At 50.4% G+C, this 70,562-nt stretch overlaps 1 protein-coding gene across 6 annotated transcripts; it reads left to right on the plus strand.

The window, feature by feature from the left end:
- Positions 1-7,025: 7,025 nt before the first annotated feature.
- HNF1B (HNF1 homeobox B) lies at positions 7,026-59,711 on the plus strand. Of its 6 annotated transcripts, none has more exons than XM_036081187.2 (9): positions 7,026-7,823; positions 12,338-12,537; positions 17,188-17,452; positions 19,336-19,571; positions 38,351-38,511; positions 43,829-43,964; positions 47,615-47,809; positions 50,159-50,277; positions 58,743-58,862. In XM_036081187.2, the coding sequence occupies exons 1-9, from the start codon at positions 7,480-7,482 to the stop codon at positions 58,761-58,763; spliced, it is 1,677 nt and encodes a 558-aa protein (XP_035937080.1). In that variant the 5' UTR covers positions 7,026-7,479; the 3' UTR covers positions 58,764-58,862. The 6 variants fall into 6 exon arrangements, with proteins under 6 accessions (XP_035937080.1, XP_035937082.1, XP_035937083.1 ...); XM_036081189.2 differs by having other exon boundaries at positions 43,832-43,964; XM_036081190.2 differs by having other exon boundaries at positions 17,266-17,452.
- Positions 59,712-70,562: the final 10,851 nt, after the last annotated feature.

Here is a 70,562-nt window from a genome sequence, read left to right on the forward strand (position 1 = left end):
CAGGAAAGGCTGCTCTGTCTCTCTCTGACACACATAATCACAAGATTTCTCTCTGTGCCCAGACCGTTCCAGATGCTTCTGTGCACTCCCTCCTCTGTCTGGGTGGGTAGGGAGCTTGGAAGCTGCCGGAAAGAGCCAGGAAGGAGGCACCTAACGTGGAATTAGGACGTCCACCATTCAAGCCCCATTTGCTCCTTAACCACGTGTGGGTCCCTGGGCTACAAAAAACTCTCCCTCTCAGAGTTTCCATTTGCTCATCATTAAAGCAGGGATGATACTGCCTACCTCACAGGTTTCTGAGGAGAGGTAAAGGGGAGAATATAGCAAGGGCACCTCACTAACACTTATTTGAATACTAATCTGAAAACAGATTCCAAGAAATTTCATAAAGATTATTGCTTTTTTTTTTTTTTTTTTCCTAAATACCATACCCTAGACCACATCGTTTATTCAACAAACATTTATGGAGTACCTGCTGGGCGCTGGGCCCACTGCCAATCACTTTTCATGGCTGTGGGAGGAGAAGGAATAGATTATTGCTCTGGAGTAAAGGCTCTCTATGCTTAGGTGTAGTATTTATTAGTTTAATATCGTACTAGATTGCTAGTTTTTAATTTAATCTTTTACAAGCTACCGGGAACACCCTATTTCTAAAAATGACCCTGTAGAAGGATGTGAGTTGTTGAATCGAAATGAGAGAAATCTCCTCTACCCTTAGGAGTTTCCCTGGCGAAGATCATCTGATAGCGGTGTGTTTGGGAAATAAAAGCACAGAGCTAGAAGGAATTTCTAGAAAGAAAGCCGAGGGCTGGGGTTGATGGGATTTGAGATCTCGCCGTACCCATTTGTTATTAGCTCACAGCTCTCTCCAGAGGACTTCACACATAGCAGACGCTTGATAGGATTTGTCGGTGACCTCACAGCGGAAGTTGTGCATTTAGAGGAGAGGCAGGGAGGGAGGGAGGCAGGGAGGCCAGGAGCCATGTCCTCTAAGGAAGCACTTGACTCTTAGGTAAGCCCTGCTTGTGCCAGCCTCCACACAAGGTGTTTTCCTGGGTTATCTAATTTAAATCTCCTGTTAACCCTAAAAGGTATAAATTCCATTATTATTACCATCTGTATACGCTGATAATGTAGACTCGAAGAAATTAAGTAACTTGCCCAAAGCCATACCCACACACACCCCCAGAGAGCCACTGGTCTGGTTGGCTCCAACCCTAGGATTTCTCCAGCATGATGTGCTGGATCTCTTGGGAAAGTCATTTCTCCTTCCTGAATCTGTTTCCCCAACCTGCAAATAAAGGCTATGACGCAGGACGACCGCAAGGTCTCTTCAGATCTTTGGATTTCTACTCTTAGAAGTGCTTTAGCCAAGGGTTGACAAACTGTGGCCCGTGGACCAAATCCAGCCAGCCAGTTGTTTTTATAGTTTCATCAGAACACGGCCACGCCTAGTCATTTATGTCTCAGCTGTCACACAGATCTGACTAGGTGAGACAGAGACCATATGGCCGCAAAGCTTAACATGCTTACTGTCTGGCCCTTTATAGGAAAAGGTTGCCAGCCCCTGGAATATACCAATATATAGGTTTTAATAGTGAGAAACTATACATGGTGAATGGAAAAGAATCCCCAAGGCCACACAGCAATTGTGAACAGCTGGGGAGCTGGGAGACTTCCACTGTTCTGCATGTTACACTTTGCAATTATTTATTTACTTTTCACTAAGTTGCAACTTACGGCAATGTGCACAAGTCCTAGATGTGTAGCCTGATGATGTAGCCGCCATTCCCATGTCAACACAGAGAACTTTCCTGGCAGCCTGGAAAGCCCCCTCGTGGCCCATCCCTGTGAACACACCCCCCTTCCCCGGAGCAACCTCCGTGTGAGCCTCTATCAGCATGGATTACTTCTTCTTGCTTTTTAACTTCATATAGATGGAATCACACAGTGTATACCCCTTTCTGTCCAGGAATGGTATTTCGTTTTAAACTACAACTTCATTGCTGACAGTTTGGAAAATCGAGCTGCACGCATAAAGGAATGAAGATCCTCCTTAATGCTGTCATCTAGAGATGATCACTTGTTCACCTACTTAACAGGTATTTTATTGAACATGTGCTATGTACCAGGCATCTCTCCAGGCATTGAAGAGGAAGACATGAGATGGTCTGCCCTCATGGGGCCTCCTGTCTGTGGTGCGGTTTTTCAAGGGCTGCTCAAAAGTCCAATGGCCAGCACTACACAGAGGTCCAGCCAGAGCTCATAAGCCACCTGCCCAAAGGCCTGGAAATGGACACCCTGGGATTATGGAACCATTTCGAAATGTCAGATCATAGAAGAGTTAGGGAGTTCAAATGGTCATACGGACTAACTGGCCTTTTTTTTTTCTTTCAAGAAATGCTTTTATGAGTAAGGAAATTCATTAAAGATTATTGAAGAGAAATCTTCTCATTTGGGGGAGGTCTTTTATTTTCTTTGAATTAACTAAGTAGCATCTCGATGTCCATTTTTTAGCATAAAATTTACTGGGGTCCAGGGGGAAATATGCTATTTCCTCCTGGTTGGGTGCCATGAAGCCCCCACAGAGGAGTCTGATAATCTCCTTCATTCACCACGGCGGGGCATCATGAGAACACCACCGTGTTTCCAAGCTCAGACTGTCATTGAACTTTCTGAGACCTTAGAGAAAAATTATGGAAAATTTGAAACATACAAATAGAAGAGTACAAGACCCCATAGATGTCATCATTCAGCTTCAGAAATTATAAAGTTTGCCAGTCGTGTTTCATCTACCCCTTCACATTTTATGGAGTGAGGGTGCTAACTGGCCATTTTCAAAAGCAGAATCAGAGGCCCAGAGAAGGGTGCTCACCAAAGCCCTTGGGAAGGTGAAGAGTCTTCCAGAAAGGAGTATTGTATCCAGAGCTAGGACCTGAGGCTCTAACCCTACAGTCTAGAATGTTCTCTAGGCTGTGACAATACTCTCTAACAGTAAGGCCCCCACACCCCTTCACACCAGGATAGAATAGGACTTATGTTTTACTCTAGAGATTATTTCATTTTTTTTTTAGTTCTTTAGATAATTCTTTTTTTATTATTGTTATGTTAATCACCATACATTACATCATTAGTTTTAGATGTAGTGTTCCATGATTCATTATTTGCGTATAACACCCAGTGCTCCGTGCAGAACATGCCCTCTTTAATACCCATCACCAGGCTAACCCATTCTCCCACCCCCCTCCCCTCTAGAACCCTCAGTTTGTTTTTCAGAGTCCATTGTCTCTCATGGTTCGTCTCCCCCTCCGATTCCCCCCCTTCGTTCTTCCCCTCCTGCTATCTTCTTCTTCTTTTTTTTTTCTTAACATATATTGCATTATTTGTTTCAGAGGTACAGATCTGTGATTCAACAGTCTTGCACACTTCACAGCGCTCACCATAGCACATACCCTCCCCAATGTCTATCACCCAGCCGCTCCATCTCTCCCACCCCCCACCACTCCAGCAACCCTCAGTTTGTTTGCTGAGATTAAGAATTCCGAGATGATTTCATTTTGAGGCCTCCTAGAGACTGCCAGATCAATGGGAGAGCCTTGGGAGAGTGGAGTGGCAGAGGGTGGAGAGGACCAGGCTCTCCCTGCTGTAAGCAAAGCAGAGGGTGGGGGGGGAGGGGCGGGAGGGGCGGGGGTACATGGTGCACCCAAGAGCGGGAAAGGAATATCACTTATGCTTATGAAGTTACAGGAGAGTTGAATCCCCTGGAACCACATTTGCCATTCTGCGGAATTTCCAAGATGGTGCTCAGAAGGCCTTCATAGAGTGATGAGCCAACTGGATTTTAACTGATCTTACAACAGAGCCCGCACTTGCCACAGCAAATCTTAGGATTTGACCTGCAGATGCATCATTTGAGTAGAAGAACCTAATATAATCCCTTCAAATTCGGTAACTCTTAAAAAAAAAAAAACTGAGAATGGAATTGCTCAAAGAGATTAGCTGCCTGACTTCTTTGCCTATTTTCATGATGTGCTACTTCTTCTTTCTAAACGTGGGAGAGCAGGTCAGGTCATCCTTGGGGAACCCACAGTTACTAACTCAGTTAATCCTCACACAAAACCCGGCAGCGTGTATTATTATCACTTTCCACAGAAGGAAACGGAGGGTCAGAGTGATTATGTAATGTGTCCAAGTCCCAGCGCTGGTAAAGCAGATCTGAGACCCACATTTAGGTCTGTTTGATTTCAGCATCTACCCTCTATTTCTCTGCTGTGGATCCTTCACTTCTGCCTCGTAGAATCCCCGATTTCAATTTCCCATCTCCCAAAGCAGTAAAAGCTAGAGACTTTCCTCTTTCATCCTAATGCCCTGCTCACAAGTCCTGAGCCCCAATCCTGGCCCTTCACTTAACTCCAGGAACTGCGAGCCACCGCCTCAAAGTGTCTTATATTTCCCCACTGGACCATATGGCCGCAAAGCCTAACATGCTTACTGTCTGGCCCTTTATAGAAAAAGTTTGCCAGCCCCTGGAATATACCAGGGGGCTATGGTATTAGTTCATCACCATTTTATCCTGAGTGAAGCATAAACACAGAGGATTTCAACTGTACCCTTGTTTCCTCTGTTTGGGGGATGTTTAACCAAAGGGTTTTAGGAGATAACTCAATTAGCATTTATGACCCACATCCTGAAAGACTGTCTGCTGAGATACTTAACACTTTTCTTTTTAAATGTCCGTATGAAGAGGTAGGTATTGCATCTGCTCAGAGATCTATAATTGCCGTTACTTAGTAAGCACCCATATTACACCAGATCACATATTCAAGGTAGGTCTGAGCAGGAGGATTACAGAAAGTTGCTGGATACAGATAGCCAGATTAACTGAAAGATGTACCTGGACACTCATAGGAAATTTCCCAATCAAAGTGAAACTTCCTGTATGTTCACATCATTGGCTTGGGGTTGAGGGGGTAAGAATGGGTTTGCTAACACCTGAATTTTGAGAGATAAAGAAGCTTGAGTCAGACTTGGCACTCAGTAGTCGGAACTACAAATCAAAGCTTTGCTGTTGAAAGGGAAGTGATTGCTGGTTTTTTAATGGGTTTTCCCAGCTAAACACAGAAACTGATCTTCATTACACTTGACTGCTTCTATCATGATAGCAAGTGAGAGACAGAAAAAGAGCTTGTTCTCCAGGGACATTTACTCTGAACACTTCATTATCCTGGTTGAGGGAAGCTTGGTAGGCAGAGAATGTTCTCCCATGGGGCTGAATTGTGAGGGGCAAGGACCTGCCATATGTCACAACAAACTAAAAGACAATAGGGTGAAATGAAGGGCCCTCCTTTCCATGAACTTCTTTCCCCTTTCTTAAGGAAAGAGCCTGAGATAGTGTAAACCTCCCTCAAGGCTCCATGAGCATAATCGCCCCCTTCCTTCTGGTTCCCAGCACATGTCCCAGGCAGGATCACAGCAGACCCGGCCTTTAAAAGGGGCACTCCTTAGCAGCCAAACTTGGATCAGTCCCACCTGGAGTTTCAGCTCTCACACACCTAGATTTGATCCAGAACCAAGCAGATGAGAGCTGCTGACCCTTCCTCCCCCTTGCTGAAATTCCTCTTTTCCCAGAACTAGCTCCAAGTTCCTCCTAATTGTCTTTTAAAGGTGGGAATGGTAGGAGAATTTGGTTAGAAGCTCCTTTGCAAATTCCCTGATTCTGAATTTTTGTCCCTAATCTCCCAGTCCCTCCAAGCCCAGCTCTGGATCTGCCTGATTCTGAGAAGCTATGGCCTGCAGGGATTAGATTTTTCTACTGGGAACTGGCTTCCTCCCCTTCCCAGACTGGAAAGTCTGAACACCAATTATTAAACCAAGGTTTCACAGGTGGTCTCATTCAATGTAGACAACGCCCCTCCTCCCCCTGCACTGTTGGCATCAGTATTTCACCGATGAGGAAACTGAGGCTTAGAGAGAGTCGGGGGTCCTCTGCCCCAGGAGCTATGGGTCTACGAACGGTGGATCCTAAAAAGCTCCTTGCCCTGTTCTTCTGCAGGTCTGGGCCAGCCTGTAGGTCCAGGGGCGCCTCAGGCCTCCTTCCTCCCCTCTCCTGACCCGGGGAGATGCAGGTGAAACTCCCGTAGAACTGAAAGGTTCGGGCTTCCTTCCTGACCCAGGCCAAGCTGGTAAGAATCTCCACTCCCTCAGCGGCTTCGTGGGCGCCGGCTCCCTCCCGCCACTGCCGCGGTGGCCTCGCGTCGGTCCGAGGAGCGCCGTTCTTGGCCCGGGGAACCGCTGTGTCCTGGAGCTGCGAATAAACCAGAAGGCAGTGGGCCGGGGAACACGCGGCTCGCACTGTCCACCCGGCTTGCTGCCCGCCAAGCTTTGCTCTCGCTGTTAGAAACGAGGCCAGGCAATCCTAGTTCTGCCGGGAAAGCGGAGGCGCTTTGATATTCTGGGTTTAAACAGGCCAGCGTGGCCCAGGCGGCCAGCTCCCCCGCGGCTTGGCCAGCCCAGGTGCTGGTGCAGCCCGGCTGCTGGGGCAGCTCAACTTTGGCTACTCCCTAACCATAAACTAGCCGGCGCCTCCTCCCAAGGGTTCTCCGGGCCTCCTTCCCGCTCGCCTACGCTCGCTCTCCGGGCCAGCAGTTCTGCGAATCCAAACCTCCAGACTCGTCTGGTGAGGGCCTGGGGTCTGCAGAACAAGTAGCCCGGGTAGAACTAAATGGGGTCGCTGCGATCCGCACTCACCCCGCCTGAACCCCCGTTTCCCCCGAGTCTCCGCGTCCGTTCCCCAGGGCTCAGTTTCTCCTCGCCCGGCTGGCCCTCCCTGCCCACCACCTGCGTCGTTTGGGATGCGTTGGAAGGCCTCTTTACTCTCGCATCCTCCTCCATCTCCTTCTTCCGAGGGCACCCCAACTTCCTCCAGCTCTCACCTGCACACCCCCCCTCCGCCGAAGTGCAGTTTCTTCTCTCCACACTAAAACTGGACCCGGCGGCTGGAAAAGCCCCAGAGCCTCCCACACTAGGCTGCAAGCTACTTGCTTACCAAGTCCAAAGGTCAGCTAAAGTTTGGCTGATAAACAGAACCAGTACAAGAAGGTCTTCAGCCCCCCAGCGTGAGTACAATGGACCCTGGCAAGCCCTGCTCCCGGCCAGGGTCTCCAGCTCTCCACGTCTGCCCCTCATGCTCTCCCTCTCTCGCTTTTCCCCCCCTCCCCACGACCATTTGCATCTTGCCGAAAGCCGGGCCCTCCCCGCTAATTTGCATATCTTATATGGCCTAATGGTGGCGATCATGGCAAGTTAGAAGTTTTCTGACTCCTCTCGGAGGAGACTCCGGGACCCCGGGGAGTAACAGGTGTCTGGAGGCTGAAGGGTGGGGGGGTTCCTGGACTTGGGGTTCGCTTGTGAAACTCCCCTCCACCCTCCTCTCTCACACCCACCCACCCCCTCACCCCCTTCTTTTTCTGTCCTTGGAAAATGGTGTCCAAGCTCACGTCGCTCCAGCAAGAACTCCTGAGCGCCCTGCTGAGCTCCGGGGTCACCAAGGAGGTGCTGGTCCAGGCCTTAGAGGAGTTGCTGCCATCCCCGAGTTTCGGGGTGAAGCTGGAGACGCTGCCCCTGTCCCCCGGGAACGGGGCCGACCCCGACACCAAGCCAGTCTTCCATACGCTCACCAACGGCCACGCCAAGGGCCGCTTGTCTGGGGACGAGGGCTCCGAGGACGGGGACGACTATGACACCCCTCCCATCCTCAAGGAGCTGCAGGCGCTCAACACCGAGGAGGCGGCGGAGCAGCGGGCGGAGGTGGACCGGATGCTCAGGTAGGCGCGGACGGAGGTGGGGAGTACGCGCCCCAGTCCCCTTGCGCCCGGGCCTTGTGCCTGAGCGACGCTGCACGCGACCCTGTTTCCCACCAGAGAAGTCACCCGGGGGGCGCTCCGCTTCTCTCCCAACACCTGGACCCCTCCCAATGCCGCAGTCGGAGGGCCCTGAATCCCGAGGTTCCATCTGCCCCTGCCCAGGCCAGCGCCCGGGACCCGAGGGCCCCTCCGGGCCTGGGAGAACCCGAGCGGCGGAGCCCTTGGCGGGAGGTGTGCGCGCGCGACTGAGGGTGCGGGTGGGTGCAGTGAATCAGGGGCCACTTCCCGGGAGCAGAGGCTCCGGCCCGCACCGGTCCCAGGCCAAGCGTTTCTCCTGCGCGCCGCCTCTCGGGTCCCGGGAAACACTGGCCGACCTCGGGCGCAGCCTCCTGCTGCTCTTTGCAGACGGACTGGCGGCACCTGGGGCCGGGATCCCGGGGGGCGAGCTCTCTGGCGGGCACTCCCATATGCAGCGCCCCTGCAAGGCCCTAGGATTATCCGGAATCCCCAGGGCCGGGTTAGATTTGCAAAAGGAAATGTGTGCGTGTTGTAGGGCCGGGGTGGACCCGCACCGGGCAAAAGGATCTACGCAAGCCAGGGGCAAGTGCGGTTAAGACCGCCTTTCGCAGCGGATTTGGTCGCATTCTGAGAACGAAGGGCGTTTCCAGATCTGGCCGCCGACATGCCGGCGTCCTCGGGGAATTCGGGCCGGCTGGCGGGTCTGGGATCCTTTGCTGGGCCTCCCCGACCGGCCTAGGGCTTGGGCTTTGACAGCTAGTTACTAATTATCCAAAGAGCCGAGCGGTTCCCTTAGACCGCACGTCGCTCCCGGCCGCTCGGCTTTAGGACCGAGTCCCTTGCGTGGCCTCGGACACTTAAGCGCCGAGATTTCAGGGCAGGGGCCGGGACCAAAGTCTCGCCCCGACTCAGGCAGCCTCGGCCGCACGGCCGCAGCAGCAGTTTGGGGTGGGTTGTGACCTTGCATTTGAATTTGCCATCTGGGGACCCAGCGGCTTACTCTCTAGCAAAGACAATCGGGGATTTCTAGATGGTTTTTTTTTTCGCCCCAAGTATTTTTGCTATTCGTAGGTTTGAGGTTCTTCCCTCGCCGTTCCCCCGAGCGGCGGCGGTTTCTTCCCCGCGGGGGTTCGAGCACAGGAAAGTGAGGGGTCGGAAGAGGAGCGGCTGGGGCTCCAGGGCGGCCTGGAGGCTGAGCAGGGCCGGGCAGTCTAACCGAGCTCCCGGCTGCCTGCCACGGGAAGCCGGCGGGGCCCAGGTCCATCCACCTGGCCGCAAGCGCCCGTCTTCTGGCGGGGTTCTGGGAGGTTCTGCGAAGCCCGAGGCGACCCAGGGCCCCCTCCGCACCCAGCCCCGCGCTGGGCTGGACGCAGCAGAGATGTAACATAAACGGCAGCACGTGGAGTTAGGGTGTTATTAATTTATTTCTATAAATCATCAACAGAAAGATACACAAAGAGTCGTGATTAGGTTGAAACGAGAGGCGGGTTATTCATTGGTGAAGTTGTAAACGCGGCTCGGAGAGGGAAGGAAGTCGGAAAGCCGACGCGGGGTTGCAGGCCGCTGCCCGCGCGCACGCTCGGCGCTGCGGGGCGCTCCCCGCCAGCCCCCCGGCGCCTAACCTGGGCAGCCCGAGCCGCCCCGCCGCGGTGCGCACCTGCAGGCCCTGCCCCGGCCGCGGCCCCGGGCCCTCGGCGCAGCGCCTGGCTCCAGCCGGGCGGGGAGGGAGGCGAGGGGCCGAGCCCCTCACCGGGGTGGAGACGTAGAGATGCAGGACAGACCCACGCTTTTCCCCCTTCCCAGGCAGGTGCCGCCTTCCCTCCCCCACCTCCGGGAGTGCTCAGACTTTATTAAAGTAATTTTTCAAGAAATTGCTAGCGGTTCCCAGGTCACTGCACGGTCGGCTCCCGAGCGCCGGGACTCCTGAGCACTCCCTTTTTTTGCACACCCTGTTCCCGTAAAGTGGAAAGAAAAGAACAGAAGTCTCTTTTTGGACTGCCTGGACGCTCTTTCTACCTCCTAGAAGGGAAAGGCGAGAAGGGAAGGTCGGGAAGGGAAGGTCGGGGACTGCGCGCTGCCTGGCCCGGGGCTCCGGGTTGGGGCCGCCTCGCTCGCCGGCCTCTAGGCTGGTGCGCCCAGGGCCTTTGGAAAGGAAGGAAGCCAGAGCTGAGGCTTCTGAAGAAACGCGGGGCGCACTGTGCTGGGGTCCAGGGCTCTCCTGCTCCCGGGCAGCAAAGTCACTGGAAAGGAGCCTGCTGGGCCCGCTCCGGGCGCCGGGGTCGCGCCTTTGACACCTGCGCTCTGAGCACAGTGGCCGCTCGTGTTTCTCCGGCTCCGTGTATTTGTCGGGGTTTGGAACCTCTCAATCTAAGCAGTATTTTCAAATGAACAAACGTAACCAGCTCTCCGGGGGCCTCCCGGTGAATACAGGTGAATTCTGTGGTCAGAGAGCTATAAAGGTACAACTACGCCATCTTACCCCTGACTCTTGTCATTAAATGCGGGCTGAAAGGTTTGCTAGAGTTTGTAGGGTTTCCCTTTTGTTGTTGTTGTTGTTTTTTCTTAACCTTCCCAATTGTTAAGCTAATTATTCTTTCCACAGAACCTTTCCGTCTTAGAACAGTAAATTATTTTGCTAGGTTTCTTAGACGCACGAAATGAACACAGGTAAAGAAATTTAAACAAAACAAAAAGAGTCGAAGAATCTGTTAAAGCGATATTAACTTTGAAAACCCAAACACTTTTTCTAACTTCCGAAGCGATTGTTTGTATCTGTTGAAAGTGTTTTTCCACCCTCAAAATATCTGTGGAAATATTCGCCAGAAGTAAGCTTTAAAATGATCGCTGATGTTTCTACGGGAATGTGCATTACGTGGATATTTTCCACGTGTGAAACTGGATTACGTTTTCTCATTTTTTTGTCCTTGTTACTTCATTATGTTTCATTACTTGGATGTACCTTTATAAATACTTGAGAAATGTATATATATATGTAATTAATATACATAATCTTAAAAGTTTGGCTTTCAAAACATCTCTGCCAAAGCCTGTGATCTCACGAATTTAATATCAAAGACTTGTTTAAAAAACCAGTTATTCAGATGCTTACAAAATGTTTACTTACTGAATTTTTAAATTCGTTAAACAAAAATTAATTTTATTTACCATATGGTAGGCACCTTAGAAATAACAATTTCATTTGCAACAGTATGTCGGTTTTGTCCTCTGCTTTACACGTTCTTTATTGTTTCATATGAAACCAATTTTTCCCTTCATTTTTTTCATGTTCTATCAGGCTGTTATACACATCAGCATATAGTAAAGGAGTTCTGGGTCTTTTTTTTTTTTAAGTTAAATATATAGCTGTATTAAATAGTATATGTGGATGTATTGTATGAATACTTTTGTTCTGTACTGTGCCTCATTTTTTAAATTTCTTGTTGTAAGTTATATCTCTTACTTTTAAGTCACCTGCTCAATAAGCAAGAAAAGATATTGGCAAAGTTGAAAATATTTTAAATAAAATTCAAAGGCCCTAGTACATTGCTGTAAAGAAACTTTTTGCATATCTGTATTTCTGAGAAATGAAAACTATAAGCGAGTTCTTAATCCCAGGCTTGAAATTTATGAGAAACATTGCCTTCCAGATACATTTCTTCCCTGACAGGAAACAGTGGCATTTGGGGTGGTTAATATCTTATTCAGAAATTGATTTGAAATTATTCATCCCCATTAGGTTTCATCTGGGAGGTGGGGGCTGTGGAGGGTTGTTGTTTGTTTGTTTGTTTTTTAAACTTGCCTCACCTCACTGGAGCGATTCTTCACTCTGGGAGGAACTTCATTGTATTTCTTAAAACTTTCCTGAAACTCTGAAAACTTTAACATTTGGTTGAGAAGTCCTCCCTGCTTCTCAGGAGATGGACACAAATGTTTCGCTCTGATTTTATAAGACAAGAAACTGAGACATCCACTCAGAAGGGAAATAATGTGGAAAAGGTCTAGGATTCAAAACTGACGCTGCCCCCCTGTCCTTGTAGGATCAGCCAGCCCAGCCCCAAGTTAATGACATCTCCACTTTCCAGAAGGCCTCTTGCCTTCATGTCCCTCACTTTCCAGGAAAATGAAGGAGAGCAAAAATAAAACAGGAACTTTTCTTTCTGCTTAAGAAAGTGAGTGCTGGTAGTGCCTTCCCATCCCTGAAGGTGGGAAGTCATTGTCACCTTTACCCTCCTGATCTCAGATGACAGGCACCGAGTGTACCGTATAGGAGCTTTCATCTCCCTTTCATTTAAGTTCTGTTTTGGCCTCACCTCTCTCCCAAGGATGTAGCTTGGGCAGATGGAGAAGTAGGTGAAGATCAGAGTAGTGCACAGAGCGTAGGTAAAAGCCCTAAAAAGAGAAAATTTCTCCCCTAGACATCTTCCGCCCAAATCCTAACCATCTGCTTATCTGTCCAGCGAGGACCCCTGGAGGGCTGCGAAAATGATCAAGGGCTACATGCAGCAACACAACATCCCTCAGAGGGAAGTGGTCGATGTCACAGGTCTCAACCAGTCCCACCTCTCTCAGCATCTCAACAAAGGCACCCCCATGAAGACCCAGAAGCGCGCAGCCCTCTACACCTGGTACGTCCGAAAGCAACGAGAGATCCTCCGACGTAAGTGCTCTAATCCCCCCTGGACCTCAATCTGGAATGACCTTTGCCCTAACTCTGACCCCTGTGGGATGCCTCAGTTTTGCCTGCATAGTACTTGGCAAATATAAGGAAGCTGGCAGGTGGATTTGGTTTTCATAGTTACTGCACAGTGGATCGGCTTCCATCATTTTCTTCTCCCATGGTCCCTTGCTACCCAGCCGGCTGCCTTGACAGGTCTGTTACTGTGGGCAATGTACCTCCACACATTTTCTGGTCCCCGCTTCCAACATCCCTCTCTTTGAAACCAAGTAGGTAACAGTGGACTGTTGTCCCCAAAGTAAGCCAAGCAGCTCCCCTTGATACATGACCGCAGATCGGAGTTCCCAAGGAAGACATTCTGTAACCATCAATACCTATTGATCACTATTACTGTTCTTTTCCTCCCCTCTGGACAGACTGTACAAAAGAGAAGATATTTGTATATATAGATATATTCAGAACTCGACCCTGTTCCTGGGAGGGGGGCGCACTTGCATCCCGAAACAGTTTAAGGTGATTCCTCACATGTATCAAAATCCGCACAGTTTTGAGACTTCAGCTGATGACCCTGTTTGATGAGGAAGCCGCTCTGGCTAAATCCGGACACAGCAACAGTGTCTGCATTTGGGATGCTGACCAATCAATAATTGTCATTCCCACTTCCATCCCCAAATTTCCTTTCTGTCCCAAGAGTTCTTCCACTCAGTAATACCAAGAGATTTTTTGTTTTGAAGCATAGGGAAGTTTGAACTGCACTTGAATGATGACTGTTTTATTTTTAGGAAAGTATACTTTTACATTATCCTTTAATTATTTTGATCTGGCCCTTTTCCCAGGAAAATTTTGTATGAGCTTTCCACTCTTCCCCACACACTGTCCTCGGGGCTGTGGGCTCCTCTCTTTGTCAAGATGCTAGTTTCCACCACTTTCTGGGTTGAATTTTTTTTTTTTTTCCCTCTCACTGGATGGCCACTTTAAAAAATCTTGTTTTCTGCCATGCACTGCTCTGGAGGGATTGTTTCAGTATTTATCGTCTTAGTGTCCGTGGGCCGGAAAGGCCTTCATGGTGGAAGGAAAGGTTTTAGACATCCATCTCACATGGTGGCTGTTTGGTGGAAGCATTAAATGGATAGATGATAAGAAGCGAAGCCAGAGTTCTTTGCTGCATAGGAGAACAGGCCCCCTTTAAACTCTGGGTTGATTCACCACGCACGGTGGCCAGGGCTTTAAGAATTTGTGTTTCTGACATGAAGCAACTCTCTGTTATTCCTGGAAAGTCTAGAACATTCTCAGGAGCCACAGTCTCCAAAGGCCGGAGAACCCTTGGGCCTGCCCTCACTCCAATCCAAGCCTCACGTGGCATCTCCGGTTTGAGCTGCCTCCCTGTGTTCAGTGGATGTTTTCTCAGAAATCAGAGAGATTCAGGAAAGGCCAGTTAGAAGCTATGAAAAAGACACACGTCCCGGAAAGTTTCTCAAGATGCTCGAGAAGAGACAAAAACGGATGACCGTCCCTTGCAGGGGATTTTTAAAATTATTGTTATTATTTTAAAGCCGCATGAGACCTAAACCTTAAGAAACATTCCTTCATTCTGTAAATATTATTTGAACATCTGTTAGGCGCCAAACACTGTCGTGGGCTGTGAGATGCACGGGCCCTATTCTCCAGGTACTTACCACCTAATGGGGGAGATGACATGTTTGAGTAAATAATGACAGCTGCTTTCTAAGAGCTGTTACACGGGTGTACACAAGGGGCAGCAGAGGAGTTGCTAAATTGCCTGGAGACATCACAGAGGGCTTCCTAGAGGAGGTGGCATTGGAACCAATTCTTGAAGGATGAATACAAGACACACAAGCATGGGATAAAAATTAGCAAGTGAGATGGAATGTGTGGAAGGAGAAAGAGGGGGGAGCATTTAAAAAGAGGACATAAATTTTCTTGAAAAGCTAAAAATGATAATATCAGCGATAGTATTCACGGGCCCATCTACACGTAGAGAATCTGCTTGTCCAAGCTGGCTCTTGAGCCTATAAACAGGCTGCTGAAACCAGCTTCTCCAAGTTAGTTTTTATGGACAGCAAACATTTTTCTGTCTCCCCACTTTCCCCCATTGATCTAGAAGGAAGTGGAGGAGAGGTGGTGGTGGCTGGAGGATGGGCTGAAGTCTAGTTCTTCAAGACTCAAGAGGCTAGGGCCCTGAGGTGGGCAGAACCCAGATATTTCCAGGCACCTGTAGTCGAGGCAGCCTGGCCGATCCCGGCGCATGCTGGGTTCTGGACATGATGCGGGGCTGCCTCCCCAGAGGGCAGACAGGCAGCCCCGAGCTCCGGGCAGCTGTGAGTGAGCCTCACACCCACCACAGACAAAACTGGAGTCCATCCTGTTACCTCCGCTCAAGTCAGACGTGAAGGTTTTGTGGGTGTATTGTTTGGGTTTGGTTTTTAGCAAGAGGTGATGCAGAGGCTGCTAAGGAGCCTGAGTGTCTGTAGGCTGGGCTCCCTTCCTGGCTCGCGCCCCACATCCATGTGACTTTGGGCAAGTCACGTAACCAGTCCGAACTTCAATTTCTTCAGGTACAAAATGGAGAAGACGATATTTCTTGCATAGAGAGGTTGTGAGAATTAGATGGACCTCGTAGGATACCCCACCACACCGGTAGCTCAATACACGTTCATTGTCATGACATCTGTTCATCGCATGTGAAGAGCCTCGGGTGGATCCTGGGTCCTTGGGATTATCCATACGGGCTTTGCCTCGGACTCATGGTGACGCCACAGGGAGGAGAGGAGACCTTCTCTGAGCAGGGACCTTCTTTCTCCCCCTCTTACTGTCCCTCACGTAGCTATACTAGCCGGTGGCCATGAAAGCACTTTGAAAAACATGGCCTCCCTAGGAATTTAGGTCCCCATCATCATCCTGACTAGAGGTAGATGTTCTGAAAGACTGTTGAGTGCCCCCTTAGGTTTTTACCTGGTCCCATTCCACAGGCAGGGAAGCCGGGGGTAGAGGGTGGAGTTAGGTGAATGGCTGGGGCCCCCCATTATCCAAAACTGAGGCAGTGGCTTCCTGCCAGGAGATTTGGCAGAGACTCTCTCGAGGTATCTGAAGCAATTGTTTGGAATCCATGCACACAGAGCTGCAAGTGGCCTGAGAATCCTCTAAAGCGGCTAGGGCCCAAATCAAAGGCCCCAGCAACACCTTCAGACACTGCTTATAATTTGGCCATTCGGCAGCGGGTTCAAACAAAGCCCGGCACCACCTAGAGCTGAGTCCTGAGTCCAGGCTGGTTAGAAGCCCACTGTTCCTGAGGATGGACCAAAATGGAAATAGATCCTTAGATTGGTAGTAAGTTCCCCATCGCTGGAGGGTTATAGACTAGAAGACCATGTGGTAGGGTGTCGTAGAGGGGATTCAAGCATTAAATAGTGGCCCGACTTTGAACCTTGGAGACTTTTGGATCGAATTGCCTCTGAGACCTGCAGAAGTGACTCCAGGAACCAAGAAAGAAAAACATCAAGGTCCAGAACCTGGGGAGCCGGAGTTAGGAAGTGAATCTGTCACGTGTCCTTGCTCAGCAGGGTGGCTGGCCTCTATGCTGATTCATCTGTAAAATGGAACTAATGACTGCAAACCCTGCTTCATGTAGATGTGAGGAAGACAACAGCAAAGTTCTCTTCTCCCACAAGTAAATAGCAAATCTCATTTAAAGCCTATAGGCTAGGGTGTCCCCACTGGGTGAGCTGCCACCTTTCATTCATGCATTCAACAAAAAAGTGTATTGAGGGTCCCTATGTACCCGGATCCTGGGAATTGGAAGGACAGGGAGCATCACTTCATCTACATTTATCTTTGTCCAACTCATTAAATGCCGTTGCTAGAAAGGTCCTGTGTTTGCAGTCTTCTGCATTTGCCATCTTTCAAAAGTGTAGGCAGATCCATAAGACCTTTCCCTCTTGGGCTGTTGCCCTCAAAAATGGACCCCACATGCGCACACACACACACACACACACACACACACACACCATTGCCTTTGAAATTATCTGAAATCAGAGAGCTTCTTCTCTTTCTGTTCTAAAACTCCAGTTACATTTATTTCCAAGTAATAGTGAACAGGTTTTGGGTCTTGGGTTTTTCTAAGAGCATAACATCATAATGTAGACGCCTAGGATACATGAGAAGAGAGGAGAGATGGGGAGAGCTATTTTTAGTTTCTGAATATTTTGTCTAAGTGTGTATTGTACCTTTGAGCCCTTTACCTCTAGACCTGAGACTTGGTTGAGCTCATCCTCTTGGACACCAAAGTACAAGAGTTCAGGATTCAGAGGGTTGCTTCATGTCTGAGGGCCCATGAGCCAATGAGAAAACATAGCCACTAAAACAGTGGCTGGGCCACATGTGAGCTCCTTCAAAGAAAGGAAAGAGGTGGCTTTGGTGGAGTGAACCGAGGTGGGCACTGAGGGGCCTGTTGTGGGCTTCCCCTCTGGCCCCCACTGCCCCACACATAATAACGGCAGATGGCAAAGCTTAGGGGAGAGGAATAAAGGTGTTTTTGTCTGTCTGTCTATCTGTCTGTCTGTTTGCCAAGTGAAGGCTACAGACCCTATCAAATCTACTCCTTTCTCTTTTCAGAATTCAACCAGACAGTCCAGAGTTCTGGAAATATGACAGACAAAAGCAGTCAGGATCAGCTGCTATTTCTCTTTCCAGAGTTCAGTCAACAGAGCCAGGGGCCTGGGCAGTCCGATGACGCCTGCTCTGAGCCCGCCAACAAGAAGATGCGTCGCAACCGGTTCAAATGGGGGCCCGCGTCCCAGCAAATCTTGTACCAGGCCTACGACCGGCAAAAGAACCCCAGCAAGGAAGAGAGGGAGGCCTTAGTGGAGGAGTGCAACAGGTAACACCACCAGAAACTCACTCGAGCAGGCGGGCAAGCACATGGACCTGAGACCCATCCCTTCAGTCCCGGGATATTGAAGTACTGGTTGTCCAGCTAAGTGTGGCTACAGCAGGGTTTCCCAAAGCATGTTCCATGGAACCCGATTTCACGTTGTTAACAAATAAGTTTGAGAAACCTCAGGTGCATTCTTTCTCCTGGGGAGTCGTGACATATATTAACATATTAAAGACTCTGAGAAGGCCTAGAGTGAGAAACTTACTTTGCTTTGTTGAGTTGATTACGAGGCATGGGATCTTTTTCTCTGGGGGATACTTACACCATGAACTGTTATTGTAGGGAAGATACTTTGGGGGATGCTGGTCTAAAAATATGCCAGTGGAATGAGAACCATGTGTTTGACCTCCATGCAGACCAGGGAAAAACCGTCCCTTAGCCAGACTGGCTCTCGCTTTGACCAAATCTTTGTACAACCACTGGTTCAAGAGGAAACTTGGCAGAAAAGAACTGCAGATCTGTCCAATCCACTCTGCCCACATTGATTAGAGTTCTTTTTGTATCTTAACAACCACATGTAATTTTAAAGAAAACTATTAGAAATCCTTGGGATATCTTTTTTTTTTTTTCTGTCTTCATTCCTGCCATCCTCCGTGACTCCACCATTGACTTTGACTTTCTAAAAAGTCTGGTCTTAAAAAGGCAGGGGCCTGGGACGCCTGGGTGGCTCAGTCGGTTAAGCATCTGCCTTCAGCTCAGGTCATGATCCCAGGGTCCTGGGATCGAGTCCCGCATCGGGCTCCCTGCTCCGCGGGGAGCCTGCTTCTCCCTCTGCCTCTGTCTCTCTCTCTCTCTGTCTCTCATGAATAAATAAATAAAATCTTTAAAAAAAAAAAAAAAAAAGGCAGGGGCCGAGGGGCGGGGGCGGGGGCGGGGGGCGGCGCCATGGTGACTTAGTCGGTTAAGCTTCAGACTCTTGATTTCGGCTCAGCTCTTCACTGGGTGTGAAGTGTGCTTGAGGTTCTCTCTGTCCCTCTCCCTTGCTTGTATGAGGGCTTGTACACATGCTCTCTAAATAAATAAATAAGTAAATAAACAAATAAAATAAATAAAAAATAAAATAAAAAATCTGGTCTTTGCTCTGGCTAAGACCTGTGGGCTCTCTATCCATCTCTGGGCTGGGCTGGCTCTGGTTAGGGAGGTGAAGCCAAGAAGGGACATGTCCCAGTGTCACAGGGTCCCCAGGGTCCCTAGGCTGTGCTCTGTCCCCCTGCTAAATGAGAAGCCCCCCAGCACCCAGTGGGGTCTGAGAGCCCCTCTCCGACCTGGCCACTGGGGTTTCACCAGCAGTGATAAAGCTAGAGACCAGCCTCCTCTGTGAGTCCTCCTGTCACCCCACCCAGCCTGCCCTTCGAAAAGGATTCCTGGGGCACAAATAAGGACTATGGCTTCCCTAGCACCCTTTTGGGGCTATCCAAACCCCAAACGACCAGAAGTCCCTTTGAAGGGGTTCAGATAGAGCTAGTGAAGGACTTGCCCTTTTGTAGGTTGGGAAGAATAGCAACATAAGATGTCAAGAGGCCCAGTCTGGACCTTCTCCCTGTATTACCTGCCTGTTGGCTGCTCTCTTCATGTCGGGAGCCACACCAGAGGCCTAAGCCCCTCATGCGGCCCCTCTGTTCGGCCCCACTCCAGCCATGTCATCAGAGAACTACGTGGGCTGGACTTTTCTCAGGACAGGCTCTTCCCCAGGCCCCAACTCTGTCCTTGGCCTCTTCATATTCCTAAGCAAGTCCACTGAGATTGTGTGTCTGGGGCCAAGGACCAGCAGGCCTCCCCCCGGCTGCCCTCACTCACCATCTTCCCCCTTCCCTGTCCATCCTCAGGGCAGAATGTCTGCAGCGAGGCGTCTCCCCCTCCAAAGCCCACGGCCTGGGCTCCAACCTGGTCACTGAGGTCCGTGTCTACAACTGGTTTGCAAACCGCAGGAAGGAGGAGGCGTTCCGGCAGAAGCTGGCCATGGACGCCTACAGCTCCAACCAGACGCACAGTCTGAACCCGCTGCTCTCCCACGGCTCTCCCCACCACCAGCCCAGCGCCTCTCCTCCAAATAAGCTGTCAGGTAAGCCCGGCCCAGGCCCTGATGCCTCGGCAGCCCAGCCGTCCTGCTTCTCCCCACCGGTCTCAGCTGGCTCAAGATTTTTCGGAGGAGGAAATGGTGGGATGGTGCTAGGGCTGGCCTCCTCCCATGGCCAAAATCTTCTTGTGAAAACAGTGTGTGGCTGTGGTCAGGTTTCCTCTGAGTCCTTGCTCAGCCTCCAGGGAGCCCCTCTCCCCAGCCTTTTCTGGGTCCCCTTTCTTCTCCCTGGGTGGCTGCTGACTCAGCAAGTTGGTGCGACTGTCTGATTAGACAGAGAGGCTGTCTTATTGGCACTCCAGGTCCAGACTGCAGGGGTCACCTCCTCGCCATCTGGATCCCACCACAGGGCTCCGTCCGGCCATGGCGGGAGGAGCCCCAGGGCCTGTGGGGAAGGGCCACTCCACTGGCCGTCTCTGCTTGTTGCCAGAATTAGCATGGAGTCAGTCACCTCAAATCTTGGCGGTGCTGAGTTGGCCAAGACTGGCTGGGAACCTACTGTGTGCACTGTGTGCTGGGCCCCCGGCCTGCCCGAGGCGCCTCTGCTGTGGGCTGTGGGCTGTGGGCTCGTCAGGATGGAAGCCGACATCTTCACTGTGGGAAGGCGCCCCTATGTGCTGAGTGGTGCGGTCTGAGGGTGAGCACTTCTCCCCCCATGGGAGAAAGTTCGGGTTATTCTTGAGAGGCAGAGAAGCCCCCCTCCCCGCCCGGAGAGCGCTAGCCTGATGGCAGAGTAACTCTGTCCCTTAATGGAAATTCAAAGCAGGGTTCAGAGGGCAGAGGCAAACGGCATGTGGCCAGCATGGAGCGCGACTGGGGCACTTGCCGCCCGCCCGCGGTGATCCACGGAGCTGGAGCTGGGGGGGGGGGGCGTGGTTGGGGCAAGGGGCATTATTGAGAAGACAATGGCTATTGTGCTGGGACCTGTGATCTCCACACCAAAGTCAGGGAGCCTGCAAGCCGAACAAAGGCCGGGCAGCTTTCTGACAAGCTGGGGTTGTGGTGAGGTCACCACGGGGTCGTTCGTGTAGGCCTTCTGTATACTGACAGGAGACACAGAGCGGGGCTGGGGGGGTGGGGGGGCCGGGCAGGTACTGGAAGCTGAGCAGGGTGGGTGCCAAATACAGCCGAGGGCCCTCTGATCGGAGGCCCCCCCCCCAACCCCCAGATCTTGGCCTTTTAAAAAATCATGGCATGCTAGAACTGGGAGGAGCTTCAAAGAAGGAAACTGAGGCCCCAAAGAAGCAGTGACTTGCCAATGTTCACAGAGCGAGGGTGGCAGAGGCGGCTAGAACTCAGGCCTGCTGATTCCCACTTGGAGCCGCATAGGTGTGGGCGCGTCCTGCCCACAGAAGCTTCTCCTCTCCTCGGGAAGGCATCGTGCTGGCATGGAGTGCCCAGAACCATTTAGGGCCCAAGGCTGTCTTCCGGGGCTCCGTGTGTCCTTCTAGGGAGGAGACTCCTATTTATGGAGCAATAATTACGGGACACTGTGTTCAGTGGCTGCGTCCCCTCTGCCTGAATTTTCACTCGGGGCTCATCGCGTAGTCCTTGTCCATGCCCAGAGAGGGGATTCTCGGACTCGGTTTTGAATCCTGTACCTAGCCAGCCAGGTTGATCCCCACAACTGCAGCGTGACCCAGTCACATCACTTCTCCGAGTCTGACTTTCCCGTCTGTAGAACAAAGAAGTAGGACCTACCTCATCGGGCCCACGTGAGAAGTAAATGAGAGAGTGTGTAAACACCATCTTTCCCAATAAGCGGTGACGACGGTCATCATTGCTCTCGTTCTGGCGAGCAACAGAGGAAAGAAAGGCAGCAGCAATCCCTTTCCTCCTAACTTTCACACCCCGGGGCATTATCTCCTAAGAGGTGACATGTACCCTGGCCCTGGGACCGGGCTGGGGCCTGGGGTGCAGGATGCTGGGAGGCGTGACTGTGGCCCCCTCTCCGGCTGCCAGGGTGGCACGTGAGGTGTGCTGGGGCGCCCAGGGGATGCACCCCGGGCTAGGCAGACAGCAGGCTGGAGCCTGGCGCTCAGGGTGGCCTATGGTCTGCAGAGCCTCTCGGTGTGCTTCCTATCATGGGCCCCACCACCAAGGTCCGGCCTCTAGCCAAGCCCAGAATGTACCTGGATGCAGAATACAAAAAGAGCTCCATGGGGGGCCAAGGAGAAACCAAGACCCAGAGTCAGCATCAGCACTAGCACCCTCTAAGGCTAAGCGAGGGGCGGGGGGGGGGGGAGGGACAAGGCCCCAGGCCCCCTCCCCCACACCCCCTCCCCTCCGCACGCCAGCCTCTGAGCCAGGAGGCCCGGAGGCATCTTAGAGACACATCTTTCCCTTGAACCTTCTTCCTGGAGAGGAGAGCATCCCATCTCTAAGGAGCCCCTGGTCTCGCAGCCACTCTCGGTGGGTTGCGGCCCACTTGCCCAAGGTGACCACAGTGTGACCCGGCTGCTGGAATGTCCAGCACAATAGGAATGGCAGGGGGAGCACTTTGCCTCTGTCAGCGGCTGATTGGTTACAAGGTGCCCTACAAACACCCTGTCCGCAGAATCAGCTGTTTTCGGCGCTGTCCCCTCCCGCCTTTACAATCACACACCAGCATGCAGCCCGGGGTTGTCATGGCTTTGTCTCCCTTATGCATGCTTAATTGACAATTAAGTTGGGGCTTTGAACCAGCCTGGCTGCCGCTGATGGGCCTTCATCTTTCCAGTGAGAGTCACAGGGGCACCCTTTGTTTGCTCTTCTTGGGGGCCTGAAGTTACTGTAGCAGGCTGCAGGCAGCCATTTATCTTCAGCCTGGAAGGCCTTTATCTGCACCCCCCCGTTCCAGCTCTCGTCAGCAGGAGCTGTCCCTCGTTATAGGCCCCATGACAGCCCATTCTGAGGCCATTGAGGAGGCCCGGAGTGATGGCCCCTACCTCCATTCGGGAGCGGAATCAAGAGAAAGGCCCCCAAAAGGTCAGAGAGCAGGGCTGTGGTGAGGAAAGGGGCTGGTTGGAGACAGGTGCTTGTATTGATTGGCTCGAGGAGGAGGAGGGAGGAGGAAGTTGGCGTGGACTGGAATTGGGGCTAGCCTTGGCCCAAGCCTTGGGATCCAGCTGCGTGAGCTGTCGTGCTCCCTGTGTCCTCTGCTCCAGCCTGCGGCAAATTCCCTCACCCGGCCCGCTTGCCACAGCCAGGGAGGGGCAGACGGTCCTCGTCAGCCTTCATTCGCCCCACGCGTCATATCCTCACTCTTGTGTCCTTCACTCATCTTTCAAGAAGGAAATTGAGGCTCATCCTCTTGGAAAGAAAGTGAGGCACAGAGGCGAGAGGGAGCCCTTCCAGAAGAATCTTTGGATACCCTGACCGACAGCCTCTTTAAGTGGGGGCCTTTATTTCTGTGGCTGCTTCCTCCTGTCTCCCTTCAAACTCTGTTGCCCCCTCTCTAAGCCCAGTGGACTTGATTGCCCCAACGGTCAGATCAGAGCTTAAAACCCAAAGAATCCTGCTGCCCGCATCCCTCTTGGCCCTTTCACCCGTCCTCCCAAGTCACCCACAAGAATCTAAGCCTAGGACTTAGACAAACCAGACTCTGGGCCAGGATATCTGCGTGATTACTGCTGTTTTCCCTGATGCTGAAATCGGTAGGACCCAAGGAAATCTCCAAAGTGCCCAATGGAAGGGTTATGGCTACACGTGAATAATCATAAGGTCTAGTGTTGATTAATTATCTCCTGGGTCCCAGGCCTTGGGCTGAGCACCTACATGCGTCATCTTATTTAAGCCTCACAGCAACCTTGTAAGGGTAGAAACCTTCTGTCCCCGTGCCCCCATTCTACAGTCAAGGAAGGGGAGAGGTTTAGAATGTAGATAATTTGCCCAAGTTCATATAGTTAGTAAGTGGCAGGCAGGTTTTGAACTGTCACGCTGACCATCTCTCTGCTTTATGCAGATGCTAAGAACTTGGCAGGCATGGAAACACACACACACACACACACACACACACACACACTCTCCCTTCTTCCACATTCTTACTGCTCCCCTCTGAATGACTAAAAGGCTTTAGGAGAGTGTGGCCGAGGATGGGGAGGGGGGGGCGGCGTCTCCCATTCTGGCTCAGTTACCCCTCCCACCCCCCCCCCCCCGCACCAGCTGTTGCCCCTGACCAAGGAGGATTTTGCACCCTGCCCGGGGAAGAAATTCAAGCCCCCTCTTTCATGACCCCATCCCCATCTGGGCAGGGATTTGAACTGCCCTTGCAGGCCCGCACTGTCTGGGCACTAAATGCCTTAACAACTTAATGGGGCTTCAGAGACGGTGCAGGCACCTCAGCGCGCCTCTGGAGCTCCGCCCCCTCCCCAGGCAGCAGACAAGAGGGGGGTTTATGAGGGCGGCTGTAAAAATATTCATCTCCGCAGCAAAGGTCCCCATGGTAAATAAGCCCTATTGTCCCTAAGTAGCAGATTATTTCAGTTCAGAAAAGAAACAAATCCTGCCTTGAAACATGTGGTATTTGAGGAAACACTTTGGTACTGACTTGGAGTTGAGTGGTAGACCCGGCTCCAGGGTTCTCCTTCATCAGGAGCTTATCTGACGGCCATTTTATCTGCTAAATTTGAAGGTCGTTTTATCTTGCGGTACCACCCCATCGGCTGCCACTAGATTGAGGAAGACAATCAGGATATTAATGAGATTAAGAGGCCCAGCCTTCAGAGATTCTGCTGGCAACCTCCTCCAGATAGTGGACCAACCCTGGTCTGCATACAAAGAAACCTGACTGCTGGGCTGGTGGGGCTCAGAAGCTCTGCACAAAGGGGCCGGGAGATACTGGAGTGCTATCGCTGTAGGCAGCCCCGTTGGCCATGCCTAATCCCCCTGAAGGACCCTTAGATGATTCAAGGACTCCTTGTTGTCTCCAATCAGCTCGAAGGAGGAAGGAAGCTGCTTGCAAGGACAGAGCCCCGGCCAGCAGGTTCCTGGAGAAGTGCCCTTGGAATCTGTTTGTTGAAGTGTTTTGGTTTTTTTTTAAGATTTTATTTGAGCGAGAGAGAAAGAGAGAGAGGGTGCGCTCGCATACGAGTGGTGGGGAGGGGCAGAGGGAGAGGGAGAGAAGCAGACTTCCGTGGGGCTCGATCCCAGGACCCTGAGATCGTGACCTGAGCTGAAGGCAGACACTTAACTGACTGAGCCACCCAGGCATCCCTGTTTGTTGAAGCCTTGATGGGAACTGACAGGAGCTTGGGGGGAATTAAGCACCAGAGGTGCGGAGAGCGGCCAAAATCTGTGCAAGGATCTTGGAAGCAAACTTCCTTGATGGGAAGGCCCAAGATCTGGCATTTTGCCTCTACCCACTTTTCAAGGAGAAGTACAAGTGCAAATGGGGAAGATTACAGACAGAGAGATAGAGATTGTATAAATATAGATATACAGATGAATGAATGAGTGAAACATACCCCCAAAATAAGGTCAGATGAAGTATTCAGTTGTGGTTATCATCCTAGTGATCATGGGATCTCTGGTATAGGGGTTGGCAAAACTCCTTCTGTGAAGAGCTAGATAGTAAATATTTTAGGCTTTTCAGGCCACATAGTCTCCTTTCACAATGACTTCACTCTGCCTCTGCAGAATAAAAGCAGCCCTGGACCATATGGAAATGAGTGACTGTGGCTGTCTTCCAATAAAACCTTATTTATGGGACTGAAATTCAAATTTCCTATAATTTTCAAACATCACAAAATAGTCTCCTTTTAATTTTTTTCCCAACCATTTAAAAATGTAAAAACCAAGCTGAGCTAATGGGTCCTACAAAAACAGGCTGCCTTGGTGTGGGGACCATAGTTTGCTGACCCCCACTCTAGGATAATGGTTCCCAAACTTTGCCACACTTTAGAATCAACTAGGGAGCTTCTAAAAATCCCAATGCCCAGGCTGTGCCATAGACACCTGACGTGTAATGACCCAGACATGGAATACATACTGAAGATAATCTGGGGAAATGCTTTCATAAATCCAGTGGGCATAGCAACAAAATCATAGGCTATGTAGGAAGACCTGAATTCCAGCTTCAACTTGGCCACTCATTAGCTGTGTGACCCTGGGCAAATCTCTGGGATCACTAAGCCCCGGTTTCTCAATTTGTAAAATGGGGACACTAACTTATGCAGATGCTACAAGGATTAAATGAGATAATGCATGTAAAGCACCCAGGAGATAGCAGGTGCTCATAAATGGTAGCTAATACCTTTCCTTGCAGAGCCTTGTTTGGGGGTTTTCCCCCTCTCTTTCCCTCTATTCCTCTTGGAGGTTTCTTCCAATCCTGACTTTTAGAGAATTTTTTTTAAAGATTTTATTTATTTGACATAGGGAGAGAGAGAGAGAGAGCACAAGCAGGGGGAGTGGCAGGGAGGGGGAGAAGCAGACTCCCGGCTGAGCAAGGAGCCTGACGCTGGGCTCAATCCCAGGACCCTGGGATCGTGACCTGAGCGGAAGGCAGCCGCTTAACTGACTGAGCCCCCCCAGGCGCCCCCCATGACTTTTAGAGAATTTGAGTGTGTCCAACTAGATCCTCATCTTGGTGTTCGCGGCAGACCGAGGCTGGCCGCTGGTAGCATACTGAGTGTAAGGCAGTTTCTCATTCTTCCAAGGAGGACCACTCTGTGACATCCGTAGCATATCTCCAGGGCCGTATCCACTTCTATAGGCATGTAGTGCAAATGCCCTAGATAGGGAGGGAAAGTGGGGAAGCACCAAGGATTGTGGGGAGGGGCGGAGGCTCCTGACCATGTAGCAGGAGGTCAGGTTCATAAGATGACCCTGAATTTCCTGGAGGGCATTTTTCTCCTTTAATTTAAGGAGGCGTGAGCACCCTGCTTGTTAGTAATTAGCCCTGGGAACCTGCCAATTAGAGGGGGTGTGGTCCTTTCTTGGTGGAAGCCCAATCTGAGAAGCTTAATGGCCTTTGTTCTTAGGAAGGAGGCTCCCCCAAACTTCAGGTGAAAAGAGCGGCAGGAAGGGGAGGGTGGGCACATCCCCTGCGGTGAATGTGGGAAACCTCAGAAGCTCCAGAGGGCCGATCTTCTGGAAGCTACTTCCCTCCACGTGTGAGCTTGCATCAGCTTTAGACCCCTGCCCTCTGCTCCGGCTGCCGCAGCCCGGCAAAGGTTGAGCCAATGAAGCTCAGTCTCCAATGCTTTCAGGAAGTCAAGAACCTGCTTTCTTAGGACCCATACTCACGCCCTTTCCAGGTCGGAGGAACACCTCCATGCAGATACCGTAAGTGTGTAATGACTCTCCCGAGGGATGTCTACAGCCCCTGAAGCAAGCTGGCTGCAGGCAGTCCCTTGCCCGGACCACACTCAAACAGGTTTGGGCTTGATCTATGGTTCTTTCACCATCTGGTGGTTACTTAGTCTCTCTGAACCTCGGTTTCTTCATCTATGAACTAGGGATCATGATACCTATCTCCTGAGGGCTGTTGAGAGGCTTAAGGATGATCCACGGCCAGGAGCCAAGCACAGTGCCTAACCAGGAGGGTCTTGGGGCGTTGGCTCAGGAGCCCTCAGGGCCTTGAGAGAGAGGAAAAGCTTTGGGTTTCCCTGGGTTCCTGACAGGGGTGTGGCTTGCAGTTTCACCCTGGAAGTTTCTCTGTGCAGGAGCCCTGCTTCTCATTTGAGACATCAGAAACCATGAAGTCCGAGTATTGGCAGGACCTGGGCTTTTCACATCTCCTTCCCAGGCCACATAGAAGGCATCTGGGGAGCTCATTAAAAACACCCAGGTCTCCCCTACCCACACCTTTTAGAATCAAAACCTGGCGTGGGGGGTCAGGCACGGGAAGTTTCAACAAAGTCCCGAAGAGATGTGGAGGGCTGGATGTCATCAGGTTAGATGGAACAGGAGGGTCCTGAAGGGGTTGATGATTATCCTGATGGCCCTTTGCTGAACTAGGAGAGGTGAGGCAGCCGAGGGAAGGGCCCTGGACTCGGATTCAGGAAACCAGAGCCATGAATGAGCAGGGGTGACCTTGGGCCGATCACTTAACTTCTCAGGGATTCTGGCAAATGAGGGTGTTGGACCTCTCAGCTCTGACAGGTTATTATTTGGAGACTGGGTGTTGTATCGAGTCTTGGGGCCCAGGACTCTGCTGCTTGGAGCAGCAGAGGGAGGTTGGCCATTGTGATATCTTATTGTTAAGCTCATCATCTGTCTCTCTCCCTCGCTCCTTCCCCATTTCAGGAACTGTGTGCTGTTACAATTACAATCCTTCCACCTTTATTAGGGACCATTAGAGCTTTACAGCACCAGCAGATTGGGTGGGGCCAGTCACAATAAACAGATTTATAATGGGTATAAACGAGACACCTATCACTGTTGGAGGTTAACACTTTCAGGGCCTTTGAGTGGCAGCCTGCATGCCCAGACCTTCTGGCCCTGCCCGCCGCAGGGAGCCTCTTCCTGGTCAGCACCTGTTGGACTGGGTTGGCAGTAAAGCCCAGTGAGTTCTTGCTCGGCGAGGGTGGGAAACCTCTAAATAACATCCCCCATCTGTGTAACATCGATTTGCATGGTGGGCACAAAATAGCTGCTTAATTTATCTCAAGATGTTTTGCGAATGGAAACATTCAAGTTTACAAATGGAAACAGAATGGGCCTGCCTCCTCCTTGAGAATCCTCCTACCAGGTGAGGTAGAGGGTTTGCATCTCAACGTGTCAAAGAAAAAGAAACAAACCAAGTAAGTCTGTTCTCTCTGCAAAGAAAGTCGTTCCGGAAGTCTCTAGAACTGTGTATGTATTCTGAATGGTAGACTGCTGGGCTGTACCAATGTCTGAGCCCGAGCGGGCTTTCTTCACCAGTGGGTCTCCAGTCCATAGCTGGTGCCTGGCATATGGCAGACGTTCCGTGTATCTTGCACCGATGGGATCTATTAGAGAGGGCTTCTCGTCCAAGAAGCTGAATGCATAAATCCCCTGTTGTATAATCTGTTACTCAGCTTTAAACTGAGCATGGACTTTGTTTCATTTTACATAGCACAGTATATATTATTATTTATTTATTTATTTTATTATTATTATTTTTTAAGATTTTATTTATTTATTTGACAGAGAGAGACACAGGGAACACAAGCAGGGGGAGTGGGAGAGGGAGAAGCAGGCTTCCCGCTGAGCAGGGAGCCCGATGCGGGGCTCGATCCCAGGACCCTGGAATCATGTCCTGAGCCGAAGGCAGACGCCCAACGACTGAGCCACCCAGGCGCCCCAGTATATATTATTATTTAAAGCATGTATTCCTTTTCTAGAAACAGCATCATCCCGTTCTACTTCCATTGATGCTGCTTAACCAAAATATAGTCTCTCACACACACACACACACCCTCCAACATTAAATACTACCAGGACGTTTTCAAAGAGCATATTAGTATTCATTCTCCCTTAATGTTCTCCTGGTTTAGTTTCTACTAGTTTAGTTTACTAGCTTAGTTTAGTCTACTCGTTTGATTTTGTTCTACTAGTTAGCTTCATGTTCTACTAGATTAGTTCTTATAATCTCTCACCAGCATCCCTTGGGCAAGAAAAGAGCTAGAATGGCTCTTCCTGAGTTTTTGTTGAGTGAACTGAGGTCTGGAAAAGGGACCTGGACGTTTTGCAGATGAGCGTCATTTGGCGAGATGGCTCTAAGCTGCCACCATCCTCGGTGAGTGCTCCCTGAGCGCTCTGCTGGTGCTCCTGTTCAGTGGAAGCTGGTGACCATCCAGCTCCGAAGCCTCAGTGCCCGCCCGACACCTGGTGCTGCCTGGGACCAGCGTCCATGAGCTGGTGACCAGTAGCTGTCTGTCATGATGATGGCGATGGTCTGGCGGTGGTGATGAAGAGGCTGGGGTCTGGCCAGGCGAACGCCTCAAAGGATCTTCTCCCTGGGTGTCACTTCCCAGCAGGGCCCTGCTTATGAATAGGTCGCAGTGGAAAACCTCTCCTTTCTGAGGCAATTTTATGAGCCCTTCAGTCACAATACAGATGTCTGTTTTTAGGACCTTACTTTTGTATAGACACCCAGAGGCTCAGTCTGCTGATGGCTTTATAGCCTTCCCCCGTTGCCCAGACCCACTAGAAGCATCATCATTCTCCTCGCCAGCCAAGCCCAGGGGCCTTTGTTGCAGCCACATTACCCCTCCCCGCAAAGGCTGCCTCTGAGAAAAGAGACCCCAGGAGCCAGACTGCGCCGGGCTCTGTCTGTCCTCATGGCCTTTAGGCCTAACGATGTCCACCATTAACCCTTCTTAGTTTTACTCCAACTTCCTTTGGAGAAAAAGGCATTTAAGTGACTCATGTTGCCACAGCAAACTCCCCATTAATTGATCCTTCCTCAAAGTCAACCCGATGAGGCCCCAAACTGGATTCTAACAGGGTGAGTCTAAATTTGGGGTTCCCACAGCCCCAAACTTTTTGAAATGGTCAGCCTGTGCTCACGGGAGCACCCATTCCCTTCCCCCTTGAAGCACCCTAGGTAATGAGTGTTATGCTTAGGCCTCAAGAAGTCAGGAAGGGGTAGGCTCCCCATAGGTGCCCATTGGCCCTTTTTTACACTAGGTAAAGCACTGCCCGAGATCTCTGCTGCTTCGTACGAAACACTTACTCTGCCGTGCACCCACCTCCGGCCTTTAAACACCAAGTCGCCTAAATGTGTCAGTGCTATTTCTACCTCGATCACATTTTACTCTCTCTTTCTCCTTCTCTCTCGCTCCCCCTTCTCCCTTCTTTAAGAGGTATGCCTCCCATTAACCTCAGCAAAACCAGGAGATGTAGAGGAGAAGTGTATCCCGCTCCCACTTCTCCACCGCTCAGCTCAGCAGACTGACAGTGTGGAGCCTGGTTAGAACTAAAGTGCAGGTCATTCAGTCATCAGCTGCTCATTCCAGCAATATGTACTGAGTGCCTACATGGGCTAGGCTCGGGGCACCTGGGTGGCTCAGTCATTAAGCGTCTGCCTTCGGCTCAGGTCATGATCCCAGGGTCCTGGGATTGAGTCCCGCGTCGGGCTCCCTGCTCAGCGGGGAGTCTGCTTCTCCCTCTCCCTCTGCTGTTCCCCCTGCTTGTGCTCTCTCTCTCAAATAAAAATGAAATCTTTAAATAAATAAATGAAAATAAAAATAAATGGGCCAGGCCCTTTGCGAGGCCCTGAGGACACAGTGGAGAAGACAGGCAAGGTCCTGCCCTCATTGGGCTTACCTTCCTTCCTTCCAGTGAGAGATAAGCCAAGCAACAAGTAAACAAAATCATTTCAAACTGTTGGTGGCTCACAATGAAGGCTCAGCATACCTGGAATCGATTCAGGGCTTACGGGGAAGAGGAAGAAGGGTCAGCTTTGGAATACCGCTGACCTGCTGGGGGAGACCCTTTAGCAAGAGGTAGTGAAAATAACCTCTTCCTCTTCAAACCTCAGTTTTCCATTCTGTCAAATGGGCATCTGTGACACATGGAGAGCAGCGTGTGTAGATCACTCACAGAGGTGAGGGCTTCTCAAGCTCTCAAGGGCCGGCCTGGCCTCTTTCACTTATAGCCGCGGCCTCCAGGCTGAAGTGCTCGCTGCGAATCGTCTGATGTTTGCTTGCAGAGACTGGCTCTGTGGTGAGGACCCGGCGGGGTGGCCTCATGGGGGAGGACAGGCCGAGTCTCTGTTGCCCTTCTACCTCCCCACATGTGTGATTTTCTCAGGCGCACTGTGCTCATTAGCGTCTGTTCTCAGCCAAGATGCTTTTGATGGAAGATGACTTTTTTTTTTCTTTTCTTTTCTTGGCTCCCTTTGCTTTGATTTTTATAAGAAAACCAGTTTGTGGGCTTCCCTTAAGTATCACTCCACTTTTACTCCTTGAGTTCAAGAGTGTTTACCGTCCCCGCAGGCCTGTCTGTGTTTCTCCTCTTACGAACCGGCCTCCTCACTGAGCCACCTCAGGTAGAAGGCGATGTGGAATTGAAACCAGCCTAGTGTTTAAACTGCTTTCATCTTACATCAGCTTTTTCCTCTCAGGCTTTCAGATTTTTAATCTCCTAAACTCTCTGCAAACATTAATCTTGATGCCCAGAGAGGAGGAAATATGACCAAGAACTGGCAGGAGGCCCGTGTCGCCGATGAGGACACTGAGGTAGCGAGGCGAGCTCCACCATGGAAAGCTTTCGTTCCTGGAGTTCCCAGTTACAAACCGGGGAACCGTGCGCATTCTTTCATCCCAGATGAGCGTCTCAGAAGTTCCCTAGATGGAATCATTTGTGTCTCTGCCTCTTTCCTCAAGAAAGTGACACCTCTATGGGAAAAGGGGGAGTGGATTTCTGAGGATGCGTGACCGGGCCCATCAGGACTGGCCTCATTCCTCCTGGCCCCCTCCCCGGCCCGGAGTTTTGGCGTCATTGGAAAGACAGCCCTGTCTACCCATAATTGATGGACAGGGTTGTTTCCTTTTCTCCTTCACACACTCCCTCTTGCCTGGGCTTAAGTTCCCAGTTTCTAGACCCAACAGGGTTGGACTGTGCTCTGCATGAGGTTAAAAACACATGGGAAGAATGTGTGTGACAGACTCTGGCCAGTTGAGTAATGTTTACTCTGTTGGTGGCTGGGACGCTCGTTCGCCCTGGCAGAGGTCCATCAGCCGGAGGAACATTCCTGCATTATCAGGGATGGGAGATTGGCTTTGAAATGTCAAGGGTGAAAGGCATCCCACCAGATTCTGGGTGCAGCTCCCAGACCCCAGGAAAATGGGCCCCCTGGCTTCAGTGCCAAAGGCCACATGGGGGCAAGCCGAGCCTCACGTTGCCCAGGAAGCCCCACCTCCCTCTCCCCCCGCTTCCTATAAAAGAGCGATTCTGGTCATGTTTCCCTGGCTGACATTGCTCTTCTGTTTGCGCAGCTTTTTCTTTCCCTGGAAAACCCGGTGCTTCTCTCACCTTATTTTACTCACTCATCATTCTGGCCTCTGAGGAAGGAAGATCCATATGCCCATCTTGTAGAAAAAAATGCCAAGACCCCACAGTTGACTGGCCCAGAATCATCAAGGCAGAGAAGGCAGAGAGACAGAGAGAGAGAATTCGTTTCAAGCATCTAGACGCTGATGGCCTGTTGATTTCTGGAATTGTGGAATTCCAGTTGTTTTGAGAAGCTCTAAGAGAGCTGTAAGTTCTCGGCCCCTGAAGCACAGGTTTCTGAAAAGTCCTTGCGGTTAATTATACCCTGAGCGGGTCCTCTCTGGGGTCCTCCTGCGAGGCAGTTGTGTCTGTCCTCGAACACAGGTGCATGGTCAGTTCTGTAGAAGCCGACATTTACATCATAAAAACCACCATGCTCTGTAAAATCATGCAATAAAAACCCCGGGGCTTATGGGGGAAAAATGGGGTTAAGGGCACACTACTCAAAACTTCTTCAGTGACACCCTTTAAGAATATAAGACTCTAATAAAAAGATGAGCAGAGTTTCACCCCCGTTAACTGGTTAGGAAATGCATCAGTGCAGCAATAAATACGGCATTTTACCTGAAACGGCCCTGAAGTTTGTGTGTGGAGGTAGGTGTCAGAAGGGTCTCAGCTTGTGAGTTGGTGTGAAGTGGTGGGCGGAAGGTTGTCAGAAATCGGAGGGAAGGTTCTAACTCCAGATGTGGATGGAGGTGGCCTAGAGCACATGCAGGAAACTGCAGGTAGCTGGTAGATGCTTGAAGGGTGTGTGTGTGTGTGTGTGTGCGCGCGCGCGCATGCGAATGCACACTGATGTGTTTAGTGTTTTCCCATGTGGCTCCGCTTAGCTGGGTGCAGGTTTCTGAATTCCTCAAATGGGAAATTCACGTTGCACTCAGATTATTCCATAGTGTATCAGTAGAATTGGACCAGATCCACACTTTCAATACTAACATTGCCGCGGGACTGACGGCATTTTCTTCTTCGGCCAGAAGGGATGCTCCCTTGTTCTAGAGCATGCGTGCTCAAAGCAGCTGAGCGCTCATTCCTTCTTTCAGGAAATGTTCATAGTCCCAGGCCCTCTGTTAGGCTCTGAGGATGCAACGTTGAGTAAAAAGCCATCCCTTCCTTTAAGAGGGAGAGAGAAGTACCCTGTCATAGGAACATTATGGTGCCGGGCGACTGACTCCCGCTGTAAGCGTCTCAACTGCATGTGAAATGCAAAGGGCAAAGCAGATAACTACCAGGATGAATCAAGGAGAGCTTCACAGAGGAGGTGACATTTAGCCCTCTTAAAAAGATGTGACATGGAGAAGAAGGGAAGAGCTTTCCCGGCAGAGGGAACAGCAGAAGCAAAGGCACAGAGGCAGGAGATGGCCGGGCCAACATGACAGACAGCAGGAGCTGTGACACAGCTGTATGGGATGTCGTGCGAGATGATGCAGCTAAGGGGCTGGAGTCACAGAGGCCCGATTCTGCTAGTCTTTGCTGTTGGGGCTTTTCCAGAAGGCAGTGAGGGGCCGTCCTAGTTTTCCAAAGAGGGCAGTGACATGATGCGAGTTTGTTTAAGAAAGAAATCCCAAGCTGCAGCAGTGTGAAGAGTGCCCTGGAGGAGGGTGTTGGCACAGGAAGCAGAGTGTGGAGATGCCGGCTTCTGGAACCATGAACTCCGTTCATGTGTTGATACTTCTGACCAGTCATATTGCATAGAAACCGGATGAGTTGTCTCTGTCCCACATGCCGTCAGGAATTCAGAAAGAGCCCAACACCCATGATACTGAGGCCTAGGAACAGGTGAAGGAGGTCAGCTCCTCACCAGGATCTCAGGGATGTCTCTAGATTCTAGCTGGGATGACTTTTGCTGCTGGACACATGTACCGTGGTTCCTAGGACCAGCGGTGGGGACATGGCCGATGAGTGCCTTGAGCCAGGAAGGGAGTGCAAGGTACAGGGCCACCTTCTGGCATTGTCATATCTCCTCTGGGGACCTCTCGGGCTATTAACCCAGCAGCTTTGGCCGGTCAGTAGTAAACCAGAGCCCTTGTGGTAGTATTTACGTTCAGAGCTTGCAGGGGTGAAGGAAGAAGGGAAGATGCCATTCCACTTCCCTAGCACAGTACCCAGCACGTGAGAGGTGCTCAGTCAAGTTTGTGTGAACTCAGCCTTCCTGAAAACGTCTTCTAGACCAAGACAGTCCCAAAGTAGAAGGAGCTGAGGTATCTTGAGCCACTGTTATGTGCCAAGCACGTTCTGGGGACTTCCACATCCCTTAAGTCTTTCATCTTCTTCCCAATGAGCTAAGGGGCAGAGATTGTTAACAGCAAAGAAGCTGAGGCTTGGGGAGGTTCAGTCACCTCCCCAAGGCCACACAGCTAATGTGTGGTTGAGCCAGGATTTAAACCCGGGTTGCCTGGCTCCAGAGCCTCCTCCACTTTCCTTCTCCCTTGAAGCGCTCTCCTGGATTTGTGAAATACCCAAGGACCCGGCCGCTCCTTCCTCTAACAAGAACACCTATTCCCGGTGGATTGCCAGCCACTGTCTTGTGATACACCTTCCACCTTCACACCCCCGTTAAGGCGGCTGCCTGATTACAGCCACCTTCTCTGGACCCAGAGTGATTGCCCAACTGCTGGTGAGAGGAGCACCGGTGGGAAAGGTTACAGGTGAATCTGGGTGAACAGCCCCCCCGCCTCGCTCCCACCACACTCGGCAGTGATAACAGCCCCCTCCCACAGCGGGCAGTCCTCTGGCTCGGAGATGAGGAAGCTGGAGTTCACCCAATACACTGAAGGCAGAGCTGAGATCAACCAGGGATCCCCTAAGCTCCCAGCCCGATGCTCCCCCTTCGCCAGAGGTCTAAGCCCACCGGTCTTTTAACAGAACAGCCCCACCCTTACATTTCCCCTAGAATGAAGTTCTGCTGGGGGGAGCAAACAAGGTTTAAACACCACAGCAGCCTTGGGCTACACTGCCTGGGTTCTAACAAATGGCTCTTGACACTCTTCTGCCAGGCTCCCTCCTAAAGAAGGCTTTTGTTTCCTGCGGATATCCTTGGTTAATTATTTTTAAATAAATAATTATGTAGCCTGCGGTAGGGGAGAAGCCTCCCCGTGACCCATATTTGATCATCAGACGACTGGCCCTCTTCCTTCGGCCAAATTAAATAGGCTAAAACCAGAGTCTGTTTGACTTGAGGCTGAATCGATGATGGGGACAGGCTGGGAGGTGAACACACACCTGACTCCCAGCGTTATCACCACTCTCTCAGGAGCAGAGCATCTTGGGGAGGTAAATAGCTGGCCAGGGAGTCAGAGAAAGCAGGAGAAAACAGGGTGAAGTCCAGTCCCTCCAAAAGGAAAGAATGAGAGGGGCAGGGGCCAGGCCTGCCTCCCAGGTTGCTTCCAGAGCAAAACATCGGGGCTTCTACAGGGTAGACTCCTTTGGGAGCCCTTCTCCAGGGACAGGTCATTCCATTCGGTACTTAGAATCTGCCCTAAGTTGTCTAGAATTCTAGAGTCTTAGGGCAAGTACCTTGGGGTCCATCTCCATACCAGCTCCCTCCCCACCTATAGTTACCATTTATTTAGCATTATGCTAGGAGATTTATAGATACTTTCTCCTATCCCCAAATGGCCCTGTTGAGGAAGCATTCCCTCCATTGTATGAGAGGAAGCTACAGCACAGATAGAGAAGTTATTTTCTCAAGATCACACGTCTCCAAAGAGCAAAGTCAGGATTCGAGCCTGAGTTTGGCAAGCTCTCGAGCCCACAGTCTTCTCCCTGTCCCTCCTTGTCAGAAGATGTTTCCTGTTACTGATTTGAAACCTGCCTCCACTATTTATCGCTGGAGCTGCTCTGGCTCCTGAGCTCACGAGGCACACATCTCTCTTCTCTACATAACAACACTGTGAGCTGTTGGACGCATCCTTCCAGGAGCCCAGGGGCAAATGTGAGTGGAGAAAAAAAGAACCTAATGTGATCCAGTGGGACGGATAGACGGGGGTAAATAGGAGACCTCAGGGCCACAGATAGCTGTGGAGGATCACGGGCAGGACTGGGCAGGGGGTGCTGGTTTGGAGGCAGGGAAGCCTTTCTTCCTTTTAACTCCATGGCGCCTGTTCCCCCCAAAATGTGGTGCCCTAGACCAGTAACCGCCAAATTCCAATGCTGTCCCGCTGCCACCGCCACCCCCACCGGCAGCCCCATGCATCAAAGGGTGGGGACAACCAGCAATAGAAGAAGCCCATAGAGCACGCATCAAGCCACTCAGAGTCAGGCAGGTTGCTCTTGAAGGTTAGAACCCTGCCTTAGCATTTGTTTGTTTTCTTCCCAGCCCTCTGAGGCTCTAGGTCATATCAGCCTTGGGTGACGTCCTTCAGACCATGCCAGCAAAACTGGATTGAGGCTCCTCTTGGCAAGCTGCGTCTTAGCGATTTGGAGGCTGCTTAGTGATTTGGAGGCTCCTGGGGGGACTTTGCAGCCTCCTCAGGAGGGTGGGGCTCCAGGGGGAGCAGGAGGCAGGGCAGGGGGAGACAGACCAGCAGAATCCGTATCCTTGATACAGTGAGAGTTAATGTGGGGAAAGCTGGTAAATGGAGAATTGTAGGCAGACAGTTGGCCCACCTCTCCAAACGATTGCATGCCGGGAGCATTCGTCTCCCTCCCCTGCAGGTAGACACAGGGTCCCTCAAACCTTTTTGTTGAATCCAAAGTGAAAAACGAGAACAGGGTCTTCGTCAGCTTTGAGCTTAGAGTGAGATGTCCCAGCGACCCCCATCTTTGTCTTTGGCTGTCTCATGGGCCCATCCAGCAGGACTTTGACCCTGCAAACTGAGCCCTGGTTCTATGCCCCCCTCCACTCCCCCCCCACACCCCGCTCTCCACTTTAGCTTCCTTCTGCCCTTCCCCGAGCGCAGACCTCTGTTTTGGTTCCTGAGCAAGAGGGAGGGTCAGAGCAGTGAGGCTGTAAACATGCTTGGTTCTTCCCTCCCTTGCAGACCAAACTGCAGTGGTTTACTAAGGCATCCACATCCTGCCAGTATGCGCTGCCTGCCCCACGTCCTGGCAGACGCGCCTCCCCCTGGGCCCTGGAAGTCAGCCAGATGGGACCCCATCAGAGGAATGTGAGTTCCAGAGCCAAAGACTCCCAGCTGCAGCCCCATCCCTGTCCTGCTCTGCCCGTGCCCCCGTCCCCCCCAGGGCCTCCCCGGCTCAGCCCAAACCATGGTGCGCAGAGACGGATGCCTTTCGCTATAGCTCTTACAGGGGTCCCTGGGTAAGTGCCTCTTTGTAGAAAGGGTCTACTCATACTTTGCAGCCCCGCATTGCCAAGAGATATCAGGGAAACATTTCTAGAAGGCATTTCGAATAGTAAAACAAATACCCTCGCCGGGAAGAGAAGGCCAATCTCAGCACCTAAAGCCTGAAAGAACTATGCTAAAGCAACAAGGGGAGGAATCCTCTTGTTCGTTGGACTTCCTTCCTTCCTTCCTTCCTTCCTTCCTTCCTTCCTTCCTTCCTTCCTTCCATTCATTCTTTCCTTCTTTCCTCTGACGGATACATATTGAGTGGTTACCAAGTGCCAAGACACTAGGGATACCGCCATGAACAAAACAAAACAGACAAAGATGCCCTGCCCTCATGGAGCTTACGTTCTGGAATTTGAGGTCAAGCCCGCACCACCTTTCCCCTAGGCCAGCGTTTCCTGTGGGCAGACAGGGGAGCAGAAGGCACCGACTGGACATTCTTGGCGGCCACCCTTGCAAACGAGGGGAGCCGACTCAGTATTCCAAGGCCCTGGGGGCACTCACGGCTGCTGTTGGGTCTGTCTTGTTTTGCAGGCGTCCGCTACAGCCAGCCGGGGAACAGTGAGGTTACTTCCGCCTCAACAATCAGCCACCATGGCAACAGCGCCATGGCGACCAGCCAGTCTGTTTTACAGCAAGTCTCTCCAGCCAGTCTGGACCCTGGCCACAGTCTCCTCTCACCTGATGGTAAAATGGTGAGTACACCTGGGCCATTGTAGCTCTGGAGCTGATAAGATAAGAGGCAAAACAAACACAACTTCTCACAAGGCCTGCCTCAAACAATGAGCCATTGTAGCCCCGGTCGGGGAAAATGGGGGCTGTCCAGAGTTGGAACGGAAAGGTAGGACCAGTGACCCAGCCTTTGGCGGGTGGAAGAGGTGTTCGGTTTGAACCTGGCCAATAAATCTGACAGAGTTCTGCTCTCGTTTTATTGATTGAATGCCTCATAAAGGAGCAAGCCGGGTGGGACACTGTTTGTTTTGGGGCCGCCAATGACATTTGTGTTGATAAAATGTTCATTCATACCCACCCCCCCACCACCACCAAGGCCTCCAAAGCCAGTCTTTTCACCTCAGAGAGGGCTTCACTTTGAAACAAACCCCCCTCTTTCTCTTCACCACCCCCTGGTGCTGCCGGCAAGGAGAGAAACTAAGTCAGGATTTAGGGGTAGCAGGGGGTGGAGAGAGGCTTCTTGAGCTGGGACATCCGATGGCACGTCAGGGAAGAGCACCACACAAAAGGACAGGTGGGGCGGGGCGATGCTTGCCCCACGAGTGAGAGACACCGACTTTGAAGTTCCAGGGACCAGGGTTCAGATCCCAGCTCCAGCACTTAATAGCTGTGTAGCCTTGGGCGGGTTACTGAACTACTCTAGGTCTCCTTCTCTCAACTGTAAAATGCAGGTAATAACAATACGGTTGTTGGAGGAACAAATGTGCTCAGCACAGCGTCAGATGGTCAAGAATATCCGTGTTCCTCTCTTTAAGTGACGTTTTCCGTGGTCATACCCACAGCCCACACCCAGATGTAAGTTTAGCACACTTGGTGAGGAATAGACTCGTTGAATTTTCAAGGCTCTAATTCTCTAGCCACACAAGGGCAGGGGAGCGCTGCTGGTGAGAGACAGGCATTACAACACCAGTAAGGGTAGGAAATGGAAAACCCGATTCTGTGGGTTCTGCTCTGGGTTTCAGTGGGGGAGGAGCCGCAGGTTCCTGGCTTGACGCTCAAGGTGGAGCTGCACACATTCCCTCGAGGTGTCTGCCCCAGAGGCAGGTGGGGGCCGGAGCGGGGGACGGGGACAGGGAGCAGATGCCATCTCAGACCTTGACGTGTGCCCGCTGTGTAGGCAACACAGGAATGGTGAGTCACAGGTGATTGAGTCCCCAGCTCCCTGGAGGAGAAAACAGCGTGTAGTTTCCAAGGGGAGTGCTAGCCCGGGTCGTGGTCTGTGCAGACTGCTGACAGAGGTAGCGGTCTGTGCGAAGGAAACTGAAAAGGCGCTCCTGGGGGAGGCATTTGGTAGCCCCCTTGCCCTCCCCTCATCCCGTAAGCTGCTGCTTCATGAAGAACAGTTTGTGCGGCTACCTTGTGAGAGGCATAGGCAAGTCTTTATGAGTCACTTTGAGACCCAAACAGGTTAGGGGTAAGGATCGCCCGCGCTGCTCTGGAGAAGGGGGTCTCATGGAAGAGGTCTTGACTTAGTCCACGAAACCCTCCAAGTCTCCGCTCCTCTTGCTTGAAGGTCCTTGGGGTTTGGACCCTCCTGCTCTTTCTCCTAAGAGGCAAGTGGCCTCACCCCAAGCCACAGCTGCTCCAAAGGCAGTCTGCAGACTCACTTTTTGCTTCCTGTTCCGCTCAGCAGTGCCCTCTTGGGTAGTATATTATTGGATTGATGATTGACCAAGAGAGCACACCTCAACGTTAGCAAACACCTGGAAGCTTGTTTGCAGGGACCGGCTTTTTACTAGTCTCCAACACCTTGGCTCGTATGTTATGTCACTATTACTGGTTGCCCACATGCAAGAATCTGTTTTCTGTTAATATATAACAGGTCCATCACAGATTGTGGTCTACCAAGGCAAGAATGGAATATGGTTAAAAATAACGCAGGCAAGAAAGCCCGTGTGTCCATGTCTTGGACTCTGTTGTTTATCAGCAATAGGATCGATGTTGCTTAACTTCAGCTTCCTCATCTATAAAATGGGGGAGAATAATGCCTGCGTCGTGGGGTTGGTATGAGGATGACTTGTAGCGCTGCAGTTCTTTGGGTAAGCCCTGGGCAAGGAGTGATGTGTTCAGTAGGATGTGAATTCAAAATCTTCCCCCAGGGATTAGTTTTGGAAATATTGCTGATCCATGGGAGCTTTCCTTTGCACTGTCTGTCCCCCTCCCGTACCTGAGTGCATAGACAAAAAGCTGGCCAGCTTTAGGGTTACACATACTGGGGGGCCCCTGTGGGGCTCAGTTGGTTGAGTGTCCGATTCTTGGTTTTGGCTCAAGTCATGCTCTTGGGATCATGGGATCAAGCCCCGTGTCGGGCTCTGTGCTCAGCGCAGAGTCTGCTTACCCCTCTCCCTCTGCTTCTTCCCCCCCACTCCGCTCATGCTCGCTTGCTCTCAAGGAAATAAATAAAATCTTTAAAAAAAAAAAAATACATACTGGGGCTCCTGGCTGGCTCAGTCGGTAGAGCATGTGGCTCTTAATCTCGGGGTCATGAGTTCAAGCCCCACATTGGGCATATAGAGTTTACTTAATAAAAAATAATAACAATAAAAATTAAAAAGCACATACTGGATACTTTCACAGTATCAAAGCAGTATGGCCTAACAGGGAAGAGCTCAGGCCTTAGAGGCAGATGGCCTGCTTTCAACACCAACACTACTTCTTGAGCACATTTCTTAACTTCTCTCAACTTCCATCTCCATGCCCACAATGTGGGGATAGTAACACCAACCTCGTAGGCTGTAGGCATGAAGCACTTAGCATAAGGGAAAGTACTGCAAATGGCGCCATTCACGTAATGCAAATGCAGTGAATTACCATGTAAGAATCATGACTGGTGTCCTTGGCAGCTCCTGGCTTCCTTCAGTCCTGGAGGCAAGTAGAAAATACTGGTTGCATTTTAGAGTGGAAGGAACTTGACCAAGGTTACCCAAAAATAGCAGGTGGAAGGGATTTGAACTCTCAGCAACCTGAGTGTGAATTCTGGCTTCCTCACTCACTAGTCAAGTGACCTAGGGCTGGTCTGTCCACTCTCGGGAGGGTCAGTCTCTTAACTGGTAACGTAGGGGCAGTAGTGAGAACGCCCTCCCCACTTGTGTCAGTATCTATTAAGGACAGTCAGTGGAAGCACTTGACAAACTCTAAAGCCGTGTACATTGAAGTTGTTTTTATGGTTGGCATTTGCATTTCTCTTTCACCATGAAAATCAAACACTGAAACGGCAGAGATTGCCGTCACTTCATTGACTTTCTCCAAAGGGACTACGTTACCCAAAGGAAGTCCGAAGGCAGGTTACTGATTTCTTTTCTTTCTTTCTTTCTTTTTTTTTTTTAATGACTCTGACATTTTGAAAAACAAGTCCAGCGAACAGGCTGGTTCTCTCTTGTTTGATGTGGTCAGAATTCCTTCTTGGTCATGTGACACACCCCCCAACTGATTTCTTGATGCCCATTTTAAAAACACAAACAAACCTGTTTGGTTTTTTTCTTTCTTTCTTTTTCGAATTAACCTTGGAAGCTATGGGGTTGACCAGAAGGTCAGGGCAGGAGATGGTGTCTTACCCGGGTGCTAGTGTGAGACCCATCATTTGACAAGCTCTAGAAGAAGGCACCTGGCCTACTCAGACATAATGTATGTATCCTAATCCTAAAGTACCTCTGAGTGGTCCTGATACCATCAAGAATGTCTGGAGTAGTTCAGAATGACAGGAGACATCTCTCTTCCTTCTTCCTCCCCCACCTCTTTCTCTCTCTTTCTTTCTAAGATTTTATTTTTAAGTAAACTCTATACCCAATGTGGGGCTCGAACTTAAAACCCCGAGATCAAGAGTCACATGCTCCACTGACTGAGCCAGCCAGGCGCCCCGAGACATGCTTTCTTAATAATAATTTTAGAAATGATTTTAACACTATAAATAGTAAACTACTTTGTCAGCAAAAAAAGCACGTGCGTGTGTGTATGTGTAAAACTGATAGCTCCTTATAATTAATGGGGAACCATTGGAAGCAGTTCTGAAAACATCAGAATCAAAGCAAGCACATCTGTGACAGCTGTTGTTGTTTAATACTGTTTCGAAAGGTCTAAGCAAGGCAGTGAGACGTACACACATGTTAGTGCTAGCAGGGAAGAGACCCTGTCAGCATGTGTGCTTGTGATGCTGGTACACATGTGCAAAAGTGAAGAAAATCAATAAGGAAAAGACACTATTAGGAATAAATAAAAGGATTTGATTCCCCCAATGAAAAGATGCAAAGTGGCCCTGTGTGTAATAAACTCATTAAAACCAGTAGCTTTCTCTTACTCATCTGCCATTAAAATATAATGGTGCAAGTTTCCTCATCTGTAAAATGGGTGGCTGAGGTGATCAAATGACAGTGCAGAGAGACATGCTTGTAAAAGACAAGCCTTGGGGTCCAGGGCTTATCATTTAGTAGCTTTGTCATTATGATATCAGCTCCTTGACCAAAACAATAAACATTTTTAATGGATAGTGGAGATTGGGAAAAGGTAGAGAAGCCCAATGATGGTGGATCTCCCCCCCCAACCCTTAGTAATAATTGCAGGGGTGGGGAAAGGTCCTCTATAAAAGGTAAGAATTTGACTTCCAGAGTCAGGCAGACCTGGGTTTAAATACCAGATATACCACTTGCTGGGTTATTGGATCTTAGGCAATATACATATCTACTCTGAGCCTCGGTTTTTCCATCAGTGAAACGGTGATGTGTCTAGCTGATACCATATCCACCTGATACAGATCTACCATGAAGTGTCTGCCTCACGGAACCACAGTGAGGTTTGTTGGTTAACGTATGAGTGGTACTTAGTGGGGCTTGTATCAGTGAGAGCTTTCCTGCCCTTCTGCCTAGTCCCTAATCTGCTTTCACTAGGGCAGACTTCAGTCATTATTTTTAGCAATCACATGTCTTTAGCACCAGGAAGAGAGAAGGCATGGAGCAGAACAGAGGATACTTCCAAACTGAGCAAGGGACAGTCCCACAATACCCAGGAGCAGAAGAATCCCTAAGGCAGGCAGGTAACTCAAAGATGGTCAACAGATGGAAACACCATAAGGGAAGGGATTGTTGTATATTTTGCTTCTCAATCTTCAGCACCTAGAACTGTGCCTGCGCCTCAGTGGATGCTTCATAATTATTGTTGAGCGAATGGATGGATGGATGGATGGATGAGTGAATTAGCTGTGCAGAGGAATTGCTGAGCCATGTCATTTTGGACACTGCTCATTGCAGTCCCGGTTGCACTCACGTTGCTCTTGTTTTTTCTCTCCAGCAGATCTCCGTCTCCGGAGGTGGTTTGCCCCCTGTCAGCACCTTGACGAATATCCACAGCCTGTCCCACCATAATCCCCAGCAATCTCAAAACCTCATCATGACCCCCCTCTCTGGAGTCATGGCCATTGCACAAAGTAAGCTCCGTTCTTGGTCACAAAACCTAGGGGGGCAGGGAGAAAAAGGGTGGGCAGTAAGTCAACCTGATTTTAAAAACGGTTTATAGAAGGCCCCCTTCAAACTCACCCACCACTTGTAGATTTGATTCCACTTATGTTTAGTTCTTTATCTCTCTCCTCAACAATATTTGGACTGTTTAGCCTAAAGAAAGAGAAAACAATGGAGTCACGTCGAATCTTGGTCAGGCTCACCAGCCGAGCATCCTGGGGCAAATCATTAACCTTAATGAGGTTCAGTTTCCTCATCTGTAAAATGGGTTGCTGAGGTGATCAAATGACAGTGCAGAGAGACATGCTTGTAAATCTATAAAGCGTGAGTATGTGTAATATCATAGCTTACACTTTTGTCTCGTGTTCATTTCTACCCCTAAGGATGTGGTAGATGTTCCAGGAAGTTGTGCTGATGTTTCTTTGTGTTGGCCAAGGTGGAGCAGTGATGGGCTTCCTTCTAAACAGGGCATTTGGTGTGGTCATAGGACACCTCTTTGGCCAGTGGTGAAAGTACAGTGAGAACTCCGAGGGAAATTGTTGTAGCATCTGAGTCTTTAAGGAGAAACATGCCTGAAGACGGGGGATGGACCCCGTCCTTCCAGCTCCAGGAGGCTCTTGGTCCACGGTGAGCCTGTACTCCTCACAGATGGGCCAGTTCAGGTCACGGGAAGGCTGGCGGGGGCCGCATCTGTGGAGGCCGCTCTCAGAATTCTAATGTTGATGAGCATTCAGTGTGTTTTCAGCTTCCTCATGACAGCTCAGGCCAAGTCATCACTGTGTGACACTGGGAAGACTTCCCGAGAAGGCTCGGGAGAGATCTGAGGATGGCACATTGCTCGTCTTTCTCTCCACCTAATATCGCCCCCTTGTCCTTGTGGCCTCCCTGTATCGAGTGCCCACACCGACCACCTCTTTATTTTGTTCCTGCCTTTTCCTCTTTCTCTCTTCTCCCTAAGTCAGCTCTAGCCAAGGTGGCAACTCAGAGCACTTCTGAGGAGAATGGCTTATGCGCTCTTGGAGGGCAAAACAGGGCTAGACCCATGAGAGCACACAGCTTTACTGAGCATATCTTCAACTGCTCGGAAATTGATGTACTCTGCAGTTGTTTTGTTTTTTGCAGAGAGAAACGGGACTAGAGAAGCTTTTAGAGGACTCACGAAATAAAAAATTATTTCAAACTTACTGCCTTTTCACAGGAATATGGTAACCGTACTAACACCAGGGTTTGAGATTGAGACAGGATACCTAAAACCAGCTTGCTTGCCTTCTAGAAGATTTGGTTAAAAGACCCATGGGTAAACTATGTCACCTCTTCATTTCCACAACCAAAAAGATACACAAACCATCCTACTTAACCTTCTTTCTTCCCACATCAAGCTTTGGCTGACACACACACAATTCTTATATTTTCTTAGGCACTCTCTCAACTAAAATTTTCCCGGAAGCTATTCCATATTTTTTTCAATTTTGTTCCTCCTGATTTCTTCCTCCCATACTTCTCCACCTTCTTGCTATATCCTTAATCTCCTACTGCAGGTGGGCAGCACCAGAGTGTACATTGCCCTTGGAAGGGTGTTCATGGTGCATGTACATGTGTGTGCTTGGAGTGGGGTGGGGGGAGCATGAAGAATGGTGAGGATCACCAGAAAACTTGGCCGAGACGCACGGTCCTAGCCGTGGAGTGGCAGGCTACAGAGTTGCTTGCAGGCATCCTCCTGTGTGGCCAGCTCCTGTCCCGTTGAGTCTGAGGGTCCTGCCTCGGGCAGAATGTGATAACAAAGCACTTGGCACTGCCAAGCCCTCATTCCCTATTCATCCACTGGATGGACAGCATGCTTCTCGGGCAGGAGCCAGTGCCCAGAAAACAGGTGAAAAGGCCAAGAGTCACACTCCGTGGGAGCTAGAATGACATCAGTGGCTCTCGATCCTGGAATTGAGGCACAGCAGGATCACAGACTGTGTTGAAAATAAGATTCCTGGGCCTCACCTCTGAAGGTTCTGACTCATTAAGTCTTGGGTGAGGCGGAGGAATGTATATTTCTTAAAGAGCTCCCCCAGATGATTCTAAAGCCCAGGCAGGTTTCAGAACTGTGCCCTCAAATGTCATCCACTCTCAACAGGGTAATTGGCTCTTCTGGGAAGAGATTTCCCAAAAGAGCAGCAGTAATAGGCTCCTGGGAAAACGGCAAGTCCATGGGGCCTCCCAGGAGACCCCAGTGGAAGGTGGGAGAGGGAAATGGGGTATCAGGGTATCAGGTGAGACTCGGGCTTGGGGAGCTGAGCCCCTGGGGAATGGGAGATAGTGCTGGTCTGAATGGCATCAGAGGACCCGGCCCCATTCCCCTGCCCCAGAAGAGCCAGGAGGGGGCTTATTCTCTCTTCACTTCTGCTCAGGGGTCTCACCTTTTAGGTTTCTGATAACCATATCAGCTAAAGCCCTGAGTAAGCAACAGCTGAGGTCTTCGTGCTATCTCCACGGAGGACTTCCCACAAACCTGCTTCTGGAACCGTCTCCATTTCAGGGAAGTCTCTCTGGGTGTCCCTTCCATGCTTACCTGAAAGAGACCTTTTTCTGGATTTCTTCTTCATTCCATCCTGCCCCCAGTTTCACAGAAAGCAGGGTCAAAGGAACATTGGCAGCTCCAGGAAAGAGGTCGGGGTGTCTTGCCCCTGATCCTCTCATCCCCACTCCCACCCTGGCTTGGCTGTCTCCCCCAGATTCCCGCCCAGGGAGCACATGGAGTTGGGGGGGGAACCCAGTCTCTGCAGCGCTGGCCCCTGTTCTGAAGAGGCCTCAGGTTGTAGACGCAGAACAGGACCCCAGAGGCCTCACACCTCCAGAACCGAAAGATGACAAGAGCCCCTATAAACTGCCAACCTTTTACTTACGACTTCCTCTTCCCAGTACCTGGACCTTTTGATGCCACAAGCCCTGTGCCGCCAGATAAGACATGTCTTCTTCAGAGACTGGTTGAGGTCTGGTGTTTTTCTCCCCTCTCTGCTACAGTCAAGAGAATAAGCATCTGACCTCTGCCAGGGTCTTTGCACCAGTTCGCTAAATGAGGGTCTTTGTACTCCTGGGATGGTGCAGGTTGTTGTTGTGTTTTGTTTGTTTGGGGTTTTGGGGGGGTTTTTTTGTTTTTGTTTTTGTTTTGTTTTTATCAAAATGTGAGTTCCTGAACACTCCTGCCCTCTGCTGGACAGACAGGTCTGGGCCATAATCTGGGCCTTAGAGTGAGGGCCTTTAGCTGCCCTCAGGGCACCCAGGCAGGGCTCTCTTGGAGTCAGGTCTGGAGGGAGTGGGCTCGTTAGAGGCCACCTTCCCAGGGTCCTGGCAACCTCAAGGGAGCCAAGTTGGGAGGATGGTTCTCAGGCCTCGGATCTGTGTAAGCCCTTTTCCAACCACAACTCACTGTGGAATGTGAGCAAGTCAATCTCTCCAAGCCTCAGTTTCTTTGTCTGTAGAATGGATCTATAAAACCATTTCCCATGCAGTCTCTCATGCGAGGCCCCACCGTGCCTGGCACATAGCAGGGGCTCAGTCAGTGACCGTTCCCGGGCACTCACCTCTCCCTGTCCCCACAGCCACCTCTGATCTTTCCCTCTTGCTCCCACAGGCCTCAACACCTCCCAAGCACAGAGCGTCCCCGTCATCAACAGTGTGGCCGGCAGCCTGGCAGCCCTGCAGCCTGTCCAGTTCTCCCAGCAGCTGCACAGCCCCCACCAGCAGCCCCTCATGCAGCAGAGCCCCGGCAGCCACATGCCCCAGCAGCCCTTCATGGCAGCCGTGACTCAGCTGCAGAACTCGCACAGTAAGGACGCAGGCGTGGCGGGTAGGAGTGGGGATGGGCGCCACCAAGGGCCCTAAGCAGCCCGCATTGCCCTCTCTGGATCTGCACTTGCTAGGAAGTGTACTGATTGGGTCACTTTTCCCTACCTGTTATCAACCCAGACAATTTCTCAGCATAACCCTTGTGTGGTCTGTGCTGTGTGGTCTGTGCCTTTCCTAGACCTACCCTCTACCTCCGTGACCCCTGGGGGAAGGTTTGAAGAGGACAGTGGAGGCCCACGCGCAAAGGGGAGCTGGAGATAGAGTGCAGGGGTGGCACCCATGGACAATCCCACCAGGCGGCCACAGCGCCTTTTCCCCATGAGCCTCAACTTAGCCCTTTCAATCTAAAATTCCAAGCAACCATTACCAAATGACAAGAGTGGGCATGCAATTTGCATTCCCTGAAGTTGAAGAATCTTCTAGAATCCCCATGCTGTCCAATTGACACACCCCAAACATCTCTAATCGAGAACCACGGACAGAGGTGGAAAATACCACCTGCGTGCCATCTTGGATAAGGAACAGCAGCGCTTCTGCGCTCCCCCGCCCCCAGGCTATTTCTCATATCCTATTTCTCCACCTACTCTTAAGGCCTGTCTTTCAACCAGTTAGTTCCCACCCACTCCAGCCGCTGTATCTCTGCCCTCCATCCTGAGCCCCAGGCCCCCAGCCAGCCCTCTGGCCAGATCAGGATACAGCCCCTGGCCTACAAGTTTGGGGAGAAATCACAGCAGGCAGGGTCCCACAGGAACACCAGAGAAGTCTCTGGAATAGTGTTCGTCTTGGAGTCAGACAAACCTAGGATTTAAATCCTGGCTCTGAGGCTTACCAGCTGTGTAGCCATTGGTAAAGTTACTTAGCCACTCTGAGCCTCAATTTCCTCATCCATAAAATGGAATGTAGAGTGATTATGGAGATGAGATAAATAATGTAGAGTGATTATGGAGATGAAATAAGAATAGGTATGAACTGTGTTTGGTAAACATAAGAGTTACAGAAATGCAGGTGATGATTTGTTAAGGGACTGTTTAATAGGAGGCAGGAATGGGGAAGAGGATTTTTGTTTCTCCCCTGGCTGCCTGACAGAGCCGTGCGTCTGAGGAAAAGCAGCCAAGTTCAGCCTTCTTCTCTCCTCGGGGCGCTCTCCCCGCCTCAGGCCTGCAGAGCTGGTTTCTAAGCACCATCTCACATTCCAATCGCATTTTTTTGTGGCTTCTGGAAAAATCTGCCATAACCTGTAGCAGTCTGGGACCACATGTACGCACTTTCCTTCCGTTCTGGACCCGATAATATGCCCCCACTTGTCCCTGCCCCTCGCCAGGCCCAGGTGGGATTGTCAGAGAGTGGTCCCCAGTGATGACCTGTGGACTGCTGAGCCCCAGCTGGGGGCCCCAGGACCAGACAACAACCAGCCTCCCTCCACAGGAGGGACAAGCCGGGGTGGCAGGCAGTGACCTTGACCCCGTCCCCTACTAGGGGATGCTGTGGTAGATAGAATTGGCTGCTCCTTCCCTCATGGCCAAATATCCACATGCTTCTGTTAGTTGGTCGAATTTATATGAATCTAATGGATAAATCACATGAGTCAAAAGGTTCTAGACTTAGTGAACAAGTACTGGAAAAACTGGAAAATGAGTCACATGTCCCTGAAGGTTTTATTTGCATCTAGTCTCCCCTTGTCTATCATCCTTCAACTTTCTGTGATGGCATAGTATGACCTATGACGTCATTTTAGCACAAATTGGAACAACCCAGAATTACACAATGAATTATACCCATGTCTAATTATAATTATTAATCAGTTTATAATTGCCTGCCTAAGACCTGGCTCTTGAGTCATGGCAGATATGATAAGCTTGTGCTGGCCAGCTTGTTTGTGTTTGCCAGCTACTTAGAACTTTTTTTGACTTAAAATCTCCGATGCACCACGTATGCGTAAGGGCCATTTGTTGATGCCTAGGCATCTAACATTTAATTGAAAGTCAGGAGAACAGAAGTGCCTCCCATTACTATCGACAAGACACTGTGCAAAGCTGTTTGTCTATTTGATACAAAGTACTTTACACATGATGTTTTCTAATCCTACAGCAGCTATCATTTCCATTTTACAGATGAGGAAATTGAAGTTACATAACTTAATCGAGGAGCCAGAATTTAAACACATGGCCATTCTTTTTACCGTGTCACACCGCCTTCCAAAACATCACCAGCGCTGCCCCGCTTGTCTCTGCCTGGGGACACAGGAGCTATGGTGTGGGGTGGGGGTCTGTAGCTGTGATGACGCCTGTGCGATCTGCACCTTGACCGTGTCTTCACTCTGTCTCTCCAGTGTACACACACAAGCAGGAACCCCCCCAGTATTCCCACACCTCCCGGTTTCCATCTGCGATGGTGGTCACAGATACGAGCAGCATCAGTACGCTTACCAACATGTCTTCCAGTAAACAGGTAATGCCAGCGGGAGGGGGGGCGGGGGCAACGACCCAGGCTATTGATGTGCGGAAAGGGTGACAGTGCCCTGCGGACTGAGCCTGGGCCTTCCCAGGCTCCTGGTTACTTGCTAAACGAATCCCCAAGGTCAGAGGGCAAGGAAGATGGGCCACAGGCTAAAAGGACGTACTGCTCCCCCAGCTATCCCAACAAGAGCACTAAATGACCAGGGCTTGATAAACCACTGGAGACTGGATTACACAGAGTCTTTAGGTATTGAGACTGAGTATTTCCCAGTGGACTGAACAGTGGTGCATGGAAAAGGTGTTTCCAAGGGCGACTCGGGAAAGTCACACCCTCTGTAGCATTTGATGCTTGGCAAGAGGGATCCCTGAGGGTTCTCCACAAATCAATCAATGGAAAAAGAGTAGAGAGTCAGGGTCCTGAGGCTGACTCCCCCGTCCAGGACCCATGCGGGACCCAGAACACTGTAAATTCCAGAGAATGACCCAATTCTCCCAACCCATGGAGATTCCCCAGTAGACAGTCGGGCCTTACAGGGGCCTGCGTTTACTTGTTGTTTTATCAAGAAACTCAGAATTGACTTCCCAGTGCACTACAAGTGGGAGATCCAGAGGCTTTGTCACTCTTTCAGTGGATGGCTAGTTCCCACCTCCAGGTAGAGCTGATGGAGCAGTAAAGCCAACCAAAGACAAGGCTTGTCACTACAGCTTGGAAGCTGGACTGTCACGGGACACAGAGAGTTAGGAAATGGGACAAGATGTATGAACACGCAGGACACTTCCAGAATAATACAATAGGACCTTTTAGGAGCTGGGGTCTGTGCAGTGTGGGAACTGTCTGGCCTCTATTGATTACTAGATAAGTAGGCGACAACCTTGAACTTCGTGTCAGGCTCTCAGCGGGGTTTGGTCTTGTTGATGGTCTTTTTTCCATCTGAGTCCTGCAACTCACACCTCCTTCACTGCCATATGCTACCAAGCAGGTTCTTTCATGGGCTTGGGTTCTCTGCTCTTCCCTTTGCCCACATCTCCTCCTGGTCCTGCCATATTATAGAGCAGGTGGGTTCTATTCCTGGTTTTGCCCCTTGTTTGGTGACCTTGACCTCTCCGAGCCCTCATTTCTTCACCTTTAAAATGAGAGTCATAACATGGACTTGTTCTGGGGATTCGATGAGGTCATGTAGATTAAGTGCCTGGCACGTCTTGGGTGTGTGCATGTGCGCTCGTGAACACACGCACGCACGCACGCACGCACACGGCCTAGGCAGCTGGGCTCTGGAGTTGGGGGGAGAGGAAAAGGTGTGTGGGACCTGCTCTGCCACTCTTCTCTCACCCAATGGAAGATGAAAGGACACCCCCCCCGTTGCCCTGCCCTTCGACTCCCGTGCGATTTCCCACTCTTTGTAGTGAGCAGGGAAAACATTTATCTGTGCTCACAAATCTCAATCAGGGGGGCAGCCAGGCGCAGCGGCCCTGCTTGGGAATACCTTCCTCTTTGAAAGGTTTATCAATCCATCTGCCGCTTGGTCAGCCCTAGACAGGGCTCTGATTAATTATTCCTGTCTTTCCCAAGTTGACTTTGATGCTTGCTTGTTGAAACAAGCCCTCTGAATTCAGGAAATGGTCTCTTAATCAAAATACTCCGAGGTGCTCTCTGAGACGCGGCAGTGGCCCCCAAATGGCTTCTCCCCTCCGCTGGACAGAGTGGCCAGCCGACCTTGAAGCTGCATGAACAGCCCTCCAGAACCACCGTGAAGTTGTCCCTAAGTCCCTGGGCGGTTCAGGAGTCTCGTGGTACACTCATTTCTGGGATGATGAGAAGGATGATTACACTTAGGATCAAACTGTTCACGGAGCCCTTTAGGTTTCTACTTCTCGTGAACATGATCTCATCATTTTCTTTTTATTGCCTGGTATAAGGAATGTACCAAGTATTCCTTGGTACAAAGGAATGAACTGAGGCTCAGAGAGGGAGAGTGACCTGCCCAAGGTCTCACAGGTGGTCAGTTCTAGAGCTGGACCTTCAGACTCGGCTTTGACTCTAAATCCTGCCCTCCTTCCACTTCAACAGTACTTGCCTTCCGATCTCCATCTCTAAAACACCCACAGCGTTTGCTGCTTTTGAGGTCTCAGCAGTCAGGAACAAGCATAAAATTCAGCCCACGTAGGTGTCCCAATCAGGCAACTTTCTTCCTCCAGACTGAAGGAGAAGAGGAATGGGAAAGCACAATGAAGTCAAGGGTAAAGGTGCTGCCTCCTGACAGAAAGATCCAAGGTGGAGAAAATTTGTACCAACTTTGTTCCCCAGGCAAAGGGTCAGAAATGAATTCTGAAAGAGATCTGGTGGCAATTCTGTTTTCTCTTTGTTCTAAAGTATTATTTTCCAAAATGAGTTTCAAGACTGTTGCTGGGAACCGGGGGCGCATGGTGTGAGGAAAGGAGGATTTTTCGGTCATATATGTTGGGGGAATGGCTGGGCTCAACAGCTAAACACCCCAAGGGGGGGGCTTCTCCGAATCTTTCGTAGGCTGATGTGTGCGTGGAATGGGGCCATTAGTGTGCACAGAGGCGCCAAGCCAAGCATCCTGGACATCACTCCTTGAGAGGCATCACGGAGTGCTAGGAAAAGCCAGCAGCCTTGCCCCATGTGACCTTGGGCGGTTAATTCACCCTGCGGGACCATTTCTGCATTTCTCCTGGGGAAAATCCTACCCCATCTTACAGGTTATTCCCAGGGCCTGAGAGAGTGGCTGGGACATGGTGAGGTACTCCATGTGCTAGCTCCCTCCCCCTCACTCCTTTCCATCTGTGATCCTTTAGGAGATACCTTCTATTGACTCCTTCAAAATTTAACTCATTGCTTGGTCTACATGGGGTCAGAGAAGGTCCTGTCAATAAAATCGCTCAGGATTAGGACTGTCCCTCAAGCACATCCCCCTCTTGGGCCCGGGCTCCGGAGACCTGCTTCCCATTTTTATGCTGACTCACACATGTGCTCTCCTCCCTGGACTCCCAGGACTCCCGGACTCCCAGGAAAAAAAGCAAATCATGCAGGGGCCTCTCAGAGCACCAGAGCCCTTTGTGCTTAGCCAAATGCCTGGACTATAGTAGACCTTCAGTAAATATGAATGAATGAATGAATGAATGAATGAATGAATTCAGAACTAGCATTTTTGAGTGCTTCCCATTTGCATAACAACACTCCAGGTGCTTTGCCATTCTTACCTTTCCCGGCTAACCCTCCTACCCATTCTGCAAGGTAGATATTTTTTTTTTTTTTTTAAAGATTTTATTTATTTATTTGACAGAGAGAGACAGCGAGAGAGGGAACACAAGCAGGGGGAGTGGGAGAGGGAGAAGCAGGCTTCCTGCTGAGCAGGGAGCCCGATGCGGGGCTCGATCCCAGGACCCTGGGATCATGACCTGAGCCGAAGGCAGACGCTTAACGACTGAGCCACCCAGGCGCCCCAAGGTAGATATTTTTAATGCCCAACTTGCAGAGCAAAACACTGAGGTTCAGAAGTGGGAAGGGATCCGGCCAAATTCACACAGATGATAAATCTGAAGCTGGACTCGCTCCAGATTCATTCTACCACGCTCACCTTCTCCTGTCCCTTTTTCAGCACCCAGAAAAATGACCCAAGGTTATGCAGGCATAAGGTTCAAGCCAGGATTTGAACTTGTGTCTGATCCCAGTGTTTTCGTTGTCAGGACAAACCTGCCCCAGGGCTGGGTCTTTCTCACCTGCAGCTCCTACAGCTCTGTGTGCCTCCCTCCCCCTCCTCCTCAACCGTGGGTGCTGGCGAGTTACCATCTGAGTGGGTCTGTGCCCGAGCTCCTGAAAACAATGCCCGGCAGTCTGGAACGAGACCGCAGCAAGGCCCTGACATGGGTTAGAACAAGTGTGGGCAGGCTGCGCACCGAATCCTGTTTCCACAACCTCTGAACCCACTGCTCCACTTCCTAGTTTACAGAGAGGTCAGGAGAGGGCCCCCCCCCCCCACCAGCAGTCACTGCTCAGGGGTGCTAAGAAGGAGGTGGACGGCCTCTCAGAAATCTCCGGCAGCTGCTCATGTCCCAGCCTTCTCCACTGGTGGTCAGGCAGGACGGTGTGATGATTAGGAGCACCGACTGGGCAGTTAGGCCCACCCAGGCCTAAGATCTTACCACTTTCTACCTGTGTGACCTCAGGGAAAAGTCCTAGCCTCTCTGAGCGTCAGGTTCCTCGCTTGTAGTGTGAAAATGATGATTCCTCTTCCGTGGGATCATTGAAAGGACTAAACGCAGTAAGTCTTGTAACATACGTAGCTCGGTACTTGGCTCAAAACACCCCGCCCATGGCAGCTGGGGCAAACTGGGCTCCCCCCACTTGGCAACCCTGAGTGTCTCTCAAACTTAGGAAGGAAGATTGTAGATGGCAAAGGGCACTTATTCTCCCGTGACCATCACACTCAGAAGGTAGAAGGAAGTCATCTTCCTTGTGTTGAGGAGCACAAACTTTTCTCTTGAGAGACTCTGGGCAAGTTACCTACAATCTCTCTAGGCCTCAATTCCCTCATTGGTAAAACTGGAAGTACAATCATTACATTTATTTATTAATTTGAGAGGGCGAGAAAGGCAGGGGAGGGGCAGTGGGAGAGGGAGAGAAAGAAGTGTAAGCAAGGTCCACACCCAGCACAGGTCGAAACAGAGGGGCTCGATCTCATGACCCTGAGATCATGACCTGAGCCAAAATCAAGAATCAGACGCTTGGGCGCCTGGGTGGCTCAGTTGTTAAGCATCTGCCTTCGGCTCAGGTCATGATCCCAGGGTCCTGGGGTCGAGGCCCGCATCGGGCTCTTTGCTCCGCGGGAAGCCTGCTTCTCCCTCTCCAACTCCCCCTGCTTGTGTTCCCTCTCTTACTGTATCTCTCTCTGTCAAATAAATAAATAAAATCTTTAAAAAAAAAAAAGTCAGACGCTTAACCAATTGAGCCACCCAGGTGCCCCATCATTACTTTTAATTAATAGAGCCATAATTAATCTAATTTAATAATAAGAGCGGTGAGTTATCTGTACTCATTGTCTCTACTTCCTCAGCTCCAGTTGTGTCTTGAGGCTATTCCTGACAGCCTCACACTGCACTGAAACCTCTCCTATCCAGCTCACTAGTACCGCCATGTTGTCAAACCAGTGGGCACTTTTCCATCTCTGCCTCTGACATAGCCGATCACTCCCTCCTTTTCTCACTTGGATTTTAGGACAGTACCCATTCCTGGTTCTCTCCACTGTGGCACTCCTCATTTCCATTGCTGGCAGCTTGTCTTCCCAACATTTAGTTGTTGGAGGGCCCTGGGGCTCATTCTCTGCTGTGGTCACTCCTGGATGATCTCCTCCACTCCCATGGCTTTGGATCAAGTGTCCACACTGATGGATCCAGTAGTTCTGTCTCCAGTACAGACCTCTCCCTTGAATGCCCATTCATAAATCCAATGCATCTTTGGCATGACAAGCCTCGCTAAAATAGGAACTCTTCATTTTGCCCCTGTTTCTCCCTACTCAAACTGCTTCTTCCTTGGGCTTCTCCATTTCCAAAAATGGTACCAGTTGTTCAGGGGAGATACCTGAGAGTCTCCTTGATTCTTCTCTGCACATCCCACAACCAGTCTCTGGATAAGTTCTGCTAGGGATCCTGCAAAATGCATCCCACATCTGAGTGCTTCTCACCTCCCTACCAGTCCACCCCCTTCCCTCACTGATTCCCTACAGTGGCCCCAACTTCCGACTCCCACTCTCACTCCTGCCCCACAGTGGTGGTTATGGTCTGCTCACTACGTAGCAGCCAGAATTATCTCTTAAAAGGGGAAACCAATCATGTCACCCCTGCCCCATCAAAACTCCAATAGCTTCCCATTGCAACCAAGCCAAAATGAAGGCTTCCTAGCGCCCAGTGTGATCAGCCCCCTGCTGACCCTGCCCTTCTCACCTCCCTCCCCACCTCCCTCTTCCAGTCGGCTTCAGCTGAGCCATAATTGAGGTGATCCCACTTAAGGACTTCTGCATTTGTGGGCTCCATAATGCACATCTTTGCATGCTTGCTCCCTCATCTCATTCAGCTCAAATGTGACCACTTCAAGGAGGCCCCTCCTGATTGCCCTCTGTAAATTATTCCCTTTTCCTTCAAATCAGTCTAACCTGTTATCATGCGTATTTTTTCTACAGAGCATTCATCTCTACCTGAAATTTTATTTTATATACACGTGTTCTATATATATATATATATATACACACACACACATATGTATATTCATTTACTTATTTATTATTCAAAACTCTCTCTAGAATATAAACTCTGTGACGATATGGACAGGGTCTTATTCATGGCTGCATATGCCCAGTGCCTAAAAAAGCCCTAAGCCTGTAGAAAGCATTCAAAAACGTGTTGAATGAATGAATGATAATTACCTGCTTCAAAGGGCTGATGTGTGAATCCAATACAAGGATGCATGTAAAGCCCTTACTTAGCACAGTGCCTCACACAGTAGGACCTCAGTAAACATTAGCTCCTACCATATGTAATCAGCCCCCTTAGAGCGAGGACGTCCTTAACTGTTACCACAGCTACTACCACCCCTTTCAGATCCTCTGGGCAGGGCCCCCGCAGGGCTGGGTGTGCCAGGCCTTGGTTCTGAGGGACCCCAGTGCACCCCTTATCAGCTGTTTGTGTTTAGACTCTGAAAGGGACAAATAACTCTAGTACCTCTGACAACATTTAGGGCTCTGCCACCATTTTATTATGTGAGCAAACATTTGATAGCTGGGAAGCCCATCCCTAATGACAGGTCATAGAATCTCGCTGGCGTCTCCTTATCTGCCCTTCTTGTTTGCTCTCCTATTGAAACCTGCAAGGTCACGAGCCATTTTCTCTCTCCTCACCTGAAATCTGAAAATTGGAAAAAGGCTGATAGTGGGAAGTAAAGAGACTCGAAAGTGGGGGTGGGTGGCGAGAGGAAGAGGAGGCAAAGGGTATCAGAGGACCCTGACCAGGGCCTCAAGAATTTAAAAGGGTCAGAACCTGTCCCCTCGAATGCAGTCACACTCTGACGAGGGCTCTCAGGCCCAGGCACCCTGTGCAGCCCCAGTGTTAATTCTGAGCCCTTCCCATGTATCAGTTCGCCTGACTCCTCAACAACCTCCATTTCACAAGTGAGAAAACTGAGGCACAGAGAGAGTGCCGGACTAAGAACACAAAGCTAGGAGAAGACTCTTAACCTCAGAGCATATTAGAAAGAACACGTGCCCGAGGGCACCCAGAACCAGTTTGAATCTCTGTCTCTATGCTGTCCTAGTTCTGAAACTGGGTAATTGGCTCTCTTTGAGCTTGTCTTCCTAATCTGTAAAATGGGCATAATGGCAACCTTGTACAGGATTATGGCTGGGAGCACTGATGAGATAATAATGCAATAATAGGCCTTTAGTAGTAATGATAGGTGTGTGTGCACATATAAGCTCTTGAGTGTTGAAGGAAGATCCTTAGAGAAGGAGCCATTAAGCCAAAAGGCAGAATTTTCCCCTTAGATGGCAAAACAAATGAAAGGGAAGGAAGAGACAGAGGGAAGCAAAAAGGGTCTCCCTGGAGAGAAAAGGACGGGAATGATGTTCCACGACCGCCAAAATGAATGAGGCCCAGGGCCCTGGAAGGGGAGGCCACCCCCAGGATGTGGGCCGTGGCTCCTCTCGGGGGGTTTCTCCATCCATTCTGGGGTCTCCTGCCCCCCCCCCGCCACCCACCTGGAAGTCTGGCATCGGAGGCCTTCAGCCCAGAGTTCTTGTCTTAATAGGAACAAGCCTGTAGAAAGCACTTTGCAATTCCCCTCACGCCTTCCCTGATGGGTCGTTTGAGCAAGTGGCGATTTTCTCATGTGCTTTATGGCCTGTTGCTCAAGTAGATCATCAGTTCTGGCCAGTCTGGGAGCTGATTAGAAATGCAGGTGCTTAGGCCCCACCTCAAGCCCGCTCGATCGGAATCCACCTTTTCACAGGCTCTCTGGTATTCATGGGTCCATTAAAATTTGGGGATCAGTGGTCTAGGGGACCCCTGCCCTTAGAGGTGTTAGGAAGAGGACCCTTACTTCCACGAGAGGCAAGAGCTGCCGTCCAGCTGCCGTTGAGCAACCACACCGAGCACGCTGTAAACCCCACGCTCACAGAAAGAGGAGCTTGACTTCAGGATAAAGGTCAGCGAGTTATGACTATTTCAAGGTCTGCAGCAATACACTGCTGTCTTCTGAAGTGGCCGGGAAACCTGGCTCGCGAGTTTCCCTAAAGGGAGCATAGCACCAACCCGGGGGCACTGAGCGGGCACTGGGGGTCCTCAGCCCGTGGCTGGCTGAGTGGGGTCCAGGCTCCCCTGGAGAAGCCAAACAAATGGCCTCGTCCCTGCTGAATGCACGCCGCTGAGCTCTCTCTCCTCTCTCTGCAGTGCCCCCTCCAAGCCTGGTGATGCCCACCCATCACTTACTTTGTGCACAGCAACAAGGACCCTATTTGCCACACCGTCCGCCTCCAGGCAGCTGTCACGGAAAAGGCCAGTGGCCTGACAGGCACCTTCGAGAGAGGTCCCTGCCTACCTGACATCCCGCTGGTGTCCCGGACGGACAAGGACAGCCCGCTGGGAGGCACAGCCCAGAGTGCGGCTTCCCTCCCCTTCCACGCAGTATTGTCGCCATGTCTCTCCCAAGATGCCCAGGACTCCCATCCGGCCCGCGGGTGGGAGCCGAGAAACCACGGAGGAGGAAGAGAGAAAGCTGTCGTGTCTACGTTGCGCTCCCTCGTCGAACAAACTGATGCAAAAAACTTGAATCTGTTACTGAAATGAGGAGGACACGTGCTATTGAACTGAGCCAAACACACTGTAAATATGAGCAGCCTCCCGCCCCCTACCCCATCCCAGCTGATCTTGAGATTTCTTTTGAAGAAGTAAATTTCTCCAATGGGTGTAAACTATAACCTAATGTAATTAAGTGCAATTGCCCCTCCGCTTCCTCCCCCCCACCCTGTATATAATACTAAAGTGTCTATTAGTTCTCTTTGTAAAGGTCGGAGTTGAATCTTCCAAGTGATTGGCCCCCTTCCCCCCCCCATGGAGAAATAGCCTGAGTCGGGAGTGAAAGCTCCTCCCCCTTTCCCTCTGGCCTGGACACACACCCACACATGGGGACCGTGTCTGTGGGACTGACCACCAGCTAACACCGGCCTCCTGTTGTGAAGACACACCTCTGGATCCTGGAGGGGCCACACATGGCGGCAGACTGATACCCTAGCTTCCGGCAGGGCTGGGGGTTCAGCCAGTCCACCACCAAGATGCCGCAAGGCAGGACAACTGGCTGCTTGACAGCACAAGAAAGCATGACTCTCTCCGAAAGCCTCCCATTAAAACAATTTATTTTATCACTGCCCAGAGTCTCCTATTTCTGTCTCTGACGCTTTGTCTGCCAAGGTTCCGCCAAGAACGCCCCACCCCCTCAGCCCCGGCCCGACTCCCCTTGGAATGTTCCACGCATTCCACCGGGCTCATGGCTGCGTGTCCCGGTGTCTCCGTGCCGGCTGCACTGCTAAGGTCAGAAGAGTCGATACCCCCAGCCAGACTGCGCAAGCCCCTCCGAGGGGCTCTGGCCAGAGCAGGAGGCAACACCTTTGCCTTCCCCACAGCTCACAGGAGTGAAGGATAGAGCCAGCTCTTGGTGACTCTTGGTCATAGGAACAGATAAAAAGTGGGAAGAATAGAAACCCTGTGGGTACCTTTTTCAGCCTCATTTTAGGCATTAACCCCAGCCTTTCCTTCCTTCCCTAGAGCCATTAGTCACTAGGAGAACAGGCTCCCGTGAGTGTTGCCTCCTGCCTGGGGTTTCCCACTCTGGCAAGGATGCTAATGAACACAACTCGTCCAAAAGGTGAAAAGCCAAAGGCCTGGACCCTCCACCCGCAGGGGCTTTGCCACAAATCCAGCGTTGACTCCAGGAAGAAGGAGGATGTATCTGTCCGCTTTGCTGTATCCTCTTGTACAGCATAGACCCTACCAGCATGTGGTTTCTTGCTTCTTGTCCGAGCAGTTCCCAGGAAGGTGTGAGCAAGGGAATTCTGCTGAGCAGGCCCCAAGAAACAGGTTTTTCCAAATCCCAGTGCAGTGGAAGATGCACTTCACAGTGAGCTGTGCGGATTTATGGAGAACATGTTCTACTGTGTGCCCAGGACAGGGATGGCTAGATATGGAAATGCCGACCTCCTCTGGTTCCTGGCCCCCCCAGACAATGTAATTGGAGCCGAAGGGGTCAAGAGAAAACTCATGGTTGGGTTGAGAGGAGCAGGGGCCAAGGCCAAGCACCACGTGCTAAGAGAGGCCAAGATCTACTGTCACTAGCTGATGGCTCCTGTGAGTTCTAGGAGGAGGAAGGGAATATAGGCCTCAAGCCCCAGTCTCAGTTGGAACCCTATATCCGGACTCACGTTGTTTCTGGGACAGCAAGTATCTGCATTTGACAGATTTAGATCTTGCATTGTTGCAATAACCCTGAGAACCCAGAAGGTCTTATTCATCCAAGAGGTCGTGTGGACAGAGCTGGAGGCTGAGGGGAGCGAGGATGGATGGGTGGGGCTAGTCTCTAGGGACTTTTCCTAACCAAACCCTATAGAAACCAAGACACATAGAAAACAGCGCTGGCAAGTTTAGCATCTCCCTTGTGCATCAAGCAGGGACCTCCTGCACTGGCTCTAAGGGGGGCAAGGGGGTCACCGTGGAGGTTTCGGGTGGAATTATCCACGCTGAAGATTCACTTGCAACTAAAAACCCCCATTCTTCCTCCAGAACCTCATGGACTGACATTTCCAGGCTCTCTCTTTACACCTGGAGCCTAGACTAACAGACAGATGGACCTGTTTTGTTTTTGTTTTTTCTACGGTCATTTTCTAGGGTGAGCCCTGGGGAAGCAGATTTCATTTTAACACCCATGGGTAAGAAATGAAATTGGTAATGAAGACCTGCCTTAACTTTTTCCACGCCAAACAGTGGACTATTCCCCACCAAAGGCAGAGATAACTGGAGGGTTAGCTGCTAGGTTCAGGTGGATAAGAACACAATGCAGACCCCAGGGAATCTCAGCCCTTGGCCCACAGCTGGGGGGTGGGGGGGCGAGTCTTTGATATTCCTTTTGGAGCCAGAATGCCTTGATTAGAATCTCCAACTCCAGCACTTAACCCCATCCTCATTGTCTTCCTGCATAAAATTGAGTGATGATAGTAGTACCTACTGTATAAGGTTGTTTGAGGAGTAAATGAGTTGATACGTGTCAAGCACTTGGGAAGTGTACCTGCTACGTTGTGTTAGTATCCTGTCATCCCACAGTGACTTCTCGTGTAGCCTTCTGGGCTTTGTTGCTATTTCCAGATCACCTCATCACAAATTTGATACTTGGTAAAGAAAACTGCCAATTACCGGTAAACTGATGTTGTTCATTTCTATGATGTATGGCAGATCCAGCAGGGAACCAAGGATGAATCAGGGAGGGTCTGAGGAGAGAGGAAAGGCTTGACTGAGGAGAGTCTTTGTCTCCTAAGGGAAAGAAGGAGGTAAAATGCGGTGACTTTGCAGGAAGGGTGAGAGCCAGGGGGCCCAGACCAAAGGTGGGTGGGGGCCATGGAGGAGGACTGCCCGGAGCAAGGAATGGTGTGGGTCAGGAAGAAACAGGAGCAAAAAAATTTTCCCAAGGAAAATCAGGGCTGATGTGCCCCGTTTGAATTAGGAATTAATTCAAACACACACCATCAAAATCTCCAGAATATAAGATTGCCAGTGCAGTGACTATGACATATTCATGATTTAATGCTTCAGACACACCCCAATTGCATCAAACAGGCTGAATATTCATGAGAAGCCGCAATCCGCTAAACCGAATGCCTATAAAGCCTGTCCCTCCCACTCTATCTTCCTCCCTCTCCCTCTCTCCCCCACCCTCTGCCCCCAGTTACGCTGCAGAGGTCATTCTGGCTAGGCAAATACTAGGTTGTCAGCCAAGATTTATAACATGACCGTATTTTTTAAATGAATCTTTGGGGTATGCAGGACTTCACACACGCCTGAATGACCATTTTTTCCTGGGTGTATGTACAGCGCTCTGCGCACAGAGAGAGAGGAAACACGTTCTAAGGGAGAGCAGAGCAGAGCAAACGGGGGGGAGGGGGGCACATCAAAAGCAGGAATCATCAAAGCAGTTTTCACAGCCTGCATATGTATGTTTACGCCAACAGATCACGCAACACAAACACGAGATATTTGTTTGCAGTCTCCACCTACTTAATTTTCCTACATACTGTTACGTTCCCAAAAGGCAGGTTTCTCTTCTGTGCCCTATTGTCCAGACAGCCTTAATAAGCCAATTATATTAAATTATTCTCAATTACAAATGGGATAAAAAGAGAAAGCTAATTTTTTTTAAAAGACCAAAAAATCCCAGTATAAGGAAAATGTGTCTGATTTCCTGATATTGGAAGACCTTCTGCGTATCCCTTTGCTTTTGGAAACATCATCTAGTCCAAAATAATGTCTCATTTATTTATCTAAGAAATATTTACTGACACCTATTGTGTGCCAGGCACCATTGTTCTGGACACTGCGGATACATCAGTGAACCAAATACATAAAAATCCGTCCCCCTCTTGGGGCGCCAGGCTGGCTCAGTCGGTGGAGCATGTGACTCTTGAGCTCGGCGTCGTGAGTTCGAGCCCTGCTTGGGGTGTAGAGATTACTTAAAAAAAATCCTTCCCCTCCTGAAGTTCATTCTGGTGGGGGAGACAAGCAGTAACTGTGAATGGTGTGTGATGACAAAACCATCTACAAGGGGGCGCCTGGGTGGCTCAGTCGTTAAGCGTCTGCCTTCGGCTCAGGTCATGATCCCAGGGTCCTGGGATCAAGCCCTGCATGGGGCTCCCTGCTCAGCGGGAAGCCTGATTCTCCCTCTGCCTGCCGCTCCCCCTGCTTGTACTCTCTCTCTCTGACAAAGAAATAAAATATTAAAAAAAAAAAAAAAAAAACACGCACCTATGAGAGATCCAGCAGGGAGGCTAGAGGAGCTGGAGCTGAGTGACAGGGAGAACGGTGGGTCAGGGAGGAGAGCAGGGTGTGAGGCATGACGACAAATGACAGAGGGCCTTGTCACCATCTGAAGGGACTGCTGTAAGCTGCCGCGAGGACCCAGCTTTTACTCTGAAGGAGCTGAAAGCCATCAGTTATGAACAGAGCAGGGACAGAACTTCTGTTTTCACTCTGGCCGCTGAGTTGTAGGGAGGGGCCAAGAGTGACAGCAGAAAACCATCAGAAGCCATTGCTGTCATCGGCCTGAGACCAGGGGTGGTGGTGGAGGTGAAGAGAGGGGGTCTGATTGTGGATGTCCTCTTGAAGGGAGAGGATTTGGAGGCACCAAGATTTCCCAGTGGTTTGCACGCAGAGTCTGAGAAAGAGAGGCGCTGAAGGTGGTTGCGAGGTCTGGGGGCCTGAACAAAGGAGGAAATAGCAACTGATGTTGTAGAAAATGAAAAACAGGGCTGTCGGATCATGGACTCTACCTCAGATATTTTTTAAAGTGGCACTTTAGGAAGCAACTTGGTAGTAGGTCGTGGGATTGTGCCTGCTATTATCAGAGACGTGATGTTGGAGCTCTCCAGGGGCAATAACATGACATTCAGTCATTCATCCAACCCATGTTTATTGAGTACTTACTATGTGCTACATACTCTTCTAGGCTCGGGGAGAAAAACCATTAAAAAAAAAAGGTCACTTTTGGGGCATCTGGGTGGCTCAGTCAGTTGGACGTCCAACTCTTGATTTCGGCTCAAGTCATGATCTCAGGGTCATGAGATCGAGCCCCACATCAGGCTCTGCCCTGAGTGTGGCGCCTGTTTAAGATTCTCTCTCTCCTTCTCGCTCTGCCCCTCCCTGCTCCCTCTCTCTTTCTCTCTCTCTCTCTCTCTCAAATAAATAAATAAAATCTTTTTTAAAAATTCATAATTACTTCACAATGTATATAAATCAAATCATCATGCTGCAGGCCTTAAGGTTATACAGTTTTATATGTCAATTATTTTTCAATAAACCTGGCAGAAAAAAAATCTTATTCGTAAAACAGACTGCCTTGCCCAGGAAACATGAGTGGTAAGGAGAAAGGTGCTTGTTTCTCAATCTTTAGGAAACCTATTTTCAACAGGAGCCATACTTTGGAGAAGCTTGAATTAATAAGTAAATGAAAAACTTAAACCTGTTGCTCACGTTTGTATGATGGAAGCAAGCCCGGCTACCGCTGTAGTTAGGGTTAGCCGTTCATCCACTTCTTTGTTCGTCTAGTAAGTATCTGCTGCTGCCGTACAGAGTTGTAGTGAAGAGCTCAGGCTGGAGGGCAGTAAAAATCCAGGTTCAAATCCAGGCTCTGCCACTTACTGGATGTGTGATCTTGGGAAGTGTACTTAGCCTCTCTGTTTCCATATCTGCAAATAAGGTTGTCATAAGGATTAGCGGAGATGCAAGGTGCATCAAGCCCTTTGCCTGGTATATAGAAAGTGCTCAATAAGTGTTCATTACTAGCCTCCAGTCCTTCCAGGACTACATGAGAAGGCATGACGGGCCCCAACCCCACTGTCACTGTCTGTCTTCCCCTGACTAGGATGTAAGTTCTATGAGAACAGGGACTTGGTGTTTTGTTCACTGTTTGGACCCCATCCTTCAGTACCTGGCACAAATTAAGTGCTCAGTAAATACTGTTTGAATGAATGAATGTGTGTATGTATGCCATGGAGTTTACTAGTCAAATGTCTGAAAAATGATCCACTGTCTACCTACCACCACCATCTCAAACTCCTCAAACTTCAAAGGAAGGAGCAAGTCGTTACTATTTTTTTAAGATTTTATTTATTTATTTGAGAAAGAGAGAGAATCTCTAGCAGACTTCTTGCTGGGTGAGGAGCCCGACGTGGGGCTCAATTCCAGGACCCTGAGATCATGACCTGAGCCAAAACCAAGAGTTGGACACCCAACCGACTGAGCCACCCAGGCGCCCCTCATTGTTATCACTTTTATAAATGGGGATAAGAGAGGAAATAGATAAAAATGGAGATCCTAGGTAATGTCTTATGGCTAGTGTAGTAGCTAACTAGGGCTAGTTAGGCCAGCTTGGAACCCATCTGGCTCCTGAGCTGACACTCAAGAAGGAAAACCAACAACAACAAACCACTTCTATCTACCCATGGGCCCACTCTCTGTACCCCATCTGCAAATATTCCTATCATCCACAGGAAGGTGACCAGATTGCAACCTTCTCAAGGACAGAACCCCTAGGCGATGCCTTTCTTCACCAGCCCAGCCCAGGTCTTCGTTCCTTTAACTGTGTTCTTTGCATGTTTTCATTATGCAAGGCATCTAAGTGTGGTGTAGAGGGACGTAATAGATTCCCATTCACTCATTCATTCAACAAACCTCTTTTGCACACTGACTTTGAGCTGGTTTAGTGTGGTAGATACTGGGGGTTCCAAGATGCCCTGAGGGAGTTCCCAACCTGGCTGGGGAGACAGACAAATTAGCAGGTGATTGCACTGCAGTGTGTAGGTGTGAGAAGGCAGAGTGGTAGGACAATAGAAACAATTCTGTTTAGATAGAAATCAGAGAAGTTTCTTTGAAAGACACTTGAACTACGTCATAATGAGTGACAGTTCACCAGGCAGAAGCGGGGTGGGGAGACTTTCCACATCGAGGGACCACAACATGCCAAATGAATGTCCAAATCAATGAGTTCCCAGTGTTGTCTGGCCCAAACCTTCTGTCTTCTGCATGCCTGGGACCCCTGCCTGAACTTCTCTTGCCCTGGTTCTGTAAATCATGATCTGACACAGTGAAATATGTTCTCCAGGCTGCAAGGTCCTCAGGTCAAGGTAATGGGTCACTAGCCAGCCAGTGCCTCCAAGGAGTGGGCCAGAGTCTGAGAATCAAATATGTGGGCCCCACATCTCAGATGAGCAGAGGGAAGGCATGGGGGAAGGCATGTGATGTTTACGTTCAGTAACTGCAAAGCCACCAGCTTGCAAAGTGTCATTACGTCTGCAGGTGGAGGGTAATTTTCTTGTTACTCAAGGACTCTTGATCGGGCTCAGATTGGTCTCTGGGGAATTGCTTTATGACCCAGAGCCAGGCAGCGATAGCTAGGAGATGTGGTTTGCTGGGCAGAAGTTTACAAGGCAGGAAATTGCTTCACTGGGCACAACCATTCATAAGAAACACCTCTGGGAAAAGGAGACAGAGCTCCTGGCAGCTCTGCCCCTGGCCATGTGTTTACATCAGCAACAGCCCATGTTCCTGGTTACACAATGTGGCAGCGTCAGTTCGAGTGGGGGATCTTTGCCCCATGGAAGAATAAACACATTCCTCACTCTCAGTGGAATTAGCAGACCTCACAGACTTTTCAGTGACTCTCCTGGAGGCCTCAATGTCATAGGAAGGTGACTCTAAACATGATTAGCTCTACGCCCAAACTTAGTCCAAATGTGGTTGAAGCGCAGGTTCAGATGAAGATACTCCAAAAGTGAAGGGTAGAAAAGTGTGACGATCTTTCGTCAGGCAGTGACCAAAGCCACACTAGGTTTCTTAGGAACAATCCAGGCACGGGCGTCGGGGTCACTGGTCAGTCTTTGGGGAGGAGGGGGACAGGGCTCTGGGTTGTTTGCATACATTCCAAAGCCCATGTGTCCATTGTCCCACCAGCTCAGAGCTGAGGTTTGGAGTCCAGAGTTTTTCTGCACGAGAGCCATTAGATCTGCACACATCATGGGGAAGAAAGATAAGAGGCAGGGGCCAGCGTCTCCAGAACCATGGGGGTCTGTCTGGCAAGTTGCTGGAGGCCTCCAACCCAGCACTGCTCATTAGAACCAAGAGTCACACCCTCAGCCCTACTCCTTCCCACCCCCTCAGTGACCCCCATCTCGGTCTCATCAAGTGAGCGTCAAGGGGCTGCTTTGCTTCTCTGAGGCCTCAGGCTGTGTATCTGTGAAATGGGGCCACTTCGTGTCACAGCTCCAAACTGAGGATCCAGTGAGACTCTGAATTTCCTCACCTTCAAGCGTGTTCGCACACCCAGGGTTTGGTGCATTGTCCTGGCGCAGTTGGGCAGGCGGGCAGACTTGGAGGGGAATCTTGTTTTATGTTTTTGACCTTCATACAAGAAGTTGCAGATGGTAAATCCACCGTTACCTCTGACTTAGTCCAGAACCTGCTCTTTATGTACTTACACTTCTGGGCAGAACATTCCAGGGCAGCTGGTGGCAGAAGGCCCTGGGCCGGCCCTATCTGAGGTTTTTTCACTTCCTTGGAGATTATTTGTTTAATTCTGTCTGCCATTTGTAAGTTCTTCTTTTGTAGTTTTATGGTTTTCTTAACATAAATACGACGTGCACATAAGCTGTCTGTCTGTTCATTTTCCGGGCTGCGCAGCCTGGCATTGGGCTTGGTGACTCTGATGGCCAGCTGGGCTGCTCTTTCCATGGTGGCTTTGCAGTTCTGGAGGAGACGTTGTGAGCAATCTCTGCACAGTAAGATTTGTTGCACTTGACGCTGTGGACTAGGAACTTCAGAAGACACTGGGAAGCATGTGCTTTGTTTTCCTGTTGCTCCCGTAACCAATGTTGGGCATCAAGATCTGGCCCTTGAATCTTCTGTGCACCCTGCTGTCAGTGCCTCTGGGTTTCTACCAGTTGTGCTTAATTTTGACGTATCGGTCTGACTGGTGCCGGATGAACTGCTTGGGCTTCCCCAGAGGTCTGAGGGCGGCCATGTTGCCAAGTGGGAAATGGATGCCCCCTCTGCAGGCGGTGCCGGGGAAGAGGGGGGAAGGTGGCACTTGAGGGCTTCCCATTTGCAAGTTCTTTTTTTTTTTTTTTTTTTTTAGGATTTTATTTATTTGCGAGAGAGAGAATGAGAGACAGAGAGCATGAGAGGGAGGAGGGTCAGAGGGAGAAGCAGACTCCCCGCCGAGCAGGGAGCCCGATGCGGGACTCGATCCCGGGACTCCAGGATCATGACCCGAGCTGAAGGCAGTCACTTAACCAACTGAGCCACCCAGGCGCCCCCCATTTGCAAGTTCTAAAGGGGCCCAGACCATGTCCCTCTTGGTCACCGTTCCATCTCCAGTACCTCATAGGAATGAATAAACACATGTATGAATGCATGAATGAATAAATCAATGGGTTGCATTTTTTTTTTTTTTTTTTTAATCTGAAAACCACTGATACCCTGAATCCGTAGCAAACCTACAGTGGACTTCTGGCCACCTAGCTTCTGCCTCATCAGATAAGCAGCAGCCTTGATTCCTAGTTCCCTTGTACAGATGGAACAGTTATGTCAGGGAAAGCAAGGTGGGCTTTGGTGCTAAAGCCCGCCCAGGCAGCCACAAGGACAATTCCTAGGCCTTTAGGTAGTTAGTTCCTTCAGTATCCACTTTAGGAGTTGTTTTCAAGCCCCTCAGGATCTCACGCGCCTGTTGCCTGCCCTGCCCGTTCCCTGTGAAGGAGACTGCAAAAAGGTTTAGAGCCACTGTCTCTGGACATTTGGGGAGCAGCGTTACAGGCCACCTGACCTCCAAATCCTGCTAGAGGAACCAGGATAAGCCCAGAGGGGAAGGGATGATCCTGTGGGTCAAGCCGGAGGAGTGTGTGCCAGGGCAGCATAGGACAGACTCAGAGGAATGTTTTGGTATCAAGGGCATGGCCATGCAAGCATGTTAGGGACCCACTTCAGGATGGTACTGCTGAATGTGGTGCCTGTGCATGGGTCTGATGTCCTAAAAGGGATGCTTCTCAAACGGGCGTAGGGCAGTGAGCTGTAGGGAGTACAAGAGGCCACAGGAAAAATAGCTTATCTTCCCAGGGCATCAATTTTATTCAGAAATAAGTAATTTTAACTGCATTTTTTATACAAGAGCAAATGCATGATCATGATACAAAATTTGCACACATTTTTGAGATAAAATATGGGGCTTCAAAGAAAGCTCCTGTTTGCTGTGATCTAAAACCCCAGGTCCCTTCAGAAGCGTGACTTCGCTCTTCTCTGCCATTAGTGGTACTTCAGTAGAAACATTTCAGAAGCACTGGCCTAAAAGAGCCGTGCAGAAAATGCCACCCATTGACAACACCCCCACCGCCCGTGCATGATGCTAGACCCCCACTCCATGCAGAGAAGGTGTCCTTGATGGGACAGTGGCACTGGGACAGCAACAGTCTCTCCCACCATCTGGGCTGACCCTCGGATTCCATGAGATCAGCTTGCTGTCCTTCTCCCAGGTTCTCGGAGACATAAGTCCCCTGTCCGAGAAGAGGGGTTACACTCCCATTATCATGTGCTCTCTTTCCGGTGGCCAGCACGGCTCTCAGCTCCAATGAGCCACTCCATCAAGGTGAGTTAGGATGAGCTGAACTCCAGACAGACACCTGCACCTCCTTCTTCCTTCCTCCTGACGGGGAGCCCAAACCGAACAGCGTGGACACAGCTCACGGCGCGGTGGGGGCAAGTTTTACTTCCTCTGTGCCCAGGCTAAGGGCTTAAGAAATTCGTTCCAAATAGAGACACTACTTTTTTACTTTTATTCACATTTTTGAGATGAGGACACTGACATGACATAGGAAAAAGCTAGACAGGCAGATAGCCAGTGAGTTAACAGCCCTGCTCTGAATATGCAGAGATCCCCAGTGACCAGGATCTGGGTCTGGGGTTATCTGCTGTTAGTTTACTCTTCGTCAAACTTTGGCTACCAAAGCAGATTCCCCGGGGCCCCCAGCTGCAGCTCCCTCGCTCCCTCCTCTGACCGCGTGGCAAGTGAAGCTCCTCTGGGTCTCCCTGATTCCGGTGTAAGCCCCCGAAAGTGGGAATGATGTCTAATTAACCTTTGTGCCCCCTACTGCTTAGTGGGGTCTCTGCACCTGAGATGCCCTCAATAAATATCTTGGTGATGAGCATGACAGCAATTTACCAGATAGTTATGAGTCGTTTACCCAGTAATTGTGTTCTGCGCAGTCTGCTGGGCATAGGGATTCAGTGACAAGAAACAGTCTCTTCCCTCAAGGGGCTTGTGGTTTAGCAGGGAAAGCTCTCCTCCCGGAGAGTACAAGCGCCGCCTGCTCTCTGGCTGGTGGACCCAGTGGCTGACATGGAAACTTCTAAAGCCATTGAAGTGGGCTTGGCCTCCCACAGCTGAAATCAGGGGGGAACCAAAAGGAGGAT

This window comes from Halichoerus grypus, chromosome 2 (assembly GCF_964656455.1).
Source record: "Halichoerus grypus chromosome 2, mHalGry1.hap1.1, whole genome shotgun sequence".
NCBI classification, from domain to species: domain Eukaryota; kingdom Metazoa; phylum Chordata; class Mammalia; order Carnivora; family Phocidae; genus Halichoerus; species Halichoerus grypus.

Bases quoted from the DNA above. Each gene is read 5' to 3' on its own strand.
- HNF1B (XM_078063831.1), top strand. From the start codon at position 7,480: ATGGTGTCCAAGCTCACGTCGCTCCAGCAAGAACTCCTGAGCGCCCTG. The intron at 12,538-17,187 runs GTAAGTGCTCTA...TTCTCTTTTCAG, and splicing joins GCAACGAGAGATCCTCCGAC to AATTCAACCAGACAGTCCAG. The intron at 19,572-38,350 runs GTAAGCCCGGCC...CTTGTTTTGCAG, and splicing joins TCCTCCAAATAAGCTGTCAG to GCGTCCGCTACAGCCAGCCG.